A 54,219-nucleotide genomic window follows, 5' to 3' on the forward strand; every position below is an offset into this window, starting at 1 on the left:
AGCAAGATTGCAAGCCTGGGACTCAACCCAAGCTCTGAAAGGTAAGCCTGCTACATTAACATGGCGAACCACGTGTCCATCTATCTAGGTGCTAAGATGGGTGACCCCTAAGGGAACTCCCAGTATTTGGAGAACAGGCAATAAAGCCTTTCCCTCACTTCCTCACTAAGCTATGTAGGCTGGACATAGGCCTGTGCTGTATAAGCCATGGCCATGTTGTTGCCAGGCTTGGCCATTTTCAAGAGGTCTAGGCTTAAGTTGCAGAAAGGTAACTAAGACAGAAGCCCTCAGAAACCTGAATCTGAATGACCATAGCATAAACCTTTGCAGAAGTAGCAACTAGCTTGGTCAGCAAAGCAGAGGAAGCCATTTGATTATTGTCTGTTTAATTAGACATAGTCAAACCAAGCACAAGGCCTAAAAGGAAACAGTCTAAGAAAAAACTGTACATCAAATAATCCAAATACTCTATATCGTAGCTTCATCTTAAAATAATTAGTAGTAGTGATTAATGTAAACAAATGTATTGAATGTTATGTTGCTATACTACATACGTTTTTGTTAGAATGCTTAAATACACTGTAAAAGCAAAGCAGCCTTGTCAGATCATAAGCTAAGGTGAAAAAATAACAAACCAGTGTGAAACAACATTCCACAATGGGAAGAGAAAGGAGATAAGGAAGCCTTCCTTTTGCTTCTCTTGCTTTCACACAGATATAAATCCCATCTGGCTGATACCTTCTTGGCCCCCAAGAACTCTAGTTGAATCTGGTTCTGAAAGTTTCAGTGAAACAAAGAAATTTAAACACAACCAATCTGAGATCATTCATTAAAATATTCAAACCAGTCATCTATAAATATTGGGCATAGGCTGGTTGAAAGTTTGAACTTCTGCTTTTGGACTTAAATTTAGACTTCTCTGGTGTGATAGCTGAAAATTATGTCTGTGTGATAAAGGTGCTTGCTGAAGGCTCTATGAAGATTAAACCAAGTGTTTTTTCTGTCATTTGTTTAGATATTAAGCTATATGTTGTTGCTAAGAGCCTAATTAAAGTTTAAGATGTAGTAAGGCCTTGTATAAAGTAAGGCCTAGTAAATTTAGCAAAGCCTTGAAGTAGTAAAGCCCTGTGGCATAATTAAAATTAACCTTATCAAAGGAATGCAAGGCTTGTACTGCTATTGGTCAGTCTAAGGACAGTTGAAGTAAAAAGAATCTAAGTGGCTGTAAGTTATCAGCACAGTTCAGAAGTTATAAATTGGCTGAAACATCCAGAAATCATTTAAAAGGAAGATACAGCTCTGTGAAAAGGATGAATTAGCTATTGACCTGGATCAGTGGGCCTGTGGATCTCGAGGAGTCCAAGGACTGAATACCAGGGTTCTTCCCGGTACCTCTTGGACAGCGCTGATCGGAGACATCTGACTTTGCTGAGCTTTGTGGAAAGAGAAACTTGTCGTACATCAGGCATCAGAGGGGACTACCGATAAGCTGCTGATGCAAATTATTCTTGTCTGTCATTATTCTTGTCTGTTATTCTTGTTTGTCTTGTTACTATGCGTAGTTGTGTTTTTGTTAAGTCAATAAACCTTTCTTACCTTTCTACCCCCGACCATACTCTCAATCCCAAACCCTCCGCTGGTGGCTGGGACATCTGGGACTCAGCAAAACACCTCAACTTGCCAAGGAAACAGGGAAGCTTGGCTGGCAGACCTGATTTTTCCCTGAATCCAAGACTAAATAAATATTGTCTTTATTGATCCTAATAAGCCTCTGCTATCATGTATCCTAATAAAACTTTTGAATTGTAACTGGAATGGTCTCATTGTATCATCAGTCTCACTCTCAACCACAGTTAAATTTAGTGCAACACCTGCTCCTGGATATTTGCAAGTTCTGGTGCTGAAGAGTCAAGGTAAGCTTCATGAAGTGCTGTTTTTTCATGTGCAAGTTCTGGAGCTGCTGATGGTCATCAGGTTCCATATGAGGAGAAACTAAAGAGGCCAGGCCTATTCAGTTTAGAAAAGAGATGCAAGGGGGAGGGGGCATGATAAGGTTTTACAAAATAGTAAATGGTGAAGAGAAATTAAAAAGGGTTTTATGATTTACTCTCTCAGGCTGTACAAGAACCAGAAGCCATAAAACGAAACTAGTAGGTGGTAAGTTTAAAACTAAGAAAAATAAGTTGTTTTTTACAGTGTGCCCTGAAAGTATGGAACTTGTTGCCACTCGATGTTGTGGAAGCCGACAATTTCGCTAGATTCAAAAAGAGATTGGACACATTCTTGGAGGAAAGGGGTACCAGTAGCTATTGAGCATCGGGGTTAGGGATATAGCCTCTGAATCAGAATTTCCTAGACCTAGGCTGCAAGTGAGAGAGGAACAGGGGACAAAATCCCTCGTACCTTGTTCACTCTCCCTTTCAGCACTCATTCTCTGCCACTGTGTGACACAGGATGCTGGGCAAGATGGACCTATTGTCTGACCCAGTAAATGGCAATTCTTATGTTCTTAACATTTGTGAGCAAACGGGAAAAATGACACCCCCCAGAGCAGTCACTGGGCTATTTAGCTGTCACTGGGCCTGCTGTGGTGCCTCAAAGGATGATTACTGCCCCCACCAGCAACATCCCCTTTTGCCTGATGGAAGAGGAAAATTTCAAATGGTGATACATGTAAGAAGGCAGCCTCTGAAGGGCAAGACAGGATAACTAGCTTAATTCCACCCTGCAGCAACTGCTCCAAAAATAGCACTTTGTTACTTTTGAAGGTCAAGAGATAGGAACAAAGATGTGGCTTCTCTTCAGTTAGTTGCATTTCCTGTTTTACGTTCTCTGTGGTGGTTTCCAGTGACCAGCAGTAAGAAGCCACTGGGAAGACGGCCATTAGCAGAAGTACGGTATCACTTCCACAGCTTGGAGGGGGCCAGCTGCCAACCAGCCCCAATGGCGCTGCAACCTCAACCAAGCGGCAGCCTGTTTCGACGTATAGCATCTTGCCCCCAAAGCAGAGACAAGAGCGTGAAGGAAGGAAAAGGAGAGGAATCCCAGACTGCATCCTGCTGTCCCTTACGGAAAGATCTGCAGCTTCTGCAGCTGCATCTGGGGCTCAAGGACTGGACTCTTAAGTCACCACAAGACACATCAGTGAGCTGCAGTAGGGATCATCCTCAAATGGAGGGACAAGTATCAGCAATGCCCTACGTATCCCTACATCTCCAAGTGTTTTGCACAGGAGGAGCTACTACCCCACTGTGGTGTATAGGGCACTGTAGGGCTTTAGGGGCAGGGCTCCAGCCCCAGCCCAAGCTGCCCTGAAGGCTCAGCCCCTGCAGAGCAGCTTAGACTGAGACCGAGCCCTCTGGCCTGCTACAGCACCAGGGGTTTGAGCAGGGCCAGATTCACACCTCACGCGCCCCCAGGCACACACGATCTTCAGCGCAGCCTATCTACCCTGACTTTCGTCTTTTCCGAGCCATATCAACATCTAGCAGTCACCCGTACTGCGGGTAGTCCAACTGATCGGTTTCGAGCGTGTATTGCGGTACATGGGAATCGATGCGTTGTTTGCTGTCCCTATGCATAATACTATATATGATATATATTTTATTAGGATTATTATTTTTACCTCAATAAAAAAAATCACAACACTAGAACGCCGTCGCCCCTGAGCACGTGCCTACTTCACCTTATGGGTAATCTGGCCCTGGGTGCCAAGCTCCTGCCCCCCAGCAGCAGCTGGCAGAAGCAGGGTGCCTGGCACCCGCCGCCCTCCCAGCATCCATAGGTGACGTGTGGGGGGGGCATGTGCCCCACTGAGATTGGCTGCTGCCAAAGCCACCGCTGCCTCCTTGCTGTGGACCTGGCTGCGGGTGGTCCCCGCCCGCCACCACCACCACCATTGCCTGCAGGCGGTCCCCGCTCGGCCCACCCTCGCACCGATGTCGCCGCAGCCGCCCGTGGGCAGTCCCCGCCGGGGACACGCGTCGCTGAGCCAGCCCCGCTCCCCGGAGCCGCACGGGCGCCGTGTGCGGCGGGGGAGCCGGGCGGGGCGGGGCGGCGCAGGGCGGGTGGGCAGCAGGGTCGCCGCCACCCCCGTGACGTTTCCTATCCACGTCACGTAAGGACCTTCCCGAGGTGACGTCAGGAAGGGCAATGCCCACGATTGTGCCGTGGTGAAAAGCAGACTGAAGGTTTCGTGTTGGTTTCCGCGGGGTCTCTCACTGGGCCCAGCGCCCCCTGCGGGGCGGGACGCGGTGCCGAGGAGGGGCAGCAGAGGGCGGGGGGCCGTACCCGCGGCTTCCCGGGCGGGCGGCGGCGGCGGAACGAGCGGGGCGGGGCGGGGCGGGGCCGGGCCGGGCCGGGCGGCGCCATGTTCGCGGGGCTGCAGGAGCTGGGGGTGGCCAACGGCGAGGACCTGAAGGAGACGCTGACCAACTGCACCGAGCCGCTCAAGGCCATCGAGCAGTTCCAGGTGCGGGGCCGGCCCGGGGGACCCTCCTCGCCCCCCCCCGGGGCCTTCCCCCTCCGCCGCCCGCGCGCGCGCGCCTCCCCGGGCCTGTGGCACAACGCCGCTCTGCACTTCAGCAGCTATAATGATTTTAATTATGGTTTTATCTAGTAGCAGCATGGCCCCCTCTCAGGGTGTGTTAAAGCCTGCGCTCGGGGACGGCGAAAAGCTCCGCTCTTTCCTTTTCTGCCCGTGCGGGAGCGGGGTGCGGGACGCTCCGAGGCAGGGGCTCAGGTCGTAGCCGCCCTGGTCTCAGGAGGTCGGCGGGCCAGGTTGGTTGGGTGAATCCGACATCGTTTATTTAACCGGCTTAAACAGAATTTTCTTGGCGAGCGTTCGGGTTTAAAACCCCTTCGTGGGGCGGAGGCAGCCTGTGCCGGGGGCCGGGCGCTTCCCGGGTGGCAGGAGCAGTGGGGAAGCCACGGGCTGCAGGCGAGACAGGCGGGCAGTGACGATGTCGGAGGGTGAGAAGCAGGCTGGGCAGGGGGTGGGGAGAGAAAAGGGGGCTGAATGTAGCAGGTAAGTAGTGGGGAGGTACCTGGGGAGTCGGCTGTCAGGCAGGTTGCAGTGTGTGGTAAACCCAGTGTCTGTATCTAGTCCGTGTATTGGTAGCTGTGCTGGTCTGAGACGAGAAGACACACAAAAAACTAGAACTCTTGGTTCCAAAATGATACCTTTTCTTACACCCACTGGGAATAATAATTATTTATTAGACCAGTTGGTCTAATAAAAGGTATCATTTTGGAACCAAGAGTTCTAGTTCTGTGTCTATTTAGTCCATGATTTTTAGTATCCAGCAGGTTGATGAAGTGGAGCACATAGGCTCCTCTCTGGGAAGTGTTTAGTAAGTTACCTTTGAGGATCAGGACTGAGAGATTGGAGAGAGTGGTTTTCTTGTGGGAAATGTGTCCCCACCGGTAATTGGGTATTCCTGTCTTTGATAGATATGCAGTGTGTGTTCATTCTGGGGTGCACTTGTTGTTTGTTTTCTCCTACATATTTTCCATCAGGGCATGTGGTGCACTGATGAGAGAGATCACATTTCTGGAGATGCAGCTGTAAGGTGCAGGGATGCTGATGGCTCTGTTGTGGGGTGTAGTAATAGTGGGGATGGTGGAGATGTGTTGGCAGGTTTTGCATTTCTTGTCATGGCACGGTCTGGATCCGTTTGGTGTGTTCTGGGCCTTAGGAAGTTTGCTTCTGGTGATGAGGTTAACGAGGTTTGGTGCTTGGTTAAAGGCTAGGATAGGTGGTTCTGGGAAGATCTCTTTAAGAATTGGGTCTTCTTCTATTATGGGTTGTTTGAGGATTTTCCGTATGGGTTCTCAGGAGGGTCAGTCTCACCTCCATCCTTGGTAAAGTATTTGAAAAAATTATCAAGGCTCACATTTGTGAGAGCCCGGCAGGACAAATTATGCTGAGGGGAAACCAGCACGGGTTTGTGGCGGGCAGATCGTGCCTGACCAACCTAGTCTCTTTCTATGACCAGGTTACGAAACGCCTGGACACAGGAGGAGGGGTGGATGTCGTATACCTGGACTTCAGGAAGGCCTTCGATACGGTATCCCACCCCATACTGGTGAACAAATTAAGAGGCTGTGATGTGGATGACTGCACAGTCCGGTGGGTGGCGAATTGGCTAGAGGGTCGCACCCAAAGAGTCGTGGTAGATGGGTCGGTCTCGACCTGGAAGGGTGTGGGCAGTGGGGTCCCGCAGGGTTCGGTCCTTGGACCGATACTCTTTAATGTCTTCATCAGCGACTTGGACGTGGGAGTGAAATGTACTCTGTCCAAGTTTGCAGATGACACAAAGCTATGGGGAGAAGTGGACACGCCGGAGGGCAGGGAACAGCTGCAGGCAGACCTGGATAGGTTGGACAAGTGGGCAGAAAACAACAGGATGCAGTTCAACAAGGAGAAATGCAAAGTGCTGCACCTAGGGAGGAAAAATGTCCAGCACACCTACAGCCTAGGGAATGACCTGCTGGGTGGCACGGAGGTAGAAAGGGATCTTGGAGTCCTAGTGGACTCCAAGTTGAACATGAGCCGGCAGTGTGACGAAGCCATCAGAAAAGCCAATGGCACTTTATCGTGCATCAGCAGATGCATGACAAATAGGTCCAGGGAGGTGATACTTCCCCTCTATAGGGCGTTGATCAGACCGCAGTTGGAGTACTGCGTGCAATTCTGGGCGCCACACTTCAAGAAGGATGCGGATAACCTGGAGAGGGTACAGCGAAGGGCAACTCGTATGGTCAAGGACCTGCAGACCAAGCCCTACGAGGAGAGACTAGAGAAACTGGACCTTTTCAGCCTCCGCAAGAGAAGGTTGAGAGGCGACCTTGTGGCTGCCTATAAGTTCATCACGGGGGCACAGAAGGGAATTGGTGAGGATTTATTCACCAAGGCACCCCCGGGGGTTACAAGAAACAATGGCCACAAGCTAGCAGAGAGCAGATTTAGACTGGACATTAGGAAGAACTTCTTCACAGTTCGAGTGGCCAAGGTCTGGAACGGGCTCCCAAGGGAGGTGGTGCTCTCCCCTACCCTGGGGGTCTTCAAGAGGAGGTTAGACGAGTATCTAGCTGGGGTCATTTAGACCCAGCACTCTTTCCTGCTTATGCAGGGGGTCGGACTTGATGATCTATTGAGGTCCCTTCCGACCCTAACATCTATGAATCTATGAGGGATGATGTATCATAACCAGCAGTGTGTCATTCATGGGGTGGTGTCTTCTGTACTGCTGCAATTCTTCACGTGGTATCCAGGCGGCTCTTTCAAACGTGCGATCTATCTTGCATGCAGACCAGACCAGCCTCTGGCTTCTTTACTATTCACTCCATCCAGAAAGAGCACACGCCAACTGCTGAGGCTTCCTCAACCTGACAAAAGGTTTTTAAACCCAAAAGCTTGGTAAAAAAATTTTTCCCCAACTATTTAAGTTAGTCTAATAAAAGATATCAGATTCACCCAAAGAACCTTGTCTGCCTAAAGGTGGGGAGGTATGGTGGCCCCCCTGCACCACCCCTGCCTGGCGCCCCCAGAGCACACGCAACACTCGTGTTGGACCTGATTATCTCGCAAGGTCCCTTCCAGCCCCTAACGTCTATGAAATCTATGAAAATAAATATGAAATGTTCATAGATTCATAGATTGCTAGGGGCTGGAAGGGACCTTGCAGATCACTGGGTCCGGTCCCCCTGCACTAGGCAGGAAAAGACAGTTTGGGTCAACTGACCCCAGTGAGGTGACTTTCCAGTCTCCTTTTCAAGATTTCCAGGGTAGGTGACTGCACTACCTCTGGAGCAAGTTTATTTCACAGTCTGGACACCCCAACCATGAAGGAGTTTTTCCTGGAACTGAGCTTGAAGAGGCCTTCTAGGAGTTTCTAGCCATTGCTCCTGGTCTTCCCCAAGGGTGCCCTGGTGCACCGAGTTCTTGATGTAGTCCCTTGATATGGTGGTAAGCCGCTACCAAGTCCCCTCTTAGCCTTCTCTTCTGTAGGCTGAAGAGGCCCAAACCCCTCAGCCTCTCCTCGTATGGCTTGTCTTGCAAGTCCCCGATCATACAAGTGGCTCTTCTCTGGACCGTCTTGAATCAGATTTATACAGTTGTCCAGTGGGTTTTCAAAATGTAATAGTCACATGCATTTGCCTTCCTGACATAAAGTCCTTCATGTGGTTACATCATGTGATGAAACCTCCCAGAATAGAGTCAAACGGAGTTGGCAGCCCTACTGCCCACCCTCCCTGCCTGTCTCCCCCACAGCACACACAACACCCGCATGGCTCTGGAGAGCAGTTCTGGGAGGGCTGCGGGTGCCAGGCACCCTGCTTCTGCTGCCGGCTGGTGGGGGGCAGGAGCCTGATGTCCAGGGCCAGATTACCCATAAGGCAAAGTAGGCACCTGCCCGGGGTGTCGGCGTTCTAGTGTTGCAATTTTTTATTGAGGTAAAAATAATAATCATCCTAATAAAATATATATCATATATAGTATTGTTCATAGAGACAGCGAACAGTGCGTCCATTCCCATATACCACAATACATGCTTGAAACTGTTCTATTGGACTACCCTCAGTACAGGTGAGTGCTAGATGTTGATATATCATTGGCTTGGAAAAGATGAAAGAGTAGATAGGCAGCGCTGAAGATCGTGTGCCTAGGGGCACGTGAGGTGTGAATCCGGCCCTGCTCGCGCCCCTAATGCTGTAGCAGGCCAGAGGGCTCAGTCCCAGCCCAAACTGCTCTGCAGGGGCTGAGCTTTCAGGGCAGCTTGAGCTGGGACTGGAGCTCTGCCCGTAAAATCCTACAGTGTCCTATACACCGCAGTGGGGTAGTAGCTCCTCCTGTGCAAAACGCTTGGAGACAGTAACTTTGTGATTGTTACTGTCTTTCCCTGATTATAGTTATGAATGCATCATGTACATTAAAAGGGATTACTACTGATCTAGTTATAATGGAACACACTGCTTGGCAAAGAGAACAGAAGTTCCTATAAACTAAAGAAAACCTTGAAAGGAAGATTTTGTGATATGAAAACCATAAAATAAAATGCAGCTGAGCAGCTTTTAGCGATTCCACAAATTGCTTATCAGAGGGGCGTCCAACAATAGCACAAATGCTGCGAGAAGTGCGTGGCTGGAGAAGGAGCATACTTTGAAGGACATTAAGCCAGAACCCCGGTAAATAAAATATTTTCTTTCCTACAGCACCGGTCTCAATACTTTTTGAGCAGCCCTCGTATATAAAAGAAAGAGCTAAGGTTTTCACGTTCACAAAGCGTAGGCTTTAAGAACAACACCAAAAATCATGAGAGATGGCAACATTGATATAAGCTGTGTTACCGCTTTGTTTGTCCTGCTGTAAGTAGTCTGTGTTCCTGCTACAACTCACCATCCTGCTTGGTGCTTATTTTGGCAGACAGAAAATGGGGTCCTGCTGCCGTCCCTGCAGTCGGCACTGCCGTTCCTGGACCTGCACGGGACGCCGCGCCTGGAGTTCCACCAGTCCGTGTTTGATGAGCTGAGGGAGAAGCTGCTGGAGAGGGTTTCGGCCATTGCCTCGGAAGGAAAGGTTGAGGAAAGGTGTGTTGCTAATCTTACTGCTGAAGATTAAGTCACTGCATTTGCACAGAACTCCTAAATTAGCCATAGTAAATACAATTTGTAAAGGCTCCTAGGTCCCATAGTAACTAGGTCCTGAGTAACTTAGTAACCTAGGTCCTGAGTAACTTCTTGTATGTGTGACTTAGTCTAGAGGTTCCCAACCCCTGGGCTGCAGCCCAGTACCAGGCCACGAAGGGTTGGCTGCCAGTCCACAGGAGGGTTGGCTGCCGGACCGGAAGTCCGGAAGTGACCAGCATACAGATAACCAGCAGCCAACTCTTTTTTATACTGCAGTTTGCTGCTGTCTGATTTGCCAGTCCACGGTCTGAAAAGTTTGGGAACCACTGACTTAGTCATATTGAGTGGAAAATCCATGGAGTCTGAGCTCCTGAATCACTTAGGAGCTCTGAATATTTTAACCAGCAGATTCTCATGCTTGCATTTTTCTAGATACAAGAAGCTGGAAGATCTTCTAGAGAAAAGCTTTTCCTTGGTCAAGATGCCGTCCATACAGCCTGTGGTGATGTGCGTCATGAAACACCTTCCTAAGGTAAAAGGAGCATGTGGCTAATTCTCCTGGTTACAGCCTCTTTCAGCCTCTGTGGTTAAATGGGCTGTATGCCACGTGGAAAGTCTTTAAGTTTGTAGCTGGCTGGTAAGGAATTTGGTTTATGAGTTACTTGAGTCTGATGGAAATTAACAGTGGCATGTATAGCAGGGGCGGGCAGTTATTTTGGGCAGAGGGCTGCTTACTGAGTTTTGGCAAGCCATCAAGGGCCACATGACAGGCAGCCAGGGGCAGATAAATATTTATTTTCTAAATTTTTTAGGGGCCCTGCGAGCCGGATAGAATCAGCCCGTGGGCCGTATTTTGCCCACCCCAGATATACAGGATAGTTAAAAAATATTTCATGTTGTCTAAAGAAGCTTTTAGTTAGAGAAAGATGTCTTTCTAATCTTAAAAAGTATATGAGCTATCTACCCCACAAAACAGAGCAAGATTTCTGATGGGTGAGCTTTTCTATAACTAGTTTCACTGTTCATGGCAAGTGAAAATAAGATGTTAAGTATTCGGTCAAATTATAAAGCAGCAAGATTTTTGGGAAAAGGCACTTAAAAGAAAATAAGGCACAGTGGTATCTTGAAGGTACTTACTTCAAAAGTGCTACTGTAGGCTGTTGAATTTTGAATCGGCACACTAGATAGCAGTGTTCTCCTTTTAAGGAGGAAAACACTTGCTTCAGAACTAGAAGGAAAACAGGGCTTTTCTGGTTTCTATAGGAAGCCAAATGCCTTAAAGCGATGATGTGGTAGAGAGGCAGGGGAAAGGAAGGACAAGTCATTTGTGTTTCCTTGGGTGGTAATTACTCTATGGAAATCATAGATGCATCCAAGATTGTGATTCACATCTATCCAATGGTCTACGCAATACCATTTTGACTCTGCATTGTTGTTCGCAGGTCCCTGAAAAGAAGCTGAAGTTAGTGATGGCAGATAAGGATCTGTACAAAGCCTGTGCTGTGGAGGTGAAGCGCCAGATCTGGCAGGATAACCAGGCCCTATTTGGTGATGAAGTGTCTCCATTGCTGAAGCAGTACATCTTGGAGAAAGAGAACATTCTGTTCAGTAGCGATATTTCTGTGTTGCACAATTTCTTTAGTCCATCTCCCAAAACAAGACGTCAGGGAGAGGTAGGAGCAAGGACACCTGTTACAAGGGAGTTGTGAATAGAAACCCTTCATTTCTGTTACATAATACAAACGTTTGGTCCTTCTGTTGTCATGATCAGATACTTGAGTCTCCATCGGGCCTTACAACTGTGTTCCCAACTGCAAAAAGTTTACATGAGCATTCTGTCTACCCATTCCACCTATAACTTACCCCCTTGTCTTTACAAGTCTCAAATCATCAGATTAATTTTTATTTAGTAAATACATATAATGGCTAATAATTATTATTTTTAAAGCCCCACTGAGTTCAGTAATTGGTTAATGTTTAGGTTAAACAATGTAAATGCAGTTTCTCTTAAATAGCTAGTAAAAAAAAATCATGTTTTTTACCCCCCGAATCTGTTTATCAATCTGGATTGTAATACCAAGTGTACTGTGTGTAATCAAGATTTCGTTTTTCTGTATTTTTCTTTGTTTCATATTAGCAGCATACAATAAGAGTCCAACCAAAAAAAAACATTTTTGTAAAAATAGGAAAGCAGCATCAAGAGTTGTGGATGGTGTGATTTTTCTTTTTTCTTCTCTTAGGCCAGGCATTCACACCTCTTGCTATGCTACATGTGCAGGACAGGAGGCGCAATTATGGGATCCCAATCGCACCCTGTTGCTGGTGCAGGGGGAGCATGATCCCAGGCTCCACCTGCACCATCAAGTAGCATGCTGGGTGCCTGGTATACTCCTAATTTGGAATACCAATCAGCTGACTGATGCTCCCAGCCAAAGTAGCACAGTGGAGCCCTTCAAACTCTGATGTGCTCCTGCAGCTGGGAGTACCAGTCAGTTAATCGGCACTGGCCACACATTAAATTTAAGGAGCAATGGGAACCAACCACAAAGTTATTACATACATTTTGTGTAATAACTGTGTGGCTTATTCTCTGTTTTATTGTACCATTAATTGCATGAACATTTGGCCAGTTTACTATTTAAGATGTGATTAACTGTTTAATCTTGTCATAAGTGTAATATCTTCCAGGGGCTTTAGCGTTATCCTTTGCATTTGAATTTTATGTGGAATATGCTACAGTGATAGGCTAAAATACAAAGCCCTAAGATAAAAATAGCAAGTATTTCAATTAAATGTACTTCAGTCTTAACTTTGTGACTGTCTTTCCCTGATTGTAGTTATTAATGCATCATGTACATTAAAAGGGATTACCTCTGATCTAGTTGCAGTGAAGCACACTGCTTGGCAAAGAGAACAGAAGTTCCTATAAATGTCGTGCATTTTTAATGTTCTTCCACTTTAGCTGTAAAAGACTTGAAAAATATGAGCTGAAATGGAAATTCTGTTGAAATATTGAAAAAAATTGGTGTGAAATAGCAACCATTTATTTTAATTCTGGTATTCTACAACAGTTGAGGAAGAATTAAACATTTCTAAAGCTATGGTTATAATATCTTGGATACAAAATGTACGTTTTTGTTTTTTCCTCCATTTTAGGTGGTTCAGAAACTGACACAGATGATTGGGAAGAATGTGAAGCTCTATGACATGGTGTTACAGTTCCTAAGAACTTTGTTTCTTCGGACGAGGAACGTCCATTACTGCACACTGCGGGCAGAGCTACTGATGTCATTGCATGATCTGGACATTAGTGAGATCTGCACTGTCGACCCTTGCCACAAGGTACAGTGTGCTGGGGTTGGCAAAAATATTACTTTGGAATGTTCTGTCTGAGCAGATTTCATGTATGATTGCTGCCTTTAAGATCTCCAGAGCAGAGAAGGTGTCTCCTTTGGCAATGGAAGAAGGTCTAAGCCTCAAATTTGAAATTCTCATATTCCTTGGACACTCAGGTGCAAAACACATCTGGGTTAATTAAGCCCCCACTAAGTCTTTCACTGTAGATAAATTGTTCGTCATGTAGTTTATGGTACTTAATATGAAAAAATCAGTATCCCATTGAAACAATATCTCAGAAAGTTACAGTTGGAAGGGACCTCAAGAGGTCATTCAGTCCCACCCCCTGCTCAAAGCAGGACCATTCCCAACTAAATCATTCCAGCCAGGGCTTTGTTTAGCTGGGTCTTGAAAACCTCCAAGGATGGAGATTCCACCACCTCTCTGGGTAACCTGTTCCAGTGCTTCACTACCCTCCAAGCGAGAAGATTCTTCATAATATCTAACCTAAACTTCCCATGGTACAACTTGAGACCGTTGCTCCTTGTTCTGTCATCTGCCACCACTGAGGACAGTCTAGCTCTATCCTCTTTCGAACCCTGCTTCAGGTAGTTGAAAGCTGCTATTAAATCCCCTTTCAGTCTCATCTTCAATAAACCCAGTTCCCCCAGGCTTTCCTCATAAGTCATGTCCTGCCTCCCCCTCCTCCTCCCACCTTTTTTGTTGCCCTCTGCTGGACTGTCCAATACCTTCACATCCTTTCTGTAGTGAGGGGCCCAAAACTGAACACAGTACTTCAGATGTGGGCTCAGCAGCACAGAATAGAGGGGAATAATCACTTCCCCTGACTTACTGGCAGCACGCCTACTAATGCAGCCCAGTATGCCATTAGCCTTCTTGGCAACAAGAGCACACTGCTGGTTCATATTCAGCTTATTTGTCCACAGTAACTTCCAGGTCCTCTTCTGCAGAGCTGCTGCCCAGTCAGGCAGCCCGCAGCCTGTACTGATGTATGGGATTGTTCCATCCTACGTGCACGACTTTGCGCTTGTCCTTGTTGAACCTCATGAGATTTCTTTTGGCCCAATCTTCCAATATGTCTAGGTCTCTCTGAATTCTAGCCCTACCCTTCATTGTATCTACTACTTCCCCCAGCTTGGTGTTGTCTGCAAACTTGCTGAGGGTGCACTTCTTCCAGGTTGTTGTCAAAGACATTGAACAAAACCGGCTGTGGGACCGACTCCTGGGATACTCTGTTTGATATCAGCTGCCAAATAGACATCAAGCCATTGATTACTTAACCCTCTGAACCTGGTGCTTCAGCCAGTTTTCTATCCACCTTATAGTTCATTCATCCAGCCCATACTTCCTTAGCTTGCCTGCAGGAATGTTGTGAGAGACAGTAGCAAAAGCCTTGCTAAAATCAAGGTACACCACATCCACTGGTCTCCCCACATCCACAGAACCAGTCACCCTATTATAAAAAGCAATCAACTTGGTCAAGCATGACTTTACCTTGGTGTGAATCCATACTGACTGTTCCTAATCACCTTCTTCTCCAAGTGCTTCAAAATGGATTCTTTGAGGATCTGCTCCATGATTTTTCCAGGAAGTGAGATGAGGCTGACTGGTCTGTACTCTGGATCCTCCTTTTTCCCTTTCTTAAATCTGGGCACTGTGTTTACCATTTTCCAATCATCCAGGACATCTCCTGATTGCCATGAGGTTTCAAAGATGATGGCCCATGGCTCTGCAATCCCATCAGCCAAGTCCCTCAGCACCCTCAGGTGCATCCCATCCAGCCCCATGGACTTGTTTATGTCTAGCTTTTCTAAGTAGTCCCTAAGGTGTTCTTTCACCACTGAGGGCTGCTCATCTCCTCCCCAAACTGTGGTGCCCAGTGCAGTAGTCTGGGAGCTGACCTTGGCTGTGAAGACAGCAGCAAAAAAGGCATTGAGCACTTCAGCGTTTTTGCATCCTCTGTCACAAGGTTGCCTCCCCCATTCAGTAAGTGATCCACACTTTCCCTGATCCCCCTCTTGCTACTGACATACTTGGAGAAAACCTTCTTGTTACCCTTAACATCCCTTGCTAGCTGCAACTCCAATTGTGCTTTGGCTTTCGTGACTTCATCCCTGTGTGTCCGTGCAATGCTGTTATATTCTTCCCTAGTTATTTGTCCAAGTTTCCACTTCTTATAAGCTTCCTTTTTGTGCTTGAGTTTACTGAAGAGTTCCCTGCTAAGCTGAGCTGGTCTTCTGCCATACTTGCTAGTCTTCCTGCACATGGAGATAGTTTGTTCCTGCACTTTCTCAGTAAGGCTTCTTTAAAATACAGCCAGCTCTCCTGGACTCTTCTCCTCTTCAGATTGGCTTCCCAGGGGATCCTGCCTATGAGTTCCCTGAGCAAGTCAAAGTCTGCTTTTATGAAGTCCAGGAGCCTTAGTCTATTGCTCTCCATGCTTCCTTTCCTCAGGATCCTGAACTCTATCATCTTGTGGTCACTGATGCCCAAGTTGCCATCCACTATTACATTCCCCATCAATTCATCTCTATTTGTGAGCAGCAGGTCAGTAAGAACATGGCCCCTAACTGACTGCTCCAGCACTTGCACCAGGAAGTGGTCCCCAGTACTCTCCAAAAACTTTATCTGGATTGCCTGCGCACTGCTGTATTGCCCTCCCAGCAGATGTCAGGGTGATTTGAAGTCCCCCATGAGAACCAGGGCCTCTGATTGGGAAGCTTCTGTTAGCTGTTTAAAGAAAGCCTCATCCACTACTTCATCCTGGTTTGATAGTCTATAGCACACGCCCACCACGACATCACCCTTGTTGCTCTCCCCTCTGACCCTAACCCAGAGATGTTCAACAGGCCTAGCTCCAGTTTCATTCTGGAGCTCTGAGCAATCATACCGCTCTTTTACATAAAGTGAAACTCCTCCTCATCTTCTCCACTGCTTGTTTTTCCTGAACAGTTTGTATTCATCCATGATGGTGCTTCAGTCCTGTGAGCAGTCCCACCATGTCTCTGTTATTCCAATCACATCATAGTTCTTGGACTGTGCAAGGACTTCCAGTTCTTCCTGCTGGTTTCCCAGGCTCTGTGCGTTCATGTACAGGCACCTGAGGTCACTAGTCGATTGCCCTGATTTCTCAGGAAGTATGAGAATACATCCTCTGTTGTCCCCTCCTGCTTGCTCTTCCTCCAGGTCTCCTGCTTCCCCACTTACCTCAGGCCTTTGGTCTCCTTCCCCTGGCGAACCTAATTTAAAGCCCTCCTCACTAGGTTAGAGAGCCTGTCTGTGAAGATGCTCTTCCCTCTCTTCATCAGGTGGATTCCATTTCTTCCGAGCTTAAAAGAACATCCCGTGGTCAAAGAATCCAAAACCCTGCTGATGACACCACGTGCACAACCAGGTGTTGATCTGCAGGATACATCTGCTCCTTCCCAGGCCTTTTCCCTTGACTGGAAGGATCAATAAGAACACAACCTGAGCCCCAGACCCCCTCGCCCTGGCACCCAGAGCCCTGTAGTCACTTTTGATACACTCAGGGTCTCCCCTGGCAGTATCATTGTTGCCCACATGGATGAGCAGCATGGGGTAGTGGTCAGAGGGCTAGATGAGCCTTGGTAGTCCCTCTGTGACATTTCAGATCTGAGTTCCGGGCAAGCAGCAGACTTCACAAGACAACAGGTTAGATCGGCAGATGGCTCCCTCTATCCCCCGCGGGAGGTAGTCTCCAACCACCATCACTTGTCGCTTCTTCGTGGTGGTCGTCACAATCCTTCCCACCTTGGTGAGGCCTGTCCTATCCTCCCCCACCAGTGCTTCTCCCTCTTCATTACTAGGGTTGCATATCCATTCTCTAGATGAACGACTGCAGGTGGAGGTAGAGATCTCTGCTTGCTGCCGAAGTCACAAGCCTCCAGCTTCCACCCTCTTGGGTGTCCATGTCCTCTCTCTTTTCTAGCACTGCATCTGGCATTTCTTCCTCCACAGTCCCGGAGGTCTCCTTCAGCATCGAATCGATGTACTCATGGGGAGAGTGTATGGATGCTGCCAGAACGCTCAAGGTACTAGCTTGCCACCACTTCCTTGGTCAGAATGTCCTTCTTGTAAATGCATAGTACTTCACTTAATGTGATGGCTTTTAGCCAGAAGTGGTTGCATTTCATTAGTGTTGTGTACATAATTTGTAAAGTTCTGTAGATCTTGAAGATTAAAAGCATATAATTATTAAAATGTAGCATATTTTTATGTGGTACCTGAAACTGAGTGAGAGCTCCTTTCTGAATAGATAGTCACAGTTTCTCTTTTTAAAAAATTGCTTAAATATAATTAACAGCTTTTCAAAAACATTAAGAAAAAAAAAGACAAATATTTCATTTGGCTCAAATGAGACTTTTCATCCAGATTTCCAGTGTAAATTGGTAGTAGAGTTAGGGATAAAACCCAGATCAGCTGATATGTTGATATTCACTGTTATCATTAAGCTGTTGTATCTTTGTTGAGTACCTGTTGCATCATATGCATATAACTCCCCATAACAGAATCATAGAAAATGAGGGTTGGAAGGGACCTCAGGAGGTCATCTAGTCTAGCCCCCTGCTCAAAGCAGGACCAGCCCCAACTGTATTGTCCCAGCCAAGGCTTTGTCTAGCTGAGTCTTGCAAACCTCCAGGAATGGAGATTCCACCACCTCTCTAAGTAGCCTATTCGAGAGTTTTTTCCTAATATCTAAACAAAACTTCCCTTGCTTCAATTTGAGACCATTGCTGCTAGTTTTGTTGTCTGCTACCACTGGGAACAGTCTAGCTCCATCTTCTTTGTAACCACCCTTCAGGCAGTTGAAGGCTGCTGTTAAATTCCCCCCTCAGTCTTCTCTTCTCCAGATTAAATGAGCCCAGTTCCCTCAGCCTCTCCTCAGAAATCATGTTCCCCAGGCCCCTAACTATTTTCATTGCCTTCTGCTGGACTCACTCCAATTTATCTACATCCTTTCTGTAGTGAAGGGGCCCAAAACTGGACACACTACTCACTACTGTGGCCTCATCAGTGCTGGTAGTGCTCCTACTAAAGCAGCCCAGTATGCTTGTTAGCCTTCTTGGCAACAAGGGCACACCATTGGCTTATATTCAGTTTACTGTCCACTGTAACCCCCACTTCCTTTTCTGCAGAGCTGCTGCTTAGCTAGTCAGTCTCCAGCCTGTACCGGTGCATAGGACTGTTCCGTCCTAACTGCAGGACTTTGCACTTGTCCTTATTGAACCTCATGAGATTTCTTTTGGTTCAGTTCCCCAATATGTCTAGGTCACTCTGAATCCTAGCTCTACCCTCCACTGTATCTATTATTCCCCCCAGCTTGGTGTCATCTGCAAACTTGCTGAGGCTGCACTCCATCCCATCTTCAGAATAAAACCAGCCCCAGGACCGACCCCTGGCGCACTCGACTTGATACCAGCTGCCAACTAGACATCAAGCCATTGATTACTACCCTTTGAGCCCAACTATCGAACCAGAGTTGAAAATGAGATCTGTTCACATTAAGGCGATATACAAACGTTCAGTTTCTCCAGGGATAATCCCTGCTGTCTCAGGAGAAACTTTGAGTGTACAGATGTTTATAATTTTTCTCCTAAAGTAAAAGTGGCCACTCTGGGAGAAAAATAACTTTGGAACAGCCTGTAAATCTGAGGTAATACTTGTTTTAGGGAGGTGAAATAGTGAATCTGGGTGAATGTGCTGTGGAACAAGTTCACAAAATGAGTTTTTTTCTGTATTTGAAATCCTGCTGGGTTTCCTCTGCTGCTGATGTCAGACCCCCATTAGAATTTCTCAGTACCCACAAGACTGTGGAAGCAGCAGGTACAGCTGGGCAGAGATCAATAAATTTGTGTCCTTGTTCTGCATCACTGAGAGATTTGGATGGAGGTGCCTTCCTTCAGGGGGGTGTGATTCCCTATTTGTTACCTTCAGGCAGTTTCCTGCTCAGCATTTAGGTTTTTGTAGATCACCCTTCTGAGGTGCCAGGCTCTCCCTATCGTCGCTAAAGGATGTGTAAGTGCCTAACTCCATTTCTCTGAAACATCCCACTGTGGCCAGGTGTCTGATTTTTAGGTATTTATTGCAATATCTAAATTGGAGGTGCCTAAGGTGTCTTTCTGGATTTCATTCTAAGGCTACAGTTTTTGAAAACTCTATACGAGTCTTCATATGAGAGACATGTAATGGTAAAGCCTATACAACCTCTGGGGTGGGAAAGGCTTCTGCAGTTGTATTTAATTAAATAGTGAACCACCAATATTACAGCAAAATCCTTCAATGACTCCTATTCTAATGCCAGTGTAGAAGCCATGGGCATGTTAAGCAAGTTCCTATGTTTGCAGTTCACCTGGTGCCTAGATGCCTGTATTCGGGAAAAGTTTGTGGACAACAAGAGAGCTCGGGAATTGCAAGGTTTTCTGGATGGGGTGAAGAAAGGACAAGAACAAGTATTGGGGTAAGTTGTTTCACTTAAGAATTGTTAAAGATACTTTCAGTAGCCACAGTGGCTGACAGTTAAATCAGGACTGTATAGAGGAATTTCTAATGCATTCATAAGATGGTGGGTTTACTCATTATCCCGCTTTTAAGGTTTAATTCTGGCCACTGCCCCTTAATTTAAAAATCAAAAGGATATTTGCCAGCTACAACTTGGTTCATTAACTAAATACAGTAAAAGCTCTTTTATCCAGCATCCCCTGGGAATGGGGGACACCCATTAATCAAATATGTCGGTTAATCAAATGTGCACCGTCTGGTGCACTGCCCAGTGTCAGTGTGCTGGGGCACAGGGAGTGGGGCCCCACGCAGGCTGCTTTGTGCTGGGCCATGGGCCGAAGAAGTGACAAAGAAAAACTCGGCTTGTGGTGGCAAAACCAGAAGTCCCCTGGAAGTGATACTTCTGGTTTTGCTTTTGCCCCGTCCCTTGGATGCCAGTTAGTAGAGTTTTCTGGCTAATAAAGTGCCAGTTAACACAACTTTTGCTGTACCTAAAAGTGGCCAAAGGTAGAAATACAAATTAATAGAACAGGTGAAATTGTATCATAATAATTTTTATTCTTTGTCTTCCTCCCCCCACTGAATCTTTTATCGCAGAGTATCCTTTTTTAGATGCCTTGAAGCTGTATATAGTGTCTCTCCCATCTGACAGATTGTGCAACTAAACAAGAGACATGATCAAAGGTCTTGTCTAAACAAATTTATTCTTCGTAACATTCATCCTATGGCTGAATGTGAAATCAGGTTTTGTTCTTTATTATTTGTGACTTTGTTTCCTTCCAGGGATTTATCCATGATCTTGTGTGATCCCTTTGCCATTAACACCTTGGCTCTGAGTACTATAAGAAACCTACAGGAGCTAGTTGGGCAAGACACCTTACCCAGGGTAAGTCTGAGAGATCTATGCAGAGGTCACACTTAAGCCCTGTTCTGATCACAATTCAGTTGCAGGGTTGGATCTCCCCAAGTTGACTGTCCATTTTCACCTTGCTCACTATGAACTAGATGCATAGTAAGCCCTTACAATTATGAATGGTTGCAGGTAACTGCTTTCTGCCTGCTTAAATCCTCCTTAGAACTGCAGAATCCTTTATTATGTATCTAAAATTAATATGGGGCTTGTTTTACACTGTGCTAAGCTGTAGGTGATATACTAAAGTCCAAGTCCCACTGAGCGGTATAACTAAAGAGAGTTATCTTTACTGTACACGTAATTTTAAGCGGCACTTAGACATTATGGTGATGGGAGCTGTGTCAAGGATCTAAGTAGTCAGCCACTAGGGGTGTGCAAAATGGGCCCTATTCAATTCAGATCCCAATTCAGCCCAAATTGGGGACAGTGATTCAATCTGTTGATTCGGATCACTGTCCCCAATTTGATTTGGCCGAATCCAAATTGTCCCAGCCACCTGCGGAGGGTTTGGGATCGAAAGTACGGTTGGGGGTAGAAAGGTAAGAAAGGTTTATTGACTTAACAAAAACACAACTACGCGTAATATACTAAGACAGATAATGACAGAGGATAATAATTTGCATCGGCAACTTATCGGCAGTCCCCTCTGATGTCTGATGTACAACAAGTTTCTCTTTTCACAAAGCTCAGTGAAGTCAGGCGTCTCCAATCAGCACTGTCCGAGAGGTACTGGGAAGGATGCTGGTATTCAGTCCTTGGGCTCCTCAAGACCCACGGGCCCACTGATCCAGGTCAACAGCTACTTAGTAGTTCCTTTCACAGAGCTGTATCTTCCTTTTAAATGATTTCCGGATGTGCCAGCCAATTTATAACTTCTGAGCTATGCTGATAACTTACAGCCATTCAGATTCTTTTTACTTCAACTGTCCTTAGACTGACCAATAGCAGTACAAGCCTTGCATTCTTTTGATAAGGTTAATTTTAACTACGCCACAGGGCCTTACTACTTCAAGGCTTTGTTTACTAGGCCTTACTTTATACAAGGCTTTACTACATCTTAGACTTTAATTAGGCTCTTAGCAACAACATATAGCTTGATATCTAAACAAATGACAGAAAAACACTTGGTCTAATCTTCATAGAGCCTTCAGCAAGCACCTTTATCACACAGACATAATTCTCAGCTGTCACACTCCACCCCTGCGGGGACAGTGATTCGATCCGTTGATTCGGATCACTCTCCCCAATTCAATTTGGCCGAATCCGAATCTGACGATTCAATGCTGAATCAGTGATTTGGACACGGGCACAGCTTTAAAAGTTTTTTCTACATACCTTGAGGTAGCAGCGTGGCTCATGATCACTGCGGTGCTGGGGCGGATGAAGCGTCCCACAGCAGTGCATGGGGCTCTCCAGCATGCTCGGCAGCAACCCCGGAAGTGGACCAGAAGTACTTCTGGTCCACTTTTGGGTCTGCTGGGGAGCGCACGGGAAGTCCTCCCGCGCCCCCTAGCCCAGCAGTCAGCCGCAAGGGTACTCCAGGTGGCCCCCAGATCCAGGAGGCACCAGTCGCCAAGCCAGGGGGTGCAGGGGGCCCCCAGCACACTCCCCAGTGGACCTGGAAGTGCTTCTGGTCCACTTCTGGGTCTGCTGCCAAGCATGTTGGGGAGCCCCCCCATGCTTCTGTGGGACGCTCCATGTGCCCCAGCACCACAGCGATCACGAGCCCGTGCTACCTAGAGGTATGTAGAAAAAACATTTAAAGCTGTCTCTATGTCCGAATAGCCGAATCTGTCCAAATTGTTTTGGAGGGTTCCAAATAGATTCGGAGAGATTAAAGGATCCTCTGATTCGATTCACATTCGGAGATTCGGCCACCAAATCAGGCCAAATCTCCGCTGAATCAAATCGGGGACTGAAGCTTCACATAGCCCTAATAGTCACTCTAGGGATGAAACAGAGGAAATGTTCCTATGTTTCACTGTCAGATTAAATCAAGTTTTACATCATGTTGTAAGCACGCAAATCACTCGGGAATTCAATCTACTAATGTAAATACGACTCTTACTGTCTGTGTACCATCTTTTCTGGATTTTTACCTATGCCAGCACAGATCATTTTATTCTACCAGATAATCTGTGGGGCAGATAAATGGGTTTGTGTTCCTTGGGGGGGGGTTTAGGTATAAAGCCAATCCTGTGATAGATTTTATATATGTTATGCTGAGTTGTGTTCTGTAGTGCATGCAACCGTTGGAGTCCCTCTTCAGCTTAATGAACAAAGAAACAGTTTCCTCTAGCAGTCTTTGTGATCTGACCTCTCTGATAATTCTGCTTAATCCAAGAAAGATTCAACGTGTAAAGAAACCAAGAGAAAGAGAATAGTTTTTATTGTACTTGAATTTCTAGGAAAGCCCAGACTTGCTGCTGCTGCTGAGGATGCTGTCTCTGGGACAAGGAGCTTGGGATATGATCGATAGTCAAGTTTTCAGAGAGCCTAAAATGGTGAGCTTTTCTTGGAAATCTGGAATAGCGCTTGTCCCTGCTGGTTAAAAAAACATCAGTGTCAGCTTCTCCATGTGCCTCTATAAGCATTTGCCAAATTCGTAAGGGTTGTTTGCCTAAACAAACAGGGTGACACTCTACATGAGTGCTCTGTAAACTTTGCCTGGCTTCTTTTGTTCTCCTTGAACATCTAGCCCATAATGCACTTAGAGCCAAGTTTTATTTCTGATCAAACTAGCCCCAGTTGCTCATAAGGCATGGCAGTTTTCACCCAAGTGACAAGATGGTAAAGCATAGTTGTGTAAAAAATTGTACTTCTAGGGCTGGCCCCAAATCTAGCAACATACTGACTTGTCATTCAGGGTGAAACACTTGTGCCTTCCAAGTCTTTGTGGTAGGCATGTAATGAAGGTATTTCTGTCAGCCTCTAGAAAAGAGTATTTTGGATGGCTCAGAGGACTGTCCCTGTACTTTCCCTTTGGCTAGTGCCTAAGGTGGTCTTCGCCAGGCTTGAGAGAGGTTATGGAAAGAGTGTGATCACAATCATGGGCAGTAAGTGTTGGCTTAAAAAGAACACTCCAAAAATTATTTTTTTCTTCTGTTCTTCTGTGCTGCAAAGCAGCCAGATATCTCCCCAGGGAGGTTCCTTGAGGCCCTGGATATCTAAAATGCTGGCTGACTGCATGTTTATCCTGATGAGTCACACATTTTATTTGGTTTTGTGAATTACTATTCAGCTGTGGTGATGAGGTCTATTTCAGGACCTAAACAGAGTCCCTGTTTAATCCATAGTTCAGTGTTTGTCAGCCAGGGATGCACGTACCCCTACGGGTACTTAAAAAAGTCGTAGGGGATATGTAGAACTCCGCATGCATGCGTGCAACCACAGCACAGCACACGGGCAGCCAGGAGCGCAGCCTGGCCACGTGGAGAGCAGCCAGGTCCAGCTGGTAAGTTTGTTGTAGGGGTCGGGAGTGGGGCTGGGGCAGGGGCTGCCCAGCCAGGGCGGAGTGTGGGACTGAGCCATGTGGGGGGGCAGCTCCCACCGCTGCATACACCCTGGGAGGGAATGCAGGGGGTGTGCCCCCCGGATTTGCATGCGTGGCTGGGGTTGAGGCTGCACTGGGCTGCGCTCAGGGCAGGCAGTGGTGATGCTGGGAGAGGGGTTGGGGAGGGCTACAGTGAATTCAAGGGGATCTCAGCGGGGCCGGTGGGTGCTGGTCAGAGCTGGGAACAGCCCCCGGGTGGGGAGGGGGCCTACCCCCTCCCGCAGCTCAGGCTAGCCCGAGCACATTGGGCCCTGGGGGGTCTGCCCTGAGCACGGAGCCCAGGCCTCATCCCTGGGTGGGCAGGCACAGCCCGATTCTCACCCCAGCCCCACTGTCCCAGGTGCCCACGCGCCTCTGTGGGCGGGAGGGGAAGAATTGGTGGCGCTGTCTGGCAGGGGGGACCCAGGGCAGCATCCAGGGGGCCTCAGGGGCAGCTCCCGCCCACCCACTCCAGCCCCAGTGGGCCCCGCAGCCACAGGCAGAGTGAAGGGTGGAGCCAGGAGCAGCAGAAGCAGAGACTGCCTCGGCCCATGCAGGGAGCAGGGCCCAGGGCTGAGGCACATGGGCGGCACCAGCCACATCTGAGCATGGCACAGGCAGGCACTGCTTCCATGCACTGCTCCCCCAACCAGGCTCCTGCCTCAGTTTCACCCTGCACACAGTTCAGGCGGCGAAGCGTGCCCAGCTCCACTCCCTCCCTCACCATGGGAGCCTCCAGGAGCGGGGCTACGGCAGGGCCCCCCTGCCTGCAGCCACTCCAGAATTCACTGTAGCCCCCTCCCCCCCCCCCCAACCAAACCCCCTCCCAGTGCCGCCGCCGCCACACACCCCAAGCACAGCCTGACCCACACCCTGCTGGGAAAAGCCCAACACCCCAGCTTGCAGCAACAACCCGCTGTCCCCCACGTGCAGATCTGGGGGCACCCCCCCTCCATGCCCTCCCTGGGTACATGCAGAGCAGTGGGAGCCATGCCCCTCCCCATGCTCCCCAGGCAAGCCACTTGCAGATCCGTCCTGCCCCTGCTCCACTCCCTCACCGAGGGGCCTCGATCTGCCCTCCCCCCCCTTAAAAATAAGAAAAAAATATAAAGGGGTACATGAGGTGAAACTTTGAGACAGAAGGGGTTAAAAAAGGTTGTTGAAAAAAGTTGAAAACCCTTGCCATAGTCCATTTGGAAAGGTCCTTAATCTGTTGGAGCCACGCAACGATTTAATTCAAGAGGATTTTCCACAAGTTGCTCCATTTTTAAATTAACTTTGTGGCTGCTTGAACTTCTGCTTCCCATTATTTTCATTTTGCAGCAAAACAAGTAGCTTTCAACTGCTAGAAAAAGGTCACTGCTTTTTCGCTTAGACACACTATTAACTGTGTACTGGTCAACGTTTAGGGGAATTAAAAATGATTAGTGCATATTATCAAATTACTCTGTCCTTACAAAGACCCTTTGCATCCAGTATTTGCATTCATATAGAGCCAAATGCTGTGGAGAAGATATGAATGTCATGAAGTAGTACTATCAAAGCAAAAAATCATAGTCCTTTCTAGCCCTATTTTCCTAAAATCTAAACGGAGGTCACATAGTTCAGCACCTTGCTCAAGGTAGGAACATACCTGGCTAAACCATTGCAAACAAATGCTTCTCTGACCTGTATTAAAATCTTCCAGTGACTGACTGCACAAATTCTCTAGCTTATATGTTCCAGTACTTAACCAGCCTCATAGTGATAATACATCCTTGGTTAGCCAAACCCCTTGAGGAAGCTCCCACCAAAAAGTTATTCAGATAACTGAATTTGTTCTGCTGAGTAAAACCCTGTGGTATTTTTTGAGGAATTATGCATGCTAACACAATAGGTATGAAAAGAGAGGTACCTGATGGTTTGAGCAGGGACTGAATACGTTTTTGTGATCACAAGGAAATCATGCACCTTATTCTCTGGGAAAAAGTGTGGGTGTATCACTTGCTTATCTTGTTAAACCATTTTGAGTTCCTTGGATGAAATGAATGATGTGTAAGTACTGTGTGTTCTTATATTGCATTGGCTTTTTTCCTCCTCTCTCTCTTTAAGGAACCTGAACTGATTACCAAATTCTTGCCAATGCTGATGTCCTTTGTGGTGGAAGATCACACGTTCGCTGTAGATCAGAAACTGCCATCAGAAGAGAAGGGGCCAATACCCTACCCCAGCTCTATTCCTGAAGCTTTCACCAAGTATGTGTCAACAACTTTACTTATTAACATGTGCATTAGCTGCTTTATCAAGGCAAAATGCTATGTAGCCATGCTGGTACCATTATGTACAACCTGAAAAAATCAAGTAAAGGAATTTTCAAAGTGTTTAAACTTTAACTTGGGGCTGAAATTCCATTGACAAGGATCTGGGAAGATTAATTAGTAGAGTAAATTGCTGTTTTCCACAGGAGAAATGCTCACGTATTATGCTTTCTGATGGAGACGTGTGGCACACCAGTATCATTTGGCTTTCCGCAATTTTAAGTGTGGAGCAGAGACAACATATAGCCCTGCCCTGGTGTAAATAACTCTATTCTGGAGAAAAGTTACCCCTCAAAATCAAGTGTACCTTCAGACTGGTGTAGTTTACATTTACATGTGGGTATGCATCCTTACTTCTACCTAATTTCCTATCCAGGTTCCTTTGAGCAAATAACTATTTCTGCTTCCTCTGCCACATTGTGGGGAGGTGCCTTAGTAGCACCTGCTGCAGTAAGAGAGCTAGTCTTTGGTCTGCTCTGGACACCACTCTAATTTACATCAACGTATAAACTGATTTAAGTTACCCTGGTGAAAAATGTGTCATATGTCCATACCCATATTTTTAAGCTGTTTGTTACTTGCTTACATTTCTTAAGCCCTTGTAATACCAGTAGAGACATAGATTATGCTGTAACTTCTGCAGACCATGAAAATTTCCAAACTCTGTACTCAGTGACATTTTAATATTATATTAGTATTTAATGGGGCTGCTATACATCAGGCAGAAATGGCCTTCATGTCTGTGACACAGAATATAGGAGAGGTTACTGGATTTAGGATTACATTTTATTTAAAGGGGATTTTAGATTACGAAGGTATCAGTAAAACTACTTGCATAGAACTTAAGCAGTGTCCAGAAAAAGGTGTGAGAGGCAGTGTTTCTTTATCTCTAAAGGCAGTGCTGTCCAATTTGGAGGCCTCTGGTTAGAGAGCTCAAATATGGCCTTTTTTCATAAGGGCCAAAATTGAAAGGCAGTTGAATAGGTAACAAAACAAAACTCTTAAGGACCTCAGTCAGCAAGATAATTTGTAATTGATGAGAATCCTTTTGAACTTAAGGTGACAAGTGTACTGAGTAGCACAGTAATATCTTACTGCCTTTGCCTTCTAATAATGGATCTTCTCAATGACAGCCCACTGTAGGCAAGAACCTAAAAAATGTAAAGATTGCACTCTATATTGCAAAAATGAATTCATTTTAAGCTCTTGCCACTGAAGCAGGTCAGTTTGTTCCTCTAGGATATAGAGACCAGGGAATAGAAGTAGTACAAGAGGTTTGGTATTATAATTTAAACCCTTTTTTACCCTGTGGAAGAATAAAGATTTAGATCATTTCTGGTTCTCATAATGGGTAGAAGGAAGAAATATTTTTGCCTAACAAACTACATTGCTGCTTGACAGTAACACAATTGGAGGAAGGCAAGTGACTGAACAGCACCATTTTTTTTTTTTTTTTAATCTTGGGGACCTGGAATTGCCTTTATCTTCCTCTTAAGAAAATGGAGCCTCTGCCATCATCTTATAAAATCCTCAGCATTTCCTGTATTTGAAAGCATTGCAGCAACCCATGTGAAGCAGTAATTTTTATTCTTGATGTAGGCCTAGTTTGGAGAAGGATGAAATACTTTGTTGATGCTTTTTACTATAATCGTTCAGTCTTTGCAAAGAGAATAAAGGTTTCCTACCTTTTTTTTTTTAAAGCGAGAGAGATGCTTGTGCAACTTTGCAAACAGAATGCAGTGTACTTTTCATGGTACTGTTTAATTGAGGTGCATTATGACTGACACCCTCCACTCCGGGCTCATTACCCTGCATGTGTTACTGTAACTAAGATGCATGTACTTTGGGATAGTAGGAAGTGTAGTTTGCTCCCATATGTCTGGGAGTTCAAAAGCAACCTACTCTTTGCAAAGCATGAAAAGGTCTTCTGTATGCTTAGGCATACCCATATCTTGCACTTATTTCTATCGCTATTCTTGTCCACATATCCACACTCAGACTATGGTCTCCAGTTAGAATCATGGTCACCACTGTTTGATAGCAGTGCTGTGGATGTCTGAGCTATGAGAAAGTATAAATCAAATCAAAATCATACTTTCCATTCTGCTGAACTTGGTCTGTGAGATTCCTTCTTACATTAAAGCAAGGAGAGTTAAGGAGTTGTTATTGGAAAGTAACAATGTTTACTGAATTATCATGTCTTTAGTCCTAGTCAGCAGACAGCTAACAATGGTATGCACCTTGACCATCGTGCCACAGAAGGCTTGAAGCTAGATATTAAGATATTCTATGCCTCCAACTCCATGTGGGTTCCAGTTCTTAGACCCTTTCTTTTTAAATCGCCTCTAGTAAGTGGTTTCTTGTTTTCCTGGTTGTAAATCTTTGCTTGTACTTTGTACCGTTACAGATTTTTACAGGAGAACAGAATAGCCTGTGAAATTGGGCTCTATTATGTTCTTCACATCACTAAGCAGAGGAACAAGAATGCTTTTCTTAGGCTCCTGCCAGCTCTAAGTAAGATGTCATTTCTTTTTATATTTTGTGCCCAGTTGTCACACATGGGAGTCCTAAATTCAGGAAAATAAGCATTTTGGGATGACTGGGGAATAGCATCAATCCTTTTTTCAGCTTTGCTAGTGGTTTCTCTGTGTGGCCATGGTGAGTCATTTACCTTAGGTGGCAGTGTTTCCTTACTGAACCAGAATGGAGGGAGACTTGTTAACTGTCTCTAATTCCATGGATGAAAAATACTGTACTAGCAATGTGACTAATAGGCTTGATGGAATAGAGCTGAAAGATAAATGATATATTTGAGCAAGTGGCTTCCTGCTGCAGATAGTCTACAATGATTACATTGAGTCAGAACTTACTCTTATCTTGGGATTTGGCTTCATTCACAAAAGAAACTTACAATGACACAATGCAGAATCCAGCACAAACCTTCTCCCCCAGGCTTAATTGTTCTTACCCCTTCTACAATAACTGCCCAGCTCACACCCTAGGTTTTCCTGAGATCTACTCTCACCTTCCTTTATATCTGGACACGGTAATAAACCACCTGCAGATGGTTTATCAGGAAAGTCCACTTGAAATTTTCTGGCAGAAACATCTACTACATAGTGAGGTTTTTAGGCAAATGCATGCTAGCCTGTCGGTCTCTTTGTGTCATGCAGTTGAGACATTCAGTGACCTGGCCTTCAGTGATATTTTCTTGCACCTGCTCACCGGTAACCTCACATTGCTGGCTGATGAATTTGCACTGGAGGAGTTCTGTACCAGTCTCTTTGATGGCTTCTTTCTCACGGCCTGCTCAAGGTAACTGGTGTCTGTCTTCAAAGCATGGTATTTACAAGGCAAGTGGGTAGATCATGCCTCTCTGAGCTATTGCTTAACCTGCCTGCACACTCTTTTCTTGGTTAAATATATTATCTGTTTTATTTTTTAAAGCAATAAGATTTTAGTAGCCAATTCTGTAGCACCAAAATCTAAGAAATTATAGGATGTTGATTATAAAATGTTCTGAAATGTTAAATCTTTGTTTGCGGACACAAGATGCAAAAGGCATGATACAATTTCATAGTTTCATAGTTGGTAGGGTCGGAAGGGACCTGAGTGGATCATTAAGTCCAACCCCCTGCCATGGCAGGAAAAAGTACTGGGGTCAAACGACCCCAGCAAGCTATTCCTCTAACCTCCTCTTAAAGACCCCCAGGGTAGGAGCCAGCACCACTTCGCTTGGAAGTTGGTTCCAGATCCTAGCCACCCTGACTGTGAAGTAGTGCCTCCTGATGTCTAGTCTGAATCTACCCTCTGCTAGCTTGTGACCATTATTTCTAGTCACTGTTGGTAGTGCTCGGGGGAACAGGGACTCCTCCAATGTCTGTTGGTCCCCCCTGACTAGTTTGTAAACGGCCACTAGGTCCCCCCTCAGCCTTCTCTTGTGGAGGCTGAACAGGTTCAGGTCCCTTAGCCTCTCCTCATAGGGCCTGCCCTGCTGCCCCCGATCATGCGGGTGGCCCTCCTCTGAACCCTCTCAATGCTGTCCACATCCCTCCTGAAGTGCGGCACCCAGAACTGGACGCAGTACTCCAACTGCGGCCTGACTAGTGTCACATAGAGTGGGGGGAGGATCACCTCCTTGGACCTGCTCGAGATGCATCTGTGGATGCATGACAAGGTGTGGTTGGCCTTCCTGACCGTGTCCCCACACTGTCGGCCCATGTTCATTTTTGCATCAATAATGATTCCAAGATCCTTCTCTGCCTCTGCACTGACAAGAAGGGAGTTCCCCAGGCTGTAGGTATGCTGCTGGTTCTTCCTCCCCATGTGCAACACCTTGCACTTGTCGGTGTTGAAACCCATCCTGTTCTCATCTGCCCACCCCTGTAACCTGTCTAGGTCCAATTGCATCCTATTCCTCCCTTCTAGCGTGCTCACATCCCCCCACATCTTAGTGTCATCAGCAAATTTGAACAGGGTGCTTTTTACCCCCTTGTCCAAGTCACTGATGAAGATGTTGAACAGTGCGGGTCCAAGGACCAAGCCCTGGGGGACCCCACTGCCCACATCCCTCCAGGTCGAAAATGACCTGTCCACCACCACTCTCTGGGTGCGGACCTCCAGCCAGTTAACGACCCATTTGATTGTGTAGGTGTCGACGCCACAGTCCCCTAGTTTTTTAATGAGAATGGGGTGAGAGACAGTGTGGAAGGCCTTCCTGAAGTCCAGAAAGACTACGTCCACTGCTACCCCTGCGTCTAAGGATTTTGTGACCTGGTCATAGAAGGCCACCAGGTTGGTCTGACAGGATCTGCCTCTAATGAACCCATGTTGGTTGCCCCTAAGCATAACCTCCCCTGCTGGCCCCTCGTGGACATGTGCCAGGATAATTCTCTCAAAAAGCTTACCCAGGATCGAGGTAAGACTAACTGGCCTATAGTTCCCCGGGTCCTCCTTCCTCCCTTTTTTGAAAACGGGAACCACATTGGCCCTTTTCCAGTCCTCTGGTACCACACCAGAGCACCACAAGTGCTCATAAAGCTGTGCCAGGGGTCCTGCAATGACCTCTGCCAATTCCCTCAGCACTCTGGGGTGGAGATTGTCAGGACCAGCTGATTTAAATATGTCCAGTCCCTCCAGAAGTTCCCCAACTAGGTCCTCACTGACCCTAGGCCTGGGTGCGCCTCCCCCTCCCACTAACTGTGCATCCCATTTCTGTTTTGAACATTAGAGAGAGCTTCAGCATTGAGCTTTGTCAGTTGCACAGAAAATGTGTTTGTCTGCAAAAAGATGATATTAATTTCTTGGAAGCCTAAGGCAGGATTCATATAATGTAGCACACAAGCCATTTTTCTACAAGTATTTTTAGCGCTTGACTGTAGTTACTCTGACAACCATTGTAAGTTGCGCTCTAAAGCGTAAACATAATATTGCCTGTTTACATTTGTTTTACCACCTGAAAATTGCTTTTCACAGAAAGGAGAATGTACATAGACACGTGCTAAGATTGCTACTTCACCTGCATCACAAAATGGCACCTACCAAGTTGGAGTCGCTCCAGAAGTCTTTGGAACCTACTAAGCAGGTACGAAGGGTTACTAGAAGAAAGCCATGTGCAAATTAAGGCAGCTGCATTCCCTGAAGTTGCTTAATGGAGCATGTGTTCTGTTTTAGATAGCAGCTTTCAAAGCGTACATAGTTCTGACTTAATTAGATTATAACCTCCTCTTCCCACTTTCCTCTGTGTTGAAACACTCCCTGTAATTGCAGTATTTAGTGCACTGCCTAACAGCAACTAGAATAAAGTGTGACTTTTTAAATTCTTATTCTACAGACTAGCGAGGCTGTGAAGGATCTTTACAACCAGCTCAATGAAAAACTGGAGCTTCGCAAGCCCAGCCCGGCCCAGGTGGCTGAGACACCTTCCATGGAACTGCCCTTACCCACTGTGCCCACCCCAGCCTCTCTCTGAGCCGAACCTACAGTGCACTGGTGTGATTTTTTTGATATAGAAGAACTAGCCTTGGCAGCCTGTATGGTGAAGCAGTTTCAGTGCACTGTTAAGTGTCTCTGGCTACAGGGATGGAAACTAATCAAGACTCACCGAACCTTTCTGAGGTGCGACCAGCAGTCACTGCAGTTTGCTTTTGGTTGTTGGCTGGGGCTGGGTTGCAAACTCAGTCTATGGCATATTGCAAGGATTTCTTGTAGATCCAGTTAACTCTTAACTGTGTGTATTTTTTCAAAAGAAATAGGTTTATTTTTAAGCTTGATACGTTATTGCAGTTTTAGATGTAACAATTTTATGAGGTGATAAATATAAAAACTCAACTCATTTAATCAGACAAAAGTGAACTCTTGAGATTGAGGCATAATTTCTCCCATTGCTCCTAACTAGCTTCTCTAGGTCTATAGGTATGCTGGTATAACTATATAGTAACAGAGCCCCCAATGGAGATGTAGCAGATGCCAGCATAAGGGGCTTTTCTGCTGACAAATCTGTGTCCACACCAGGGGTCTTGTTGGCCTGGGTACATCAGCTGCAGGAGGTATAGCTTTTGTCATGTTCTTAAGTCAGCATAGCTGTAGAACTAGCAGATGGCTGCTTCTGAGTTGAAGATGGTTGCTTTGAAATAACTTTGCTCCACCCTTCTTGATTACGAAGGTGGGAAACATCCACAGCTACCTCAAAAGGAATCATAACTTCTTAATCTCAAATGTGAGTTTCATAACAAAGTCCAAAGAACCAAGCCACTGCCTCAAATAAAAGAGCTTTTAAAGAAAACTTTGAAGTAATTTTAAATGATTCTTGAGGCAGCTAAAGAAAACAACAAACCCCCTCCAAAATGGAGTGGTAGAGAAGAGTGTGACAAGCCTGAAATCCCATGCTGGAGAATTAATCAGCGTCTAATGACCCATTTGCCTTTGCTACCATGTGCTAGATGTATTCCTCTTCCCCCCTTGTGCTTACTAGTGGTGAAGCTGAGGGCAGTGGAAGCCAGTGTTCAAGGAGGTAAAATGTAAATATGTTGGTTACAAAGGACTTGCCTACCTGACATAAGAAGTGTTGGGCTCTAAAAGGATGTTTTGTGCAACCCAGTAATCTGCCTGAGGAAGATAAACTGGAAAAGATATGTGTGCGTGTATGGGGAGGCTCTATCAAACATGCAGAAGGTACTGCTGGTAGCTGGACAGAAAATCAGTGTTGCCCTCATGTATTCAGTAATGCCAACTGTCAGGAAAACGTCACGAGACTCAAGATTTCTAAGTCAAAATAACTCCAACTTGCGTCTCCTAATCAAACCCTCAGATCTCCAGATTTTGCCAGCTGGTAAGTCTGTGGGGAGGAGAGGGAAGGGGCAGGTCCTCGCAGTGAGGGAGGGAGTGGAGCAGGGGCTGGGGTGAATGGGGCCCTGTGGCTGGGGCAGGTCATCCAGAGGCATGCAGGGGCAGGGGATGTGACTCCAACTCCCTACAGCTGCACACACCCCTGGGGGAGGCATGGGGGACACAAGCTCCCATGGGTTGGTGGCGGGCTGCCTGCTGTGGGCTTGGGGCTCTGTGCCCTGCTGCTTTTGCCCTGGGAGCTGTCGCATGACACCAGTGTGCTGCCTGCCACTGGGCAGGCAGGGGACACACCGCGCAGCCAACATGCCCTGCATCCCCTGCCTGCCTGCCAGCAGAAAACACTAGCATCACACAGCTGAGCTTTTGGGGCAAAGGCAGCGCACTGCTACGGGGAGCCACGTGCCCCCCCTGGTTCTTTGGGTGACCTGCCTCGCCCCACTCCCTCACCGTGGGGGGGCCTTGATCTGCCCTTCCTTTCCACATACCAGGTGAGTGCTGTCTGTGTGTCTGCCTCTCACTCCCAAGCTACAGCCCCCTGAGCCCTGCTACTGCCTCTCACTTCTGACCCACAGTACCCCACATCCTGCCAAGGTGTGCAGGAGGACCTTCCCCAGGCTTCACCCCCCCACACACCCATAGCCCCCCACACCATCACAACCCCCACCCACACACACTTCAAAAGTAGCATTTCATGATTTACATGCCAATCTCTTGATTATTTTTTTTTAAGAGTTTATCTTATGATTTTTGTTTAAAGCATGGGGACAGAGAGTTTGTCTCATGATTTTTGACAGGGTCACAAACAAGCTTTAAAAATGAATCAACAAATTTTAAAAATGGGTTCTCCTTTAAAGGAGAAAAACATGGGCAACCATAGCTTTTCCCTTGCAGGCCAGGCTGCTTGGGGCCCCCCATGCCTTCCACACACCCACCTTCTGCCCCACACTGGGGGCCTGGGGTATGGGGGTGGGGGGCAGCAGGTTGGGATTGAGGGGCACTAGGTCGGGATTGGCCATCCATGTTTACAAATGGGTCCTGGTACAAAGAAGTTTGAGAACCACTGGTCTATGGGAAACAATCTCTCAGGCTGAAGACCTTTCTTCAGACATGGGGTGGTGCTGCTGAGCCATGTCAAAACCTGGCTCTAGGCCTGTCCTCTTTTCTAACTTCATTCCTTAAGGGACATGTCAGGGAAACAAAGATTTTCTTAATAAGTTATTTTGCTTTGAAAGCACTTGAGAATTACAGATGGTGTGTGTGATCTCCCCCTTTCTTTGGGTTCAGTTGTGTCCTATGTTGCAGGCTGAGCAGTGTCTTTTGTGCCTGTCCACTCTGGTGAGTGCTTCCAGGTGGCAGAGATCATCACCAGCTCCCCAGAGCAGACTTTATTTTGCAAGTTGGTGCTCAGTCCCCTGCCACTATGGGGCTTCCCCCAATCCTTCTCCGTCAGTTGTGCTGGCCCATTTGCTGGCCTCCTGTGGAGAAAAATCATTGTTCAGAGGGAGTGGAGTAGCTTATGAGTATTTCATATTCATTGTCCCTGATGAGCTTGATGGCTTTCAACAAGGTGATAAAACTCCTTTTCTGGGCCAGTAGTTGTCCTCAGGCAGTGCTCAATACTCAGTGACCTTCACAATTAGATACAAAGTATTTCACTCTGTCAACTCCATCAGAAATATCAACATATGCAGTGGTATATTTTGCCAAAAAGAAGTATATTTTTCAAAACAAAAAAAAACAAACCCTTTGTTATGCACCTGCAGGTATTTGCACCTGCAATTTATCATACTGGTATTCAAGTTCCTGGGGACATCTTCCAACTAAGTTCTGATGAAATGATTGAAAGGAACAGCATCACTTTTGGAAATTTTATCTGATGATTTTATTATTTGCATTGCATTATAAAAGGGAGAGACCCCCTTCTCTGATCATGATCTCCAGGCTCCATTCAAATATAGTGACTGACAGCTCCCACCCCAAAGAGCTTACAGTTTAAATGATGTTGCAGTGACATAATTCATGAAGGCCCAGTAGCCTTTGCCAGTAGAAACAGGTTTTGAAAATCTGTCTCGCTTCTTTATCAACATGTTTAATTGATCTTTACCAAAACGGTCCCTGGATAATTGTAAGAGACAATAATGCCCATTAATATTTGTTAGTTAAATTTCTCTTCTATAACTGCATCCTGGGCATGTCTACACGAACACATTATTCGAGATTAGTGCAGATTACTGTGCAGTAAGCATCACCATCTACACATGCAGACGTTTGCTAGCTGCATCTGTATGAGCTGTTACTGCGGAGTGATTTAGTACAGAGTTCCCTGCCCAGCCTGGAGCTGGCTGGGACCTGCCTTTGACCAGGACAGTTCCTGGCCAGCCCTGGGCTGTGCAGGGAAGTCTGCACGTGCAGCCTGGAACTGGCTGGGGATTGCCTAAAACAGGACAGTCCCCAACCACCTCCAGGCTGTATGTGCAGACTTCCCTGCACAGCCGTGGTGCTGGCCAGAATCTGTCCCAATCAGAGGCAGGTCCCAGCCTCATGCCTCGATCAGGTGATCAAGGTGCGGCCTTGGAAACAGCTGCAGGGGAGGAGTAGGCAGAGAATCCCTGCCCAGCTAAAAGCTCATTGCTAGCTGCCCCACCTGTGGATCAGGGCAGGGGGCTAGGAACTACCCCTCCCCTGCAACTTTTTCCAAGTCGCCCGCCCCTGACTGGGGAGCCAGGGCCAGGAGCTCCCTGCAGCTAGGGCAGGGGGACGTTGTTGGTGCCCAGGCTCCAGTGGTGGAGCATGCCCCAGCAGCAGGCAGCTCCCAGGGGCAGGGAGCAAAATCCTAGCCCCCACCAAAAAAGTGCTCCCTGCCAGCCCCTGGGCTAGTACTCGGGGGAAACAGAGCACCCCCTGGCTGCTGCAGGGGGCCAGTGCAGGGCCAGAGGGTGTGGAAGCAGACTGCTACCAAGAGCAGTAAATTAGTGCTCCTGCATTATCACATGTTTAGATGCCTGCCTGGGTGGGTTTACTGTAGAGAAATTTACTTTAGAGTAAACCCACCCTGCAGCATTTGCACATGTAGATATGCCCCCTGTAAAGAGGCTTTGTTCTCAGATCACAGCAAAGGTTACCTACTATCAGAAACAGGTCTTTCCTAAATCTCAGCACTTGCTTTTGAAAAACACCGCTAAGCATTGTGCGAGTGCCAAAATTGTATTCTTCTATGTAAGATAATGCATCTAGAAGATCTCTTTGTTTACCAAGTCTTCATAAGATATCGTTTTTCTCAATTGTAAGTACTCAAGTACCAATGTAATAATGGACGTTAATGCCAAGACTCACAGAGTACTTTCATAAACACGTATAATCACGGCTTTGGTAAACGTGAATCAGGCCTCCAGTATACTAGAATTCTTTGTGTGTCAGTGAATAGGGGTGAAGAAGAGCTGCTTGGTATTTATTTAGACTTGCAGAAAGCCTTTGTCAAAATTCCTCACAAAAGCTAATAACAAAGGTAAACAGTCACCTGCTGAAAGGACTGGAAACTGGCTATGGGACAACACCATATAGGAATAAAATATCCCTTTTCAGTAGAGCAGACGGGTTTAACAGTAAGGTGCCTCAAGGGCCAGTTCTGGAACTGGTACTAATACTTTTATGAATTATTTGAAGAGGTTGAGGTGCAGTGAAATGGCAAAGAGGCCACAGTTACTAAAGTTATTCAAGTCTGGAGAAGGTGAATGCCAGGCCTCAGGTCTGCACAGATGTAGTTAGGGCTCTTCTGGAAGGGCTAGATGTTTTTAAATCTGCAGGCCCAGATGCCCTCTACTCACGGGTGTTGGGAGAACTGGCGGGAGTCATTGCTGTGCCCTTGGCCCGGCTGTACTAGCGATCGTGGTCCACGTACCAGGTGCCTGGAGATTGGAAACTAGCTAATGTGGTCCCCATTTATAAGAAGGGGAGAAAGGAGGACCCAGGAAACTATAGGCCCATAAGCTTTACATTGGTCTTGGGGAAAATCCTTGAAATAATTATCAAGGAGCACATCTGTGAGGGTCTGGCAGGGGAGATCATGCCCAGGGGAAATCAACATGGGTTCATCAAAGGCAGGTCCTGCCAGACAAACCCGATTGCCTTTTATGACCAGGTAACTAAATCCCTGGATGATGGTGTCACCGTGGACGTAGTCTTCCTGGACTTTAAGAAGGCCTTTGACATTGTCTCTCACCCCATTCTCATTAATAAGTTGAGCGACTGTGGCATTGATGCCTACACAGTTGGATGGGTCAAAAATTGGCTAATGGGGTGCACCCAGAGTGGTGGTGGATGGGTCATACTCAGCCTGGCAGGATGTGAGTAGGCAGGATGCGTCTCCCAGGGCTCGGTCCTGGGGCCTACACTGTTCAACATCTTCATCAGCGACTTGGGCGAGGGGGTGGAAAGCACGCTGTCCAAGTTTGCCAATGACACCAAGATGTGGGGAGAGCTAGGCACGCTTGAAGGGAGAGAGAGGCTGCAATTAGATTTAGACAGACTACAGAAGTGGGCAGATGGTAATAGGATGGGGTTCAATATAGACAAATGCAGGGTGCTGCACCTGGGGAGAAGGAATCCACAGCATACATACAGGCTGGGGAGCTCCCCCCTTGAGAGCACAGAGGCGGAAAGGGATCTTGGAGTCATTATTGACTCCAAGATGAACATAAGCCGCCAATGCCACACTGCAGCCAGCAAAGCCAACTGCACCTTGTCGTGCATCCAAAGATGCATCTCAAGCCGGTCCAGAGAGGCAATACTCCCCCTCTATGCAACGGTGGTCAGGCCACAATTGGAGTAGTGCATCCAGTTCTGAGCACTGCACTTTAAGAAGGATGTGGCCTGCCTTGAGAGGGTTCAGAGGAGGGCCACCTGCTTGGTTGGAGGGCAACAGGGCAGGCCCTATGAGGAGAGTCTGAGGGACCTGAACCTTTTCAGCCTCAGCAAACAGAGGCTGAGGGGGGATTTGGTGGCTGCCTATAAACTCGTTAGGGGAGATCAGCAGCAAATAGGAAGGGTCCTATTCTCCTCAGCAGCACCTGGGGTGACGAGGAACAATGGCCAGAAACTGCTGGAGAATAGGTTCAGGTTAGAGATTAGGAGGCAGTATTTCACTGTTAGGGTGGCTAGGATCTGGAACCAACTTCCTAAGGAAGTGGTCCTTGCTCCTACCTTGGGTAAATTCAAAAAGAAGTTGGACGAGCACCTGTCTGGGGTCATGTGATCCCAGCGTGTACTCTGGCTAGTGGCAGGGGGGTCAGACTAGATGCTCTGTTCAGGTCCCTTCTGACCCCAAACTACTATGAAACTATGATACACTTTGAGGGGATGTGAACCACTATAATTGGATAAAACAATGGAATGAAATTCAGGCTGACATGCCAGCTAATATACTGTTGGAGGAGTTTATACATCCATCTTGCTGGTTTCTAAATTAACTGCTGAAAGGAGGGCTGGGCTTCCCTGTCTCAGTTTAACAAAAATAAGTTCAATATGCAATTGCAGATAAAACCAAACAAGTTAGAATATATTAAATCAGGGATAGAAAGACCTGTAAAAACTGCCTTTATATAAGTTGATGGTATGTTTTTTAAATACTGTGTTCATTCTGGCACCCCTGTCTTGGGAAAGGGCTGGAAGGGGAGGGGAGAGGAGCTAGTGATGGAGAAGTGGGTGTGGGTTATTTTTCCTGTTGAAAAACGAGAGCCACAGAAATCCCTTTTGAGACTTCCCCTCAAAGTGCTAAATTAGAGTGCTCATAGACTATATCTGCTTGCTTGCTTGCTTGTTCTTAGCAGCTGATGCTTTGCAAGGTGATTTACTTGCTGCAGCCAAACATTACTTAAAAAGTAGCTACTCGTTCATTAAAGAAGCATGGGTAAATCGAATTAGAATTGTCTGTTCATACAGAAGTGTACAGTTGAACATAATTGACTGCATTGCCTCTCATAGAATAGGAGAATAGTTTATAAGCTGCCTGCCTTTATTTCCCCCTGATCCTCTCTGCTCTCGATGTTGAACCACTTCCACTGCTAACCCATACTGGCAAAGTGCACAGCTTCCTCAGAAAGAGCAGAGGCAGCTCCAGGGCTAGTGGGTCTAAGGGTTTGCTATATTAATCTTTGTAGTCTGAATTCATGCAGTAAATGGAGAGGAATGACTGTCATAAGATGAGTTACAATGGTGTCCCAGTGGAAAGAGTGAGTGTATTTGTAGGGGTTTGGGTTGTAGCCGTGCTGGTCTAAGGACATAGGCAGACAAGATTCCTTGGGTGAATTTGATATCTTTTATTAGACCAACCCAAATGGTTGGAGAATAGTTATTAAGCAAGCTTTCGGGTTCAAAAACCCTTCGTCAGGCTAAGGAAGTTTCAGCAGTTGGTGTGTGCTCTTCCTGGATGGAATGAAAAGTAAGAGCACACACCAACTGCTGAAGCTTCCTTAGCCTGACGAAGGGTTTTTGAACCCGAAAGCTTGCTTAATAACTATTCTCCAACCATTTGGGTTGGTCTAATAAAAGATATCAAATTCACCCAAGGAACCTTGTCTGAGTGTATTTGTGGCATATCAGATGTGTTCTTTAATGTGTATATCCATTAGCAAAAGTGGGCCAGGGTTCAGTAGTTTGCCCTGGATTATTTACAGATTTTAAGGCCAGAAAGGAATCATTAGATCACTTAGTCTGACTTTCTGCATGGTGCACAGCACTTCATTCTGCTCACCAATGTCTCAGTAAAAATAGTTTTCATTTAGCCTAAACAGTCACTGATTTAAATGCACCTATTACCTTTTGCGTTTAAAACATACCTCTGCAAATCTGCAGAAGTTGCATGCACACAACTTCAATAGTTATTTATTTCCAAATTCAGGCACATTTCCTGTCCTGTCAAATCAGCTAGGCTCTCAGCTAGCAGCCATTAAAACATTGAAACTATTATATCCTTGAATTGTAGAGGTCCCAGTCTCAATATAAATGTCAATTGAAAAACAGGGATGGTAAGGAAAGAGAAAATAGCTCACTGAAAAGTCTGTGAAGGTGTATTAAAAAAAAAAGACAAACCTGTACTTTAAGTTAGAAGCTGAGAAAGCTAAATAAGAAAACGTATCGTGTCCAAATAATTGCTACCTTATCTACAGTGTTTTTCCTCCAAAATGTCAATGCGCTTCCCAAAGGAGATTAGCATAGCTCTCCCATTTTATAGATAGGGAAATTGAAGCACAGAGGAAGTGACTTCCCTGCACTCACTCTGCAGGACAGTGACAGCTCTGAGCAGCCCCTTGTCCTCACGCTTTGCAGTTCAGGTCTATCCATGAACCCACGCTGTCTTCTACTTCACTGTTAATTGGTGCCAGGTGTCTGCCGCCTCCTCACAAATTTTGACAAAAGGCTCAGCCAGGGAGGCAGCAAGTCTGCAGTTTCATTTGAATTGAATTCACATCGAGTTTCTGAATGAATCTTTGGACTTGTCTCATATTTCTTCTAGTGTTTGAGCTGCTTCCTTAGGAGGGGAAACTGCAGGGCAACAGATCAGAGCATGGAACAGGAAGATCTTAACAAATCCAGGGGAACAGACAGGGAGCCAGAGCCGCTTGCACTGAAAACAAGGCTGCCTGAGAGATACCAAGTTATCTCAATCCGTTGCTGTGCTGTTTGGGGGACAAACTGCAGTCATGAGCCTTGTCTGCTCCGGCAGGTATCAACAAGGAGGCCCACAGTCTGCATGGGAGGGACTCTTCTGTCCATATTGCAAGGAGGAAAACATGGCTGTGTTGCCAAAACGGCTAGTTTCGTTCCCCTGGAGGCTTGTTCAATTACCCTCAAGGAAAGAGTCACACATACAGGCTGGGTCCATCTAGGTTTATTGTTTGCAAACAGTTCGACCGAGGAGCAGAGAGCTCAAATCAGGGCCGACGATGAGTCCGGCCTGGGATCACATTTTTATAGCTTACATTCAACAGAGTCTTGACGTACTAGAAGTTTATTGGCTGCAGTACCAGTTCCTAATTGTGACGTCTTATCTTGTAGGCTGTACTTAACTAGTTATTGGTTAATGTGACTTATCAGGGTTAGTACGTGCGCACTCAAAGGTAGAATTGCAGCATGCTCAGAAGAAAAGAGCAATTTCAACAAAGTTAGTTAAACTTTAGTAACTTCTTATCTTAACGTAACCTTAAGGCACTGGACAGAGATGATTTCAAAATGCAAGGCAAGCAGTAAGAACCACAGCTTGGACATTAGACCTCCTGATCTTTACACAAAAGGGTCATAAGATGGTCATAAGACACTTCTATCATATGGTTGTTGCTCAAGCATTACTGCAAAATTATGGGAGCTAACGTCTTTTTACTACAACTCCCCCCTCAGATGCTTTCTTACTCTAAATTTTTAATAAGTGTCTGCGATAGCCAATTTCTGATAGTGTACAAACATTTCACGGTTAACAACTGATCGAACAGTCCGTCTCAGAAGGGTCATGATGCATGGTAGCATACAGGGAAGCAAGCAAAGGATTGATACTAACAAGCATAAGGCCATCAACACTCCCTTTATCCAGCCAGTCTGGGGAAGCCAGGATGTGAACCAGTCAAGGTTCCATCCGTTCCATGTCTGGACTGGAACATGTGCTACCTTCTCCATATCATTTGCTAGGTCTTTTATCAATTCACCATTATCATCAATTTCAACACAACAATTGGACAGGTTTAACTTTTTACACACCCCTCCTTCGCTGGCAAGTAAATAGTCAAGAGCTAAACGATTCTGCAGCACCGTGGTGCGTATCTGGGTGAGTTGACTTCCAATTAAGCAGAGGGCTGTGGCAGTCTTGTTAGTGACTATCTCTACTACGGCCTGGAGTCTGATAATGCGGTTAGTCAGATAGGTGGGCTCCCTTCCAACCACAACTGGTTCCCAAGTTGCCGGGTCATAATATTGAATGATTCTTTTGGCTGGCCATTCATTATCGCCCCACCGTTGACTCCCTCCTGCGGCTATCTTTTCAAGGGAGGTATCAGTACCACGCTTAGCACGATAAAGCCCAGGGTGGATGGTTTGAGTATCATGAGGTGTTGGCTGCACTAGCCAAACGCCAGGAATCAAAGCCCCTAGATAACAGGTCCCAGCCCAATTGGGGGGAAGCTGCCTATATGCCCATCGCCCGCAAATCCACCACAGCCCACAGGTTTCATTTACGATGCTAGAACTGGAAAACATTAAAGCCAAGGTCAGTGAACCCCTTTTTAAAGAGTTTTTCGTACCGTTTTGATAATGAGTGCAATTGTGGCCCCAAACTAAAATTTGTTCCTCACCCAGGAGACAAGGGAGGCTTTCAAACGTATCATATGAAGCGTTTGCATGTGTCCAAGCACCTTGGCGAGGGGCAACCTCCTTAGATATCCATGTCTCTTGGCATCGTGACTGTCCCACCCTAAATCCCCCTCCCTGTTGGGAAATACAAATAGATCCTTTAATCTTCGCTACCAAGAGTCTCCCAGAACCATTAAATCGTGAGGAGAGATTAAAATCACGATTAAAGCCCCAGTCAGAGATTAGGCCTGTCCTATTGAGGGGAATAGGCAGGAAAGGGACTCCCTCATCACTAGAAACAGGAGTAAGTGCACACAGAAGACAACTGTGGTTAGTTAGAGCGCGGGCTGACTCTTTGAGAAGGGCCACCCATACATTTCCCACCCATGGGTTTGCAGGTGGACCTTTAGGTCTTACAGTTTTATTCACGGCGTAATGATAATCTCCAATGCGGATTCCCTGGGGCTCAACCTCGAAGGGAGGATTTGAAGGCCAATCTCTGAGGATTGCCGACCAGAGTTCTGGTTCTGGCTCTATACATACCGGTGTTGGACCAGCATGGAGTGCATACGTTATTATAATTTCTCGACTCAAGCAGCATTTGGAGAGGGTATGCATAGAGGCATTGATTATAGTAGACTTTGAAGCCTCATAGCTAGTATTATTTAGGGGCTTAAGCTTTATGTCAAAGGGACATTTGCAACAGTCTGGGTGATATCCTTTTGGGTTTGCTATACCTAAAAGGGACATGAGTCCAAAAAAATAGATTAGAGTCCACATTTGTGTAAGCGTAACTTCAGATCTCGTACTGGTTCACTTGTCCACTTGTCGGCTTCTTGTTCCCGGGTGTTGTCAGCTTCCGGAGTGACCACACCCTGGGAGTTGGTGTCCTCCGGATGAAAAGGCTTCACTCTTGAATAGTGGGTCCACTTGTCGCTGTTTGATAAGCGGACAGCCGTGTGCGTAGTCAGCAACACCTGATAGGGTCCTTCCCACTTTTCCGCAAGAGGATCTTTTTTCCACTTCTGTACCAGGACCTGGTCACCCGGTTTGAAGTTGTGGGCTGGGGCATCAAGCTGAAGGCTCTGGAAGGATGCAGCAAACCTGTGTAGAGAAGACAAAACAGACTGCAAGGCAATAACGTGTTTCCAAATTTCAGATTTACCAAGTTCTACAGTAACTAGTTCCCTCCATCCTGCTAGCAAGACCCTGGGAGGCATACCAAACATCAATTCAAAAGGTGATAATTTAATTCCCCTACGTGGTGTACTACGAATATGAGTTAAAGCCAGTGGGAGTGCCTGTGGCCATTTCAAATGAGCCTCAATACTAATTTTTGTCAACATAGCCTTCAGTGTCCTATTCATGCGTTCCACCTGGCCTGAACTCTGGGGTCTCCATGGAGCATGGAGTTTCCAAGTGATATCTAAAGCTTTGGACACTTCCTGTACTATTTTCCCCACGAAATGACTGCCTTGATCTGACTCAATAGACTCAGGTAACAGAAATCTGGGTATTATCTCGTGGAGTAGCACCCGTGCTACTGTAGATGCGGTAGCTGTTCTCGTGGGGTACGCTTCCACCCACCCAGTTAACTGGTCAACTAGTACCAACAGGTAATGGTATCGGCCAGATCTAGGAAGTTCAGCAAAATCAATCTGCCAAGCTTGTCCAGGATATTGAGCCCACGGTCTTCCTCCCATGGGAGCTGGTGGTCTGGCAGATTTTGGATTCACCTTCTGGCAAGTCGGACACTGAGAGACCACTCTCTGGGCATCCAAATAAAGTCCGGGGGCTACCATTTGACGAGTCAACAAATCTCCCATTGCTGTGCTTCCCATGTGAGTGGAAGAATGCAATCGGTGGAGTATCTCTCCCAGCAGGGCTCGAGGTATCAACACTTTCCCTCCTGGTACGATCCACCATCCCTGTGAATTTTTACTAGCCTTGAGTTCAGCGGCTAGCTTATCTGACCCTGGACCATATTTTACTTCACAATTTTCTAAATAGGAAGACACTTCATGGGCCGTGCCCTGGAACGCTGCCTCTCCTCCTGTTTGTGCTGCCTCTTTAGCTGCCATGTCAGCCTTTGCATTTCCCCTTTTCTGGCGTTCATCTGCAGCCTTGCCATGGGCTCTTACATGTACCACGGCCACCTCCTTTGGTAGCCGGAGGGCTTCCAATAACATTATTATTTGTGGGCCATTGGCAATCTTTTGTCCAGAGGCCGTGATGAATCCCCGCTCTTTCCACAACAACCCATGGGCATGAACAGTGGCAAAGGTATAACGTGAGCCTGTAAAAATGTTTACCCTTTTATCTTTTCCCAATTCTAGTGCACGAGTTAGGGCCACGAGCTCTGCTGCCTGTGCTGACCATGTTGCAGGGAGCTTTTCTTTCCATACCGTTTCTGTCAATGTCACCACAGCACATCCGGTATATCGCACACCCTGTATCACACTGCTCGAACCATCTACAAAGAATTCCTCCTCCGGGTTCTCAATTGGGTCATCGTTCAAATCAGGGCGAATTAGTACTGTCTGTGTCAATACTTCTAAACAGTCATGACCCGGAGGCCCTGGCTCCGGCAGTAGAGTTGCTGGATTTAAGGCAGTGTGCTTAAAGGTAGTGTGCTTAAAGGTGTGCTTAAAGGTAAGACCTGGATTAGATAAAAGGAAGATTTCATATCTCGATTGTCTGGAGAGGTTCAAAAATTTCCCTCCTTCTCCTCCGAGAATCTGGGGAACCCCATGTGGAGTGTATATCTCCATGTCAGCTCCCATAACAATCTTTTGGGCCTCTTCCACGAGGGTAGCAGTGGCGGCGACAGCCCTCAAACATGCAGGCCACCCCTTTGCCACCGGGTCTAAGACCTTGGAGTAGTATCCCACTGGTTTCCAAGTTGGACCAACTGGCTGAGTTAAAACTCCTGAAGCTACCCCTTTGTTTTCATGCACATATAGTCTATAGGGCTTGTGCCCATTTGGGATCATTAATGCTGGGGGTCGCAAGAGGGCAGCTTTCAGTAATTCAAATGCATGTTGTTTTTCCTTAGTCCATTTCCAATTTGTGAGACCCTCCTTCGTGAGGGACTCATATAGGGGTTTGGCTTTTCCCCCATAATCAGGAATCCACAGTCTACAAAACCCGGTTAAACCCAAGAAAGCTCGCAGCTCTTTAGGGTTCCTGGGAGCAGGCATATCCTGAATTGCTTGAATTCGATCCTTGCTCAGAGCCCGAATCCCCTTCTTAATCTCATATCCCAAAAAGGTAACCTTTGGTTGGCAAATTTGAGCTTTTTCTCTAGACACCTTATACCCTCTCTGTCCCAGGGTATTCAGTAAGGATTCTGTTGCCTTTTTCCCTGACTGTAAGTCGGGACTTGCTATTAATAAATCATCAACATATTGCAACAGTGCCACTTCGTGGTGTCTCTCTTTCCAGTGCTCCAAATCTTTTTGCAAAGCTGTTCCGAAAATATGAGGAGATGAAGCAAATCCCTGAGGTAATACCGTCCACAACAATTGGGTCTTATAGTATGTATCTGGATCTTCCCATTCAAAGGCAAACAATTTCTGACTATCTTTATGTAGTGGAATAGAGAAGAAAGCATCTTTTAAATCTAGCACAGAGAATACCTCAGCATCCGCTGGAACCTGGGTTAAGATGGTGTGGGGATTTGGGACTGTATGGTGGTCCACTAAAATCTTTTTGTTTATGGCCCTTAAGTCTTGTACCAGCCTAAAAGAGATTCCATCTGCTTTGGGTACACCCAAGATTGGGGTGTTAAAGGGGGATGATCCCTCTATTAACCACCCATACCTCTTAAATTTTTCAACTAGTGGCTTCAAGCCTATTCAAGTGGCTTTCTTCAGAGGATATTGTTTGACACACACAGGACCTTCTCCTTCCCTCAGGGGAATTTTTACAGGGTGTACATATTTTGCTCGGGCAGGAGTTCCGTCTGCCCATACACAGGGATCCACATTTTCTAAAATCTCAATCCCTTTGGGTTCTGATCTTGTCTCAACTGTCCGTAAAGCCATCTGGTAGTTTGAGCCTTGCTTTACCGGTAATTGCACTACGATTTGATCTTCACGGAAGATTTCCGCTTGCAGTTTTGTTAGCAAATCCCGTCCCAATAGTGCTACTGGGCAGGCAGGTGATACTACAAATGCATGCTCCAGCTTATTATTCCCAATCTTCGTGAGGAGGGGCTTATATACAGGCAATCTGATCCGTCTTCCCTCTATCCCTTCTATCGTTACATACTTTCCGCTTCCTTTAGCTAAAGGGGGTTTCACAGGAATCATTGAAAAGGTGGCCCCAGTATCCACTAGGGCCTCATAATCTCTGCCACCTACCCTAATCTGTACCATGGGATCCTTCCGGGCGTTTGCCCGTAGGGCGGTGGCCTTGAATCCCTGGACCCTTCAGCTAGAATCTTCTCCCGAGGATTCCGCTAGCATCTGGCGGTCCCCTCATTGGGTTTCCCTCTTTTTATCCCGTAGCTTAGGACAATCTTTTTTCCAATGTCCTTTTTCCCGGCAATATGCACATTCATCCGGCTGCGGCCGACCTCTTCCTTTCTTCTGCCCCCGCTCTGGTTGCCCTTTCCATCCTCCATTGCCATTACTACTCTTGCTTAAGGCGGCTGCTAGCATGGCCATTTGCTTCTGTCCACGCTTCTCCTCCTTCTTTTCTGCTATTTGATCCCGGTTCCCATAGACTTTATACGCAATTTCCACTAGCTCTGAAAGGGGTTTCCCTGGTCCTCCTTCAACTTTTTGCAACTTCTTCCTTATATCTGGGGGCCGCCTGCCCAATAAACAGCATATTCACCATGCGGTGATTTTCTGAAGCCTCAGGGTTTATTTCGCTAAATTTCTTAAAGGCATCATACAACTGCTCGAGGAAGGCTGAGGGAGATTCACCCTTTCCTTGGCGGACCTCGCATATCCTGGAGAGGTTTGGTACCCGTGGTACTGCCTTACCCAGAGCTTCTACTATAATCCCCATATATTGACGATTCAGATCTCTCCCTTCCTCTGAGTTGTTATCCCAATTGGGACTCTCAATAGGACATACAGCACGCAGGTCCCCTCCAGGGGCTACTACCCGCTCCTCAGCTATCTTATCCGCTACTCCCTGTACCATCCGCCTTTCCTCAGAGGTCAGGAGGGTATGCAGCATCATTTGAACATCAGCCCAGGTAGGACGGTGGGTTTGCCCTACTGACCGAAACAGATTTTGCATCTTATCGGGGTCTTCTCTAAAAGAAGGATTTTGATTCTTCCAATTAAACAAATCTGACGTGTGAAAGGGTACGTAAACGAAGGTTGTTCCCCCCCCTTCTCCTGGAGTCACTACTTGTCTCATGGGACAATTGTAATTGGGGTTCTTGTTACGGGAACTCCGGGGGATTTTATCATGCCAGGATTCCACGAGCTTTAACGCTGATTTGAGCTGAGCCAGCCCCTCTGGGAAGCTGTCCATTTCCTCATAAGGGGGAGCTGTTGGTGGGAGATTCTCTGGGTCTTTTCCCTTCTTTTCTCCTGAAACCCCGAGGCCAGTTAGGGGTACTACTGAGGGACTTTCTGACCTCTCCCTGCCCAACAAGTCAGGATCCTCTCGGAATGATGAGGATGATGGTGACGATTCCTGGCTCCTGGAGCTGGGGCTAGAGTCCGTCTGAGATGATGATGGTGACTCCTGACTCCTGGAACTGGGGCTGACAGGTGACTGTGTTCTAACTCTGTGTCCTGGTCCCTGAATCAGATCTCCCTCACTACCAGAATCAGGAAGGACTTGGGCTGTTCTCCCAGTGTCTTTTGCCAATAACATCTTACACATTTTCTTTTTACACTTCTGAACCCATGGGGGGAACAGGATTCATTATAGCACTTATCCAACAATCTATATACGGCCACTGATCCCAGTGGCCATCCCGGGTTATCACATTTGAAACTGCATTAGCTAATTTTACATTGTAAGAACCAACTTCCGGCCATCCAACCCCGAAAGTGGGCCATTCCTTCTGACAAAATATAATCAAGTCATCCTTTGTCATTTCTATTCCATAGTCTCCCTTAAATTTACCAAAATTCCTCAGCATGCATCCTAATGGGGAAGCAGAATCTTCTTCTCGGGAGCTACCCAAACCCATTGTGTCTACCAATATACAAATGCACTCAGGTCCCTGTCCACTGAGTCACGAGGTTCCAGCTGAGCCCCCTTGGTTCGACTCTACCTTGTTGGGCAGAATCGGTGCGGCTAGGCTCAGCTATAGGCTCAGCTATAGTCTCAGACTTGGTCAGCGGCTCATTTTTCTAAAGGGATTCCCCGGAGCCAAAATCCAGACCAATATGCTGGATACCAAAACCAACACTTAAATCCTCAGGGCTCCCCAAATTCCCTTAGAGACCATTCAATTGACACAAGGAAAGCGAATACTCACTCTGCTGGACCCCTGGCGCCGTCTCTTCGGACCCACTCAGCCTGGATGACTCGTTCAAAGGAGTGCCTTTGACCTTTCAGGTGCCCGACTCACGGACCCGGGGGTCATGACGGACTCCAAGATCAGTCCGGTGGCCACTTCACGACTCCCCTTTGCCGATCTCGTCGTGCCCTGAAGTAGTCCAGAGGGCTCCTGGCTGGCTCGCCAAATTGTTGCCAAAACGGCTAGTTTCGTTCCCCTGGAGGCTTGTTCAATTACCCTCAAGGAAAGAGTCACACATACAGGCTGGGTCCATCTAGGTTTATTGTTTGCAAACAGTTCGACCGAGGAGCAGAGAGCTCAAATCAGGGCCGACGATGAGTCCGGCCTGGAACCACATTTTTATAGCTTACATTCAACAGAGTCTTGACGTACTAGAAGTTTATTGGCTGCAGTACCAGTTCCTAATTGTGACGTCTTATCTTGTAGGCTGTACTTAACTAGTTATTGGTTAATGTGACTTATCAGGGTTAGTACGTGCGCACTCAAAGGTAGAATTGCAGCATGCTCAGAAGAAAAGAGCAATTTCAACAAAGTTAGTTAAAACTTTAGTAACTTCTTATCTTAACGTAACCTTAAGGCACTGGACAGAGATGATTTCAAAATGCAAGGCAAGCAGTAAGAACCACAGCTTGGACATTAGACCTCCTGATCTTTACACAAAAGGGTCATAAGATGGTCATAAGACACTTCTATCATATGGTTGTTGCTCAAGCATTACTGCAAAATTATGGGGGCTAACGTCTTTTTACTACACTGTGGTGAAATCAGACGTTAAAAGCCATCAACGTTTTGTATTACTTCTACTCGCAGGCCACAGATCAGTTGCCTGGTGTAACAGACTGCTACTCTGAGAGAAGCAGCCCAGAAAGGGGGCACTGCTGGCCAGGCAGCTGCAATTGGGTTGCCATAGTAACTGGCCAATGAGATCAATTAGCAGGCACCTGCAGGCCAAAATAATCTGAACAGAAGGGGCAGGGCCCTGGGGGGCATATAAACCCAGGGCCTGAGCTAGCCAGGCTGTCTAGCCCTGCAAGCTGCAGGAGTAGGAGCTCCTGGTGCTAGGGAATGCTAGATGATGTGCTATGCTGCCTTGGAGGACCAGTGAGGCTCTGGGAGCTTAGCCAGGTACCAGAGGTGAGGGGAAGTTTTACTTTTAGAGGAGCAAGCAGAGGACTGCTTCCCCTTTTGTCGATGTTGTTGGGCTCAGACGGGAGAGTTTTATGTTCTAGCCAGGGGGCTTACTGGTTGGTTACAGTTCATGCTGGTGGTTTGGGCTGGGACTATGAGGGGCAGTATTTGGAGGTCCCATTAGTGCCCTAGGGGCATGTAATGGCTTTGAGCCCTGACAGGGGCAGGCTTAAGGCAGAGTGAGACAGGGGCCTGGCACCCAAGAGGGCAAGACTAGAGCTGGTGCCCTGAAGCCAGACCTAACAGAAGGTGCAGAAAAGAGAAATGGAGTGGAGGCCGAGGAAGTCAAAGCCCCAACAAGATTGGGATGGTACAGCAACACCTGCAAGGTATGGGGCATGGGTAGGTCCAAACTGACCAAGGAATTAGCCCCTAGGGCTTATTGCTGCCCTAGGGCATGAATGGACAGAGAGTGCTCATGCAGCTCAGGAGCTGGATCAAAGTCGGCGGTGCAGGATGGGCCTGCTGGCTAGTGGATTGGGGTAAAGCTCGCTCTAGGACTCAAGGCAGCCTCCCTTTCTATACTATAGGTATATCAAGATGTGATTGGCAAGAAGGAGGTGAGAGTACCCCAGAGGCAGAGCAGAACATGGGTTGTGGAGCCACCTGAGACCTCATAGCTGCCTCTAGGACCCCAACGTGTTACACATGGGTACTGTACAGATGCATAACTAAATGACAGCCCCTGCCTACCCCAACCAGCTTGCAATCTAAAAACTGAGACAGCAGAAGGATACAGCTGACTGGCAGTGGGAGCACTAATAATAGCAAGGATAGTCCTCCTGGAAAGCAGTGTTCACAGCATAGCTTGATCACAGTCAAATGTGTGGCAGGAGAAATTACTGAAGAACAATGTGGTGGCCTTGCATGTGCTTTGTGGAGCTACTGTCATGTCTGAGGGTGACATCGGGAAGCGTGTTCATGCCAGAGTGAGGATTTCATAACCACACTTCCCCATGCCACCCTCAGACATGACAGTAGTTCCACAAAGCACATTGAATGAAATTCTGTCCTCTCTCTAATGTAGTGGGGGAGACACCAGGTTCAGGCATCCTGGTTAAGGATCAGTGATGCAGTGGACCTAGTAACCCTAAGGTGGACCCCTTCATACCTTTTTCCCCTCTTTAAAAACACTAGTAACCACATCATCATGCACTCCTTTCCTGGAGTCCTGTAATATTGCAAATGGGGAGCAGAGAGTGATGGTATCTGAAGGAGACTGCTGTGTGAGAGAGGGCAGGGGAAACCTATCCAGGGAACTAACAGCGAAGAGCACAGCCACGCTCCTGCTGTGAGTTCCTCAGCTGAGAAACCACCTCTGGTTTGGCCTGCATACACATCCCCTACAACACCTTCTCAGGACCACCAGCAACTCAGAGAGTGAACTGTAGTAGCAAAGGCACAATGGTGCATTTTAATAACTATGCCTTGCTGTTTAGTGGACACTAGAGGGCAACCAGCTCCTGGTCTGCAGTCTGTTCTTACCTGGGAAAGAAGGACCAGATCCAGGAAAGAATGAGCTGCCTGATGCTTGCTAGGCAGCACCAGCTTTGCTACTGGACATGTGAGCCACATCCAGATGTGCAGGCATGTGCAGTTTGTGGCACCACAGACCTTTTTGCAGTGCCATAAACTACACGCCCAGAGCATTAAAACATGTTCCATGCTGCATATTTGCAGTGCGGGGACAAATTTTGCTACCAGTAAATCCCAGTAGCAGAAAAAAAAACAGCACAAAAAAAGCAGCATGGTACACACAAGAGGAGCATGTGCCAGCAGACATGGAGGCTTGGTCCTCCCAGAAGATACTCTGGCCAACACATCTCCACTCCTTTAGTTGTCCCCTGGCTCCTCCAGCACACTGGGAGCCAGGAGGAGTGGGGAAAGGGCAGTTTCCTCAAAGTGGGGCAGTTTGCCCCACACCGATGTGGACTCGCAGGGGCATGCACTTTGGCAAAAAGTAGCAGCACAAATTTGTGAGGTGAGGGAGGCACTTTCAACTCCTGTTCAAGCTGTGCCAGTGTTCAAGCAGGAATTCTAGACTCAAGGGGACAGAAAGGGACAGTGCAGGTGGGAGCATGACACTGCAGGCTAGTGATGAGGGCACTCCCCTGGGAGGGAAGATCTGGGTTCTAGCCTCTACTCTCAGCTCTGTTGAGACACTGAAAAGCCATTGGATAAAATACATAAATACTAGGAATGCAGTTCCCCCTCTTTCTAGCTGTGTCCCAACCATTAGCCTAGAGTCTTGCCCTTTCCTCCTTGTACTTCTCAGATCCCTCATCTCTAGGCTAAGCATGTCCAGTGGAGATGGACTCTAAAAAATCTGTCAATTGTATAGAGTCTCTCCTCCAAACATGCAATTTTAGAGGCATATTTGGTGAAATTTGAACAGATTCTCATAGAAATGGTGAGAGGAGAATCCCTAACACCAGGGCAACCCCCCTGACAAAATTCAAGTCCCTGCTTCAAACCATGCAAGTACTACAACTGCTTAATGAAACAGGTGTAAGAATTACTGGTATTTTCAACAGGACCAAGCAATATGTTTTAGCCTAATCTCATTCTTGGGAAATGGCTAAATAGTTTTAGCTCAAACTTTCTAACACCTATGTGCCTTGAGAGGGATGTCTGGCATGGAAAATCTCAGCTGAAAAGCTTCAGGTTGGTGAACTTACAAAAATGTCCTCGCTGGGGACAGCCTTATCCATTCTTCTTCTATAGCAGGGCTAGATCCACAGTACAGCTTGGCGTGAATCAGTACAGCTTCATAATGGAGTTTCTAATGTTTATATTAGCTTTGGATTAGGCTCAAATTGTATAAAGAGCTAGAACCATGTAAAAAATATTCTTGTAGACTGCAAAATAGGCATCTGATTTTTAATAGAGGCCTACTCTTCATATCTCTTATTCTTCAGTACCTTTCCAAAATACAGCCAGATCACAAATTGACTTCTTGGTTCAATTCTGTGTAGCCATTCTATACATCTTTGTCATAAAGAGAGGGTGAATAGTCTGTTCTGATGCTTTGGGTACAAAATTGTCCTGGAACCTGAATATCACAGTACATCACCAGGAGGCCCTTTGACTGCAGGAGCAGGTGAAGGAGGAGGAAACTAGCTGCACAGTGTGATATGCCACGAATGAGAGGACAAACCACATACAGAAGGAGCGGGATCCTGGACTTCTTAGAGGATTCTGAACTAAGTCTAAAGATCACTCCAGAGCAGTGAGAAATCAGAAGCAGGTAAATATGTACGGGTGTGTTCATTGCTTTTTTCAATCTGCATTGTTCTTTTGCTAGTTAAAGTTGAGAGTGATATTAGAGTTTATAGAACCCCATGCAAAGCCCATACATCTGTTTTCCACCACTATCACTTGGCCTTGCCAAAATGAGAGATGAAACCAGGGTATGCACAGTGTTAGAGCTCTGGGAAAGATTTTTTTAGGCTTCTGGTGTGTCTGGGGATCAGAACTGGGATCCCATTTCCATGAGCAAGTAACTGGCAGTGCATTGGAAATGTGCTAGAGAAGCCAAGGAGAGAGTCAGTGAGATGCCCTGTGAAAACCAAGAGAAATTGAAGAGTACATAGGACCCCAAAAC

The 54,219-nt window shown here is 46.7% G+C and overlaps 1 protein-coding gene across 1 annotated transcript; it reads left to right on the forward strand.

Annotated features, from left to right (window-relative positions):
* Positions 1-4,348: 4,348 nt before the first annotated feature.
* Positions 4,349-33,032, forward strand: NELFB (negative elongation factor complex member B). Its single transcript, XM_006264839.4, has 13 exons — positions 4,349-4,471; positions 9,428-9,591; positions 10,063-10,162; positions 11,073-11,303; positions 12,787-12,972; positions 19,353-19,465; positions 20,290-20,392; positions 22,828-22,923; positions 26,043-26,185; positions 28,656-28,762; positions 29,422-29,563; positions 31,724-31,832; positions 32,082-33,032. Exons 1-13 carry the CDS (start codon positions 4,370-4,372, stop codon positions 32,217-32,219), a joined length of 1,734 nt encoding a protein of 577 aa, XP_006264901.2. The 5' UTR covers positions 4,349-4,369; the 3' UTR covers positions 32,220-33,032.
* The last annotated feature ends 21,187 nt before the right edge of the window (positions 33,033-54,219 follow it).

Source organism: Alligator mississippiensis, chromosome 12, assembly GCF_030867095.1.
Source record: "Alligator mississippiensis isolate rAllMis1 chromosome 12, rAllMis1, whole genome shotgun sequence".
Classification (NCBI taxonomy): Eukaryota; Metazoa; Chordata; order Crocodylia; family Alligatoridae; genus Alligator; species Alligator mississippiensis.

What these genes read in the sequence shown, in the direction of transcription:
- NELFB (XM_006264839.4), top strand. Translation starts at nt 4,370, where the DNA reads ATGTTCGCGGGGCTGCAGGAGCTGGGGGTGGCCAACGGCGAGGACCTG. An exon ending in TCATGAAACACCTTCCTAAG is followed by an intron (nt 10,163 to 11,072) that starts GTAAAAGGAGCA and finishes TGTTGTTCGCAG; the next exon opens with GTCCCTGAAAAGAAGCTGAA. An exon ending in TTTTCAGAGAGCCTAAAATG is followed by an intron (nt 22,924 to 26,042) that starts GTGAGCTTTTCT and finishes TCTCTCTTTAAG; the next exon opens with GAACCTGAACTGATTACCAA.